The 60,948-nt window shown below is 44.0% G+C and overlaps 1 protein-coding gene and 1 non-coding gene across 6 annotated transcripts; both read left to right on the forward strand.

The window, feature by feature from the left end:
* Positions 1 to 18,772: 18,772 nt before the first annotated feature.
* Positions 18,773 to 59,113, forward strand: LOC120018293 (huntingtin-interacting protein 1-like). 5 transcript variants are annotated; one of them, XR_005472204.1, is made up of 31 exons: positions 31,170 to 31,205; positions 32,767 to 32,830; positions 33,369 to 33,511; positions 34,572 to 34,628; positions 38,362 to 38,442; positions 38,917 to 38,993; positions 39,321 to 39,382; positions 40,262 to 40,402; positions 40,687 to 40,744; positions 40,907 to 40,982; positions 41,203 to 41,337; positions 41,599 to 41,699; positions 41,990 to 42,062; positions 42,207 to 42,390; positions 42,586 to 42,674; positions 43,032 to 43,148; positions 43,570 to 43,671; positions 45,127 to 45,321; positions 45,416 to 45,563; positions 45,832 to 45,918; positions 46,420 to 46,527; positions 46,859 to 46,995; positions 53,747 to 53,857; positions 54,014 to 54,072; positions 54,337 to 54,430; positions 55,508 to 55,608; positions 55,842 to 55,947; positions 56,154 to 56,277; positions 56,619 to 56,736; positions 56,849 to 57,361; positions 58,084 to 59,113. XR_005472204.1 is itself a non-coding variant. In XM_038961421.1 (31 exons), the coding sequence occupies exons 1-31, from the start codon at positions 31,182 to 31,184 to the stop codon at positions 56,851 to 56,853; spliced, it is 3,039 nt and encodes a 1,012-aa protein (XP_038817349.1). In that variant the 5' UTR covers positions 31,170 to 31,181; the 3' UTR covers positions 56,854 to 56,966. The 5 variants fall into 5 exon arrangements, 4 of the variants coding, with proteins under 4 accessions (XP_038817347.1, XP_038817349.1, XP_038817348.1 ...); XM_038961421.1 differs by lacking the exon at positions 58,084 to 59,113 and adding an exon at positions 56,485 to 56,546 and having other exon boundaries at positions 56,849 to 56,966; XM_038961419.1 differs by lacking the exons at positions 31,170 to 31,205; positions 58,084 to 59,113 and adding an exon at positions 18,773 to 19,333 and having other exon boundaries at positions 56,485 to 56,736; positions 56,849 to 56,966.
* Positions 45,972 to 46,078, forward strand: LOC120018981. Its single transcript, XR_005472278.1, has one exon. It is a non-coding gene; the product is annotated as a small nucleolar RNA SNORA16B/SNORA16A family (small nucleolar RNA).
* Positions 59,114 to 60,948: the final 1,835 nt, after the last annotated feature.

A 60,948-nucleotide genomic window follows, 5' to 3' on the forward strand; every position in this document is an offset into this window, starting at 1 on the left:
CTCAGTGCTAGAGGCGTCACTAAAGACACCCTGGTTCGAATCCAGGCTGTATCACAACCGGCCGTGATTGGGAGTCCCATAGGGCGGCGCACAATTGGCCCAGTGTCATCCGGGTTTGGCCGGTGTAGGCCGTCATTGTAAATAAGAATTTGTTCTTAACTGACTTGCCTAGTTAAATAAAGGTTCAATAAAATACATTTGCTAAAATTTCTAAAAACCTGTTTCGATTTGGCATTATGGGGTATTGTGTGTAGATTGATGAGAGAAAAATGAATTTCAAAAATTTTAGAGTAAGGCTGTAACATAACAAATGTGGAAAAAGGGAAGGGGTCTGAATACTTTCCAAATGCACGGTACATATAACTAGGAATAAAGGGACAGATAGTAAACAGTAGCAGCAGCGTATGTGATGAGTCAAAAAGAATTGGGCAAAAGGGTCAATGCTGATAGTCCGGGTAGCTATTTGGTTAACTATTTATCGAACTATTTACAAGTCTTATGACTTGGGGATAGAAGCTGTTTAGGGTCCTGTTGGTTCCAGACTTGGTGCATCGGTACCGCTTGCCATGTGGTAGCAGAGAGAACACTATGACTTGGGTGGCTGGAGTCTTTGACCATTTTTAGGGCCTTCCTCTGACACTGCCTGGTATAGAGGTCCTGAATGGCAGGGAGCTTGCCCCCAGTGATGTATTGGGCCGCACGAAGAACCCTCTGTAGCGCCTTGCAGTCGGATGCCAAGCAGTTGCCATACCAAGCAGTGATGCAGCCTGTCAAGATGCTCTCAGTGGTGCAGCTGTAGAACTTTTTGAAGATCCCATGGGAGTGCCCATACCAAATCTTTTCAGCCTCCTGAGGGGGAAGAGGCATTGTCATGTGTTGGTGTGTTTGGACCATGATAGATCCTTAGTGATGTGGACACCGGCAAACTTGAAGCTCTCAACCCGCTCCACTACAGCCCTGTCGATGTGAATGGGGGTGTGCTCGGCCCTCCGTTTCCTGTAGTCAACGATCAGCACCTTTGTCCTGCTGATGTTGAGGGAGAGGTTGTTGTCCTGGCACCACACTGACTTCATCCTTATACACTTTCTCATCATCGTCAATGATCAGGCCTACCACCATAATGTTTTCTGAAAACTTAAGGATGGTGTTGGAGTTGTGCAGAAGTTCACTAGCGTGGCGGATGTGTTGTTGCCTACCCTCACCACCTGGGGGCGGCCCATCAGGAAGTCCAGGATCCAGTTGCAGAGGGAGGTGTTCAGTCCCAGGGTCCTTAGCTTAGAGATGAGCATGGAGGGCACTATGTTGTTGAACGCTGAGCTGTAGTCAATGAACAGCATTCTCACATAGGTGTTAATTTTGTCCAAGTGGTAAAGGCCAGTGTGGAGTGCAATAGAGATTGCGTCATCTGTTAACTTTTTGGGGTGGTATGCGAATTGAAGTGGGTCCAGGGTGTCTGGGATGGTGGTGTTGATGTGAGTCATGACCAGACATTCAAAGCATTGCATGGCTACGGATGTGAGTGTAAATAGTCATTTAGACAGGTTATCCTGGTGTTCTTGGGCAAAGGGACTATGGTGGCCTGCTTAAAATATGTAGGTACTACAGACTGGGTCAGGGAGTGGTTGAAAATATAAGTGAAGACACACTGAGTACGCGTCCTGTGAATGTTAACCTGTTTAAAGGTCTTACTCACATTGGCTATGAAGAGCATGATCACACAGTCGTCCGGAACAGCTGATGGTCTCACGCATGGTTCAGTGTTGATTGCTTCGAAGCTAGCATAAAAGGCATTTAGCTCCTGTGGTAGGCTGCGTCACTGGGAAGCTCGCGGCTGGGTTTCCCTTTGTAATCCGTGATAGTTTGCAAGCCCTGCCACATCCGATGAGCGTCAGAACCGGTGAATTAGGATTCAATCTTAGTCCAGTGTTGAAGCTTTGCCTGTTTGATAGTTCGTCGGAGGGCGTAGCAGGATTTCTTATAAGGGTCCGGGCTTGTGTCCCACTCCTTGAATGTTTGCAAACCCAGATCAATGTCCATTAAATCTTGCAATTCTGTTTCTGTTAGGTATTTTTAAGATTATGGACACACACACACACACACACACACACACACACACACACACACACACACACACACACACACACACACACACACACACACACACACACACACACACACACACACACACACACACACACACACACACACTACTCACACACACTATTTTATTCTACATCATAGCATATTACCTAATGCATCATCATGGCTCTGCCTGATAATGAGGATGCATATCAGATGTAGGTGGCCTAGGGCCAGTAATTTGCTCTTGTCAGGTCATAGATATAGCCTAGCCTTACTCTTGCCCAGAGTTTTTTCTGGTCAGGTCACAACCCATCTTTCCTCAATAAGAGGATATGAGAGTTCTTCACATGAGAGAATAAGTAAACATACAGCACATTCCTGGAGATTCAATCCCAGTTGACAAACAAGACAGTAAGATAAGCACTACTGTCAAAGTACTGTACAGAAAACCAGCCTGTTGCCAGCTATCAAATATGAGAGGGACAGCAGAAACCATGAAAACTATCTAATTCATTGCCCACAGGGGTGGACTGGTGACCTGCAAGCTCCTGTTACCTACAGTACCAGTCAAAAGTTTGGACACAGATACTCATTCAAGGGTTTTTCTTTATTTGTAATATTTTCTACATTGTAGAATAATAGTGAAGACATCAAAACTATGAAATAACACATATGGAATCAAGTATTAACCAAAGAAGTGTTAAACAAATCAACATATATTTTAGATTTTAGATTCTTCAATCAGTTGTGTTGTGACAAGGTATGGGTGGTATACAGAAGACAGACCTATTTGGTAAAAGACCAAGTCCATATTATTGCAAGAATAGCTCAAATAAGCAAAGAAAAACAACAGTCCATCATTACTTAAGACATGAAGGTCAGTCAATACACAAAATTTCAAGAACTTTGAATCAAATCAAATTTATTTATAAAGCCCTTCTTACATCAGCTGATATCTCAAAGTGCTGTACAGAAACCCAGCCTAAAACCCCAACAGCAAGCAATGCAGGTGTAGAAGCACTGTGGCTAGGAAAAACTCCCTAAAAACTCCCTAAAAACGCCAGAACCTAGGAAGAAACCTAGAGAGGAACCAGGCTATGAGGGGTAGCCAGTCCTTTTCTGGCTGTGCCGGATGGAGATTATAACAGAACATGGCCAAGATGTTCAAATGTTCATAGATGACCAGCAGGGTCAAATAATAATAATCACAGTGGATGTCGAGGGTGCAACACGTCAGCACCTCAGGAGTAAATGTCAGTTGGCTTTTCATAGCCGATCATTCAGAGTATCTCTACCGCTCCTGCTGTCTCTAGAGAGTTGAAAACAGCAGGTCTGGGACAGATAGCACGTCCGGTCAACAGGTCAGGGTTCCATAGCCGCAGGCAGAACAGTTGAAACTGGAGCAGCAGCAAGGCCAGGTGGACTGAGGACAGCAAGGAGTCATCAGGACAGGTAGTCCTGAGGCATGGTCCTAGGCTCAGGTCCTCCGAGAGAGAGAAAGAAAGAAAGAGAGAGAGAGAAAGAAAGAAAGAGAGAAAGAGAGAGAGAGTTAGAGAGAGCATACTTAAATTCACACAGGACACCGGATAAGAAAGGAGAAATACTCCAGATATAACAGACTGACCCTAACCCCCCGACACATAAACTACTGCAGCATAAATACTGGAGGCTGAGACAGGAGGGGTCGGGAGACACTGTGGCCCCATCCGATGATACCCCCGGACAGGGCCAAACAGGCAGGATATAACCCCACCCACTTTGCCAAAGCACAGCCCCCACACCACTAGAGGGATATCTTCAACCACCAACTTACCATCCTGAGACAAAGCCGAGTATAGCCAGCAAAGATCTCCGCCACGGCACAACCCAAGGGGGGACGCCAACCCAGACAGGAAGATCACGTCAGTGACTCAACCCACTCAAGTGACGCACCCCTCCTAGGGACGGCATGGAAGAGCACCAGAGAGCCAGTGACTCAGCCCCTGTAATAGGGTTAGAGGCAGAGAATCCCAGTGGAGAGAGCGGAACCAGCCAGGCAGAGACAGCAAGGGCGGTTCGTTGCTCCAGAGCCTTTCCGTTCACCTTCACACTCCTGGGCCAGACTACACTCAATCATAGGACCTACTGAAGAGATGAGTCTTCAATAAAGACTTAAAGGTTGAGATCGAGTCTGCATCTCTCACATGGGTAGGCAGACCATTCCATAAAAATGGAGCTCTATAGGAGAAAGCTCTGCCTCCAGCTGTTTGCTTAGAAATTCTAGGGACAATAAGGAGGCCTGCGTCTTATGACCGTAACGTACGTGTAGGTATGTACGGCAGGACCAAATCGGAAAGCTAGGTAGGAGCAAGCCCATGTAATGCTTTGTAGGTTAGCAGTAAAACCTTGAAATGAGCCCTTGCCCTAACAGGAAGCCAGTGTAGAGAGGCTAGCACTGGAGTAATATGATCAAATTTTTGGGTTCTAGTCAAGATTCTAGCAGCCGTGTTTAGCACTAACTGAAGTTTATTTAGTGCTTTATCCGAGTAGCTGGAAAGTAGAGCATTGCAGTAGTCTAACCTAGAAGTGACAAAAGCATGGATAAATATTTCTGCATCATTTTTGGACAGAAAGTTTCTGATTTTTGCAATGTTACGTAGATGAAAAAAGCTGTCCTTGAAACAGTCTTGATATGTTCGTCAAAAGAGAGATCAGGGTCCAGAGTAACGCAGAGGTCGTTCACAGTTTTATTTGAGACGACTGTACAACCATCAAGATTAATTGTCCGATTCAACAGAAGATCTCTTTGTTTCTTGGGACCTAGAACAAGCATCTCTGTTTTCTACGAGTTTAAAAGTAGAACATTTGCAGCCATCCACTTCCTTATGTCTGAAACACAGGCTTCCAGCAAGGGCAATTTTGGAACTTCACCATGTTTCATCGAAATGTACAGCTGTGTGTCATCCGCATAGCAGTGAAAGTTAACATTATGTTTCCGAATGACATCACCAAGAGGTAAAATATATAGTGAAAACAATTGTGGTCCTAAAACAAAACCTTGAGGAACACCGAAATTTACAGTTGATTTGTCAGAGGACAAACCATCCACAGAGACAAACTGATATCTTTCCGACAGATAAGATCTAAACCAGGACAGAACTTGTCCGTGTAGACCAATTTGGGTTTCCAATCTCTCCAAAAGAATGTGGTGATCGATGGTATCAAAAGCAGCACTAAGGTCTAGGAGCACGAGGACAGACGCAGAGCCTCGGTCTGACGCCATTAAAAGGTCATTTACCACCTTCACAAGTGCAGTCTCAGTGCTATGATGGGGTCTAAAACCAGACTGAAGCATTTCGTTTACATTCTTTGTTTTCAGAAAGGCAGTGAGTTGCTGCGCAACAGCTTTTTCAAAAATGTTTGAGAGGAATGGGAGATTTGATATAGGCCGATATTTTTTTATATTTTCTAGGTCAAGGTTTGGCTTTTTCAAGAGAGGCTTTATTACTGCCACTTTTAGTGAGTTTGGTACACATCCGGTGGATAGAGAGCTGTTTATTATGTTCAACATAGGAGGGCCAAGCACAGGAAGCAGCTCTTTCAATAGTTTAGTTGGAATAGGGTCCAGTATGCAGCTTGAAGGTTTAGAGGCCATGATTATTTTCATCATTGTGTCAAGAAATATAGTACTAAAACACTTGAGTGTCTCCCTTGATCCTAGGTCCTGGCAGAGTTATGCAGACTCAGGACAACTGAGCTTTGGAAGAATACGTAGATTTAAAGAGGAGTCCGTAATTTGCTTTCTAATGATCATGATCTTTTCCTCAAAGAAGTTCATGAATATATCACTGCTGAAGTGAAAGCCATCCTCTCTTGAGGAATGCTGCTTTTTAGTTAGCTTTGCAACAGTATCAAAAATAAATATTAGATTGTTCTTATTTTCCTCAATTAACTTGGAAAATAGGATGATCGAGCAGCAGTGAGGGCTCTTCGATACTGCACGGTACTGTCTTTCCAAGCTAGTCGGAAGACTTCCAGTTTGGTGTGGCGCCATTTCCGTTCCAATTGTCTGGAAGCTTGCTTCAGAGCTTGGGTATTTTCTGTATACCAGGGAGCTAGTTTCTTATGGCACATGTTTTTTGTTTTTAGGGGTGCGACTTCATCTAGGGTATTGCGCAAGGTTAAATTGAGTTCTTCAGTTAGGTGGTTAACTGATTTTTGTACTCTGACGTCCTTGGGTAGGCGGAGGGAGTCAGGAAGGGCATCTAGGAATCTTTGGGTTGTCCGAGAATTTATAGCACGACTTTTGATGATCCTTGGTTGGGGTCTGAGCAGATTATTTGTTGCAATTGCAAACATAATAAAATGGTGGTCCGATAGTCCAGGATTATGAGGAAAAACATTAAGATCCACAACATTTATTCCACGGGACAAAACTAGGTCCAGAGTATGACTGTGGCAGTGAGTAGGTCCGGAGACATGTTGGACAAAACCCACTGAGTCAATGATGGCTCCGAAAGCCTTTTGGAGTGGGTCTGTGGACTTTTCCATGTGAATATTAAAGTCACCAAAAATTAGAATATTATCTGCCATGACTACAAGGTCCGATAGGAATTCAGGGAACTCAGTGAGGAATGCTGTATATGGCCCAGGAGGCCTGTAAACAGTAGCTATAAAAAGTCATTGAGTAGGCTGCATAGATTTCATGACTAGAAGCTCAAATTGAAATGTGCTATCATAAATGTTAGCAACACCTCCGCCTTTGCGGGATGCGCGGGGGATATGGTTACTAGTGTAACCAGGAGGTGAGGCCTCATTTAACACAGTAAATTCATCAGGCTTAAGCCATGTTTCAGTCAGGCCAATCACATCAAGATTATGATCAGTGAATAGTTCATTGACTATAACTGCCTTGGAAGTGAGGGATCTAACATTAAGTAGCCCTATTTTGAGATGTGAGGTATCACAATCTCTTTCAATAATGGCAGGAATGGAGGAGGTCTTTATTCCAGTGAGATTGCTAAGGCGAACACCGCCATGTTTAGTTTTGGCCAACCTAGGTCGAGGCACAGACACGGTCTCAACGGGGATAGCTGAGCTGACTACACTGACTATGCTAGTGGCAGACTCCACTAAGCTGGCAGGCTGGCTAACAGCCTGCTGCCTGGCCTGTACCCTATTTCATTGTGGAGCTAGGGGAGTTAGAGCCCTGTATTTGTTCGTAGATAAGATGCGAGCACCCCTCCAGCTAGGATGGAGTCCGTCACTCCTCAACAGGCCAGGCTTGGTACTGTTTGTGGGTGAGTTCCAGAAAGAGGGCCAATTATCTACAAATTCTATCTTTTGGCAGGGGCAAAAAAACTGTTTTCAACCAGCAATTGAGTTGTGAGACTCTACTGTAGAGCTCATCACTCCCCCTAACTGGAGGGGGCCAGAGACAATTACTCAATGCCGACACATCTTTCTAGCTGATTTACACGCTGAAGCTATGTTGCGCTTGGTGACCTCTGACTGTTTCATCCTAACATCGTTGGTGCCGACGTGGATAACAATATCCCTATACGCTCTACACTCGCCAGTTTTAGCTTTAGCCAGCACCATCTTCAGATTAGCCTTAACGTCGGTAGCCCTGCCCCCTGGTAAACAGTGTATGATCGCTGGATGATTTGTTTTAAGTCTAATACTGCGGGTAATGGAGTCGCCAATGACTAGGGTTTTCAATTTGTCAGAGCTAATGGTGGGAGGCTTCGGCGTCTCAGACCCCGTAACGGGAGGAGAAGAGACCAGAGAAGGCTCGGCCTCTGACTCCGACTCGCTGCTTAATGGGGAGAACCGGTTGAAAGTTTCTGTCGGCTGAATGAGCAACACCGGTTGAGCATTCCTACAGCATTTTCCTCCAGAAGCCATGAGAAAGTTGTCCAGCTGCGGGGACTGTGCGAGGGGGTTTATATTACTATCTGTACTTACTGGTGGCACAGACGCTGTTTCATCCTTTCCTACACTGAAATTACCCTTGCCTAACGATTGCGTCTGAAGCTGGGCTCGCAGCACAGCTATCCTCGCCGTAAGGCGATCGTTCTCCTGTATATTATGAGTACAGCGACTACAATTAGAAGGCATCATGTTAATGTTACTACTTAGCTTCAAGTTTCTTCAAGTGCAGTCGCAAAAACCATCAAGCGCTATGATGAAACTGGCTCTCATGAGGACCGACACAGGAAAGAAAGACCCAGAGTTACCTCTGCTGCAGAGTATAAGGTCATTAGAGTTACCAACCTCAGAAATTGCAGCCCAAATAAATGCTTCACAGAGTTCAAGTAACAGATACATCTCAACATCAACAGTTTAGAGGAGAATACTTGAATCAGGCCTTCATGGTCAAATTGTTGCAAAGAAACTAATACTAAAGGACACCAATAATAAGAAGTGACTTGCTTGGGCCAAGAAACACGAGCAATGGACATTAGACTGGTGGAAATCTGTCCTTTGGTCTGATGATTCCAAATTTGAGATTTTTGGTTCCAACCGCTGTGTCTTTGTGACACGCAGAGTAGGTGAACGGATGATCTCCGCATGTGTGGTTCCCACCGTGAAGCATGGAGGAGGAGGTGTGATGGTGTGGGGGGGGGGGCTTTTCTGGTGACACTTTCTGTGATTTCTTTAGAATTCAAAGCACACTTAACCAGCATGGCTACCACAGCATTCTGCAGCGATATGCCATCCCATCTGGTTTGCGCTTAGTGGGACTATCATTTGTTTTTCAACAGGACAATGATCCAACACACCTCCAGTCTGTGTAAGGGCTATTTGACCAAGAAGGAGAGTGATGGAGTGCTGCATCAGATGACCTGGCCTCCACAATCACCTGATCTCAACCCAATTGAGATGGTTTGGGATGAGTTGGACCGCAGAGTGAAGGAAAAGCAGCCAACAAGTGCTCAGCATATGTGGAAACTCCTTCAAGACTGTTGGAAAAGCATTCCAGGTGAAGCTGATTGAGAGAATGCCAAGGGTGTGCAAAGCTGTCATCAAGGCAAAGGGTGGCTACTTTGAAGAATCTAAAATATATTTTGAATTGTTTAACACTTTTTTGGTTACTACATGATTCCATATGTGTTATTTCATAGTTCATATCATATAATGTAGAAAATAGTAAAAATAAAGAAAAACCCCTGAATGAGTAGGTGTCCAAACTTTTGACTGGTATTGTATATAATAACATATTATAACTATATCCCAAAAAACATATATTACACACATATTATTAGACCATACTATAACCACCATATTTTTCATTTAGTTCCTTAGTTCATTGTTTACTCTGAATAAAAAATGAATAGGCCCCTGGCATGCTGTGTCTATTATGTAGGCTATTGCAGCAAAAACTTAATTAGACACTGAATGTAAGCCTACAGTCATAAACATGGACTTTTCCTACAGGCTTGTCTATATCTACATTATCGTGATAAAGACTGTACTAACAACCCAAACGCTATCATGCGCCTTCAACAATGCGTAATTGAGCATAATATCAAAATCAATCATTTTCAAATAATAGGGCACCAGGATAGGGCTGTCTAAAAAGAAATCTTGGTCAATCGAATGTCATCTGTTCTTTCGACCAATCATTGCTTGAAATGTTTAAATATGTATTTTTCCATACATACATGTTTTAATAAAATCAATATATGTATTGAGCTTGTCTGATGCTTTAAGCTTACGGTTTCATGCCTCAAGAGGGCGCTAGAGATCTAGATAACCAGAAGAAGAAAAATCTTAACCTGACCCAACTATTCTCCTTCTGCTGGCTTTCACAGATTCTGCCATTACTCTCCTGAAGTTGCTAGTAATAGGCTACATGAGGAGTCGGAAACCATTCTCATGTGGAATGCCAATTTATCTTACTATTTCTACAGATCTGCGTGCAAGTTATGGTTTTCATACACATTTTCGTGAAACAGTTTCATTTAATTTATAATAACATCTTCATATGTCAAAATCATTGTCATGTGGTTAATCAAAATTCTATCCAAATCTAAATCAAAATGATACAAACCTAAAAAGTAACTTATATTGCTAACTATGTAAAAATAGCCTACATAAAGCCAACAAATAAAAACATTGCAGCATGCAGGTAGAAAATATCCTGATAAAAATAAATATCCTATAAATCACATTGGCTACACATGGCCTATCTGCAATGAACTAGAAACACTGTATCAACTTGGATCTTGCGCTAAACTTGTGCTAGCGAATTTACAACATTGTATAAAATATTCTGGGCCCTCAGTTTCCCGTGCAAGTGAGCTCGCGACAGACAGCTGTGGGCTATTTGCGCAAGGGATAAGAAGCAGTGCTTGACTTGGGCAGGAGCTCACCAGAGCTGAGTACCGGCACCTCAAATGTTCTACTGCTTGAGCTCATGTTCCTCTAATAGAATATTAGTTCAAAGGTATTGTGGAGCTCCTGAACCTAAATATAAACAGTACCAGCACCCAAAATGAGTACCGGAACCTATTTCAGTACAAGTCAAGCACTGATAAGAAGCCTATTTTATGACGTTTCCACTGGATCAGAGCATGACAATTTTCCCCTTTAACGCTGAGTGGTTATTGAAAGGGAAAGAACTGGAAAGATTGTTCAAATACATTGAGGAACTTTTGTCATTTTCAATGGATGTAAAAACAGACTGTTTGCTTGCTGTTTGAGGTGAAGAAAACATTACTTGAGAAGATCCACAGGTCATTAGTGGTGGTGCATTAAGAAATGTTTAACCCAATTTATCTTAAAAGTATTATTCAGTAGGAAAACATTTGGGAGGCCCATGATGATGCCGTACAGAGCTCGATTTGGCCTCTGCGTGCCTCTGGAGGCTCCCCAATTGCCTCACACCCTCCATATGGAGCGTACGACCACATTTTCAAATCAAGCATAAATTGGCATTTAGTCTTCGCCTCCGAAATGGATTAGTTCACTGAGATGGCCGCAAATATATATTTGTTACTACTCGACTAAAACAATCTCGGTCGACCAACAGCTTAACGACCAAACAATCGACCAGTCAACTAATTGGGGTCAGCTCTACAACAGCGGAATTCCAGCCAGTCATTGACATTTCTGTGAGTTGTCTGTTACGGTTGCATCTAGGCCATAGAGAATGATAGAGGCCTCTAGTGGCCAAAAGGCGTGGCCAAAATACCATATTAGTATGGTCAGCACCATTGAGGGCTTCCACCATTTTAATGTAGTCAACTGGGTGGGACTTTCCAGCCTGGTCTCATAGACTAGACGTAACATAGTAAATAATATTCTGGATACTCAAATCAGTATAAAATGTATAAGGCAAAGGTCTAGTGAACGTCTAAGAATCCAAAGGTTCCATGTTCGATTCTCATCATGGACAACTTTCACTTTTTAGATAATTAGGAACTTTTCAACTATTTACTACTTTTTATCTACTTTGCAACTGCTTAGCATGTTAGCTAATCCTAACCTTAACCCTTTAACCTAACCCTAACCCCTAACTTAGCTAACTTTAGCCACAACAAATTGGAATTTGTAACATATCATACGTTTAGCAAATTTGTAACATACTGTACAAATTACAATTCGTAACATATCATACAAATTGTAATTCGTAACATATCATACGACATGGATGATGGACAATCAGAAATTAATACCTACAGTACCATATGAAACCTAACATATCATACTAATTGGTGTGTCCCGGATTTACATGTACTATGTTATGTTGACCTCTGAGTCCAGGTTGGACTTCCAACTTCATTGGCTGATCCTTCCTGGTGACCCTGCTGGAGTCATGTCCAACCAGGTCATCAGGAAGGATCAGCCAATCGTGAAGAAGAACTACTACTTCAAAATGGAGATAGCCTCAATGGTGCTGCCACAGACGCTATAATGGTTCAATCCCGGGCTGGTTCGATCCCGGGCTGTATCACAACCGGCCATAATCGGGAGTACCATTGGGCGGTGCACAATTGGCCGAGCGGCGTCCGGGTTAGGGGAGAGTTTGACCGGGGTAGCCCGTCATTGTAAAATAAGAATTTGTTCTGAACTGACTTGCCTAGTTAAATAAAGGTTAAAACATAATAGCACAGATACAAAAATGAGTTATATCTATCTCTATGTTCTGGGCAACTCTATAGTTCATCAGTGTCAAAACAGTGCAACACCTTCGCAAAAAAGCTGATTTAGACTGCATAGGGAGAAAGGGTAACAACATGAGAGCATGGGGATTATATTTTAAAATCAGTTTAGTACAACCAGCAACCCCACTGTACGTCAGGCTTAATGCTGCTTTTATAACCAAGTGGGCAGTGGGAATTTACCACATACGACTGGGAAAAATCCACTTGAATGGCCTTCCAAATGGTAATTACCAGTGGGAAACTCTTATATCATCATGAGCTCCCATGTCTCTCACAAGCTGACAACTGACCACCTACTAAGAAAATGATCTCGATAACAGCATTTTGGCAGTTAAATGCAGAACACTGCATTATTTAAAAAAAAACAATTTATTAATATATTTTCTGAACACTATCGTTTGTTTACAAGCATAATAGCTGTACTTTTAGTTTATGGTCTACACAGCTTGTTGGGCATAAACCAATCTGCGTTTGTCAACGAATTAAAAGCACATGAACGCATCCATTGACCACTTCGCAACTAGTAAAATCCCACCTTCTACTTGGTTACGAACCCAGCTTAAAAACATGACATCGCCAACAGAGGGAGACGCGGTGGACAGGCGAAATTACCTCCTGAATTGGCCGACTGCATGGACTATTATTGTCAATTTTTTTTAAATAATTTGACGATGACTTTGTAGAAATATTATTTTTCAGTGGAAATTCTAAAGAGACACAATGGACCGAGTGAAGAGTTCCATGCAGCAAGTACCGAACCCAATTCACAAAGCGCTGATTCGTCGGACCGGTGGTGCGAACAGTTTCGAACTTGAAAAGGAGAACTTTGAACGCGGTCAGGTAAAACACCTGTTTAGTGGGAATTTGGGATTTCGTTTACAGAATTAGAAGGAGGACGTTGAACGCGGTCAGGTAAAACACCTGTTTAGTGGGAATTTGGGATTTCGTTTACAGAATTAGAAGGGACTAAGAAATGTTTAGATATTATAATAGTTCTGGTAAAGCTTCGAGTTGGAACCGTCCGTTGCGTTGAAATTGGCAATGATCCTTTCAGCGTGAGAACGTGCGGACATGTCATGATTCATCTGCTTGACTGATTGGTGCTGCCTCGCACGTTCGAATTTCCATGGATTTTTTTGTTAACATTGCTCATGATCCATGCGCGCCAATTTGACCTAAATCAGCGAGTGTTTACAGGAATGCATTGTTTACGATGTTTGTAGTACAATGCAGTACTATAGTACCACCACACAACAACAAGCCAACATCATCCCTCCTCATTCTTAGCAGGGGGTAACATCTCTGATATGAGTTTTTGATGGCTATGCCTCAAATAGCCTAGCACCCGTAGGAGCAGAGAGAAAATATGCCATCACATAAAATTGACATTGCAAAGATTATAGAGATATGACATCGGTGTTGGGTCTTCAGTGCAAGATCAAAATCTGTTGAAATGGGTTAGTCCTAAGAGCACAGATGTTGTCCTTTTGAGGAATTCTGCCTGATAAGAACAGGTCTGATTTACCATATCTCAGGAGAGGTGACGCCCACAACTGTGGCGAGAGAGAGGCTAAATTCTGTGTGTCTGCCTGGACTATTCAGAGAGGTAGGCAAAATGCTGTGTGTGTCTGCCTGGACTATCCATAAATACCACTACCATGTATCGAACTGCAGTAAAAGCCTATTAGTGACTCCTGGACACAGCACTAGAACTATTGACCCGGGATATTGTGATGGGTTCTGGAAAGTGCAATCAGCCAACATACTGGGGTGTGTGAGAGAGAGCTGGGTGGGACTATCATTGTTGCTATGATACAGGGAAATAAATTGTGCGAAAGGAAGGAAGAAATGGTGGAACTGAGCAGCACTGTTTGTTGATGCGGTTTAAAGGGGCAATCCACAGTTCAAACAATAAAGTGTTTCTGTAAAAAACTGAGGGGTGGGGCTGGAGAATTCATAGACAGAACTATGGATGCAAGGACTGATCATCCATGATATCACATTTTTTAGTTTTAATCATATTTTGAGGCTATATAGTGTTTGTTTACAAACATTGGAGTGAAACAAGCTTATTCTAGGTTCTGATGGGGTAGGACAGTTGAATTAAGCTCATGAGGCATTTCTAAGTTATATTCTTCTAGAATCAATGGGTACATAGTCATTTATAAAAATGGATGTAACAACTGCAGATCCCCCTTTTTTTTTTTTTATGATGGTTTGGATGTTCTATGAATTATCCATCCATGTAGCTGACAGGCTGTTACTCAAGAGCTGAAGTCCAGAAAAACGCATGCTAATTTTTCATGCAAGCTACTGAGCTGTGTGGACAAAACACTTCCTGCTTGGCGGTCTCTCCCCCCTCTTCCCAGACCAGTCAAAAAAGTAGGTCAGATGAATCAAGCCTCTAAATGACCATGCTCTGCTGGATTATTTATTTTTCAGCGGCGGCTGCAACCTGCTTTTCCCATCTTCTACTACGACCACTGCTAAATTAATCAGTAAGCTTTTGAGCACGCATTTACGGGACTGAAGATTGATCCAGAGAGCAGAGTTTTGCTGTCTCTTGTACACGTAGTGTGCTGTGACTGTGACATAGACAAGTTTAGGCTTTCACCTAAAATCAATCACACCACATTCCTCTCAAAATTGCTCAAATTGGATATGATTCCTAATCTGGTTATGGCAGTTGTTTTTGTTATGGTAGATTTTTGACAGCAGTCGTAAAGCTGTTCTGCAGCGCAGGGAGGAATCAGTGAAATCTTGTTTGTGCTTTAATACAGGGATCATCCCGAGTTAATCTGATCTGTTTTGGCTCGGATCTGCCTGAATCTGCTGGCTTTCACCACTGTCCCAAAACCACCAGTTTGGCTCTGCTCTAAGACCTCTTTCCAGCTCCTCTGTACAGGCACAAGCACTCTAATACAATCTAGCCTGGTCCCAGATCTGTTTGTGCGGTTACACAAATGACCGTAGGAGTTGGGAACATGCAGTCTTTTTATGGTGTATAGAAATGCATTGACACAGAACAAGTCTCTAGAGTTAACTGATAGTGGTACGGGTGAAGTTATGGGTCCCAGGGCTCCTATCTCGGCGAGGCTTAAAGCCTGAGAGTCGGGTAAACAAGAAGGGTGTGTTCAGACTCCGAGTCCTCGCTCCATCATTTTGTCTGCAGAGTTATAAAAATACCTCACCCAGGGCCAGGTAACACATACAGCATACATATAATGACATGTTTAGAGACCTGAAATTAGTAATGCTCTCTCTATTTGTGGATGGAATTAATCTATGGTGTGCTTGTTTATGAAGGACTGCCATGCCTCTCTCTGGAGTCACAGTTGTACTGCTACGTAAGATTTTCTCATCGGTCATGAAACATAATGGCACAGTTGTTAAAAAGGAGCTCAGTGACCATCTTGAGAAACTATTTTAGTCGTTTCAGCAGTCCACCTCCATTTGAAAACCGTACCACTTTAACTAACCTTTTAACTTCCAGGGGAGAGCTGCTATCCACCTCTTTCTCGTCTGGAAAGACAGACCTGACTTTGTCTTGAAACAGTAAAAGAGTCCTGGTTTAATTAGTTTCTATTTATTCCTGAAATGGGCTAGTAGGCCTAGACTACATGTTGATGTTTTTCCATCCATCTTCCCTGGAATGCACTATGGTGATGATCACCACTGTTGTGGTCAGAAACCATAGCTAAGTACTGCCTGCTACAATGACAGAGTGTCTGTCTGGATAGTCGTCTGAAATGAGAGAAACATGGCTGCGTCTGTGGGAAGGCTACTTCCGTTCAGCCCGGCACCCCACTTTAGAACCTCTCCTGGGCCTCCCAGACTGGGCTTTCTATTGTGGGATACATCCTGAGATTGACTCCACCACACAGCAGTGTGGCTTACATAATTAAGGCCTTACATTTAGATCCTTCCTGCCTGCTTCCTGCATCCCACAGCTCTCCAAGGCAGGCTGCCTCTGGATATTCAGTATGGGTCGTTCCATGTCATTTCAGCAAGCCATAACACCCACCATCTTAAATTGTTTCTGTTAGAAACAGATAAGATTAGCATTCCTGCAACATTATTTGGTTGAAATATAATTAGATCTGAGAAATTAAGCTAATTGATTGCACCAAAATTGGCCATTTTTTAATTTATAGGATTCATATAATATTCAATGAAGAATCCAAAGAAATTGTCAAAAGCCGCCTTTAAAATACGAGTAATCACCTGGAACAGCACCATCTAGTGGCCAGAACCTGGTAATATCAGGATTTAGGATGGGACATAAACCTAACAACTTCAATGACTTTCATTGAACAGTGGAAAAAAGATCACCAAATTCACTGGGAATGAAGACACAATACTCTGAGCTGCAGTTCCATACTGCTTGTCAGACATAGAGAACTGATACTATATACTTGTTATTGGGGTGGGGGGTCTGTGGGTGACAATTTCTTTGGATTCCTCATGTCTTACTCATTGTTAGAAAACCGTTTAGTCCAAATCTGATGTTAGGTACTATATTTATTGAATATTATGTGAATCCTATAAATTAAATTGGCCAATTTTGGTGCAATCAATTAGTTTAATTTCTAAATTATGCTTAATTTAATAAATAAAACGAAATGATGTTGCAGGAATGCTAATCTTATGTTTCTAACAGAAACAATTTCAAAACAATCTGAGATGGTGGGTGTTAAAATCCTCTGCTTTTTGAGAGTAAGAGTCATTCTGACACTTTTGGACAATGTTAACAGTTTAGTTCTTAGATCATATACCTTGGTTTGACTAAGAGAACGCCTTTGCCCCCTTTAGTGGTGCCCTGGCAGCTGTGGAATGTCCCTTGGGCACGAGCAGCACAGCAGGGTGGGCTCTCTAATCTCTCTGTCTGTTACAAATACTCTTGGTCTTCCTTTTTCTCTTCCTGCCTTTGTAAGTTACACCCACCTTGTGCTTGTACCCTGTCATTATAACCAGAGAGAGTTAGGTAGTTACATACACACATGCACAGGGAGAGCGAAAGCGGCCCGGGCCCACTAAAACCACTGAAGCAGCAAAAACAGTAGGCACTGGGCTGTGGCCTCATTGCACCGGCTGTAAATTAAAAAGTCCTGGACATGAGTGGCAGGTCAGCCATTGGAACAAAGTGCTGAGATGAGATCACAATGGCATTAACTCTGGCATTTAATTTGGAGTGGATTAGATATTTTACAAGCTGAAAAAAGTTAATTGGACATTGGATGCTTAGGTTACATCATCACAAGGACCTACATTTGTATTATTGAGTTCATTATTACAATAACACTTGTGATTTTTAGATCTAATTTCTATCGGACTTTATTGAGTAAAACCAGTATTGCTTAGTGGATACTGTTCTCACACACAGTAGCGATATGCCCTGAGTCTGGCCAACTGGCTAGAAGGGCCTACTCCGCAATGAAATGCCGGCGTGACCTACCAGTAAGTTGATTTTTGGTCTGGAACTGTTTTGTCTCAGCTGTGTTCAAGGCCATAATATGAACTTTGCCCACAAAATTGAGACAGAGGGAACTTTCACCCTTGAAACTTGGTGTGTGTGTGTTCTCGGCACCACCATCACAAAGGCGGAATCAATGTATGGGGACAGAAGTTTTGTAAACAATCAATATTATACAACTGACTACAATTTAAACATGATACTCATAAAGGCCCAGAGTAGTGTATGTGAGAATTGCAGCCTCTCCATAAAGCCGTGCTCGGTGGGTCCACCCACACAGTACCAGAAAGTGAAGAGACTGTGGTGAAGAGCAGGCTTTGTCTGAAGATTGGCCGCTCCACACAAACAGTCAGTCTGCCAGCAGGAGAATGGGTCACATATTGATTACCGCGGACTATGCTCCTCAGTTGGCCCTAGTAGTTATAATAGTAACTTTATTTGTTCATGTGCTTTTCATGCATGACGTGCAAACAATTCTGAAAAAATACTTAATGTGTTCGGTTGCTGAGGTTATTACTAAAGAATGATATGCTTGGTCTAATATTGAGTTGTTTGTGCTTTTTCTATATTTAAGGAGCCTACTCTTTGAATAGCTATCTGAAATTATCTGGGCTGTTCGATTTCTTTAGTGAAGGTTCCAGACAGTGCAATCATTTCATGATTCTGATATAAACCTGTCTCAGAGTAACCAGAGGGGGGCACTATTTATCTAAGATTACTCTGTCGGCTAAAGTTCATAGCCACATTGCCTCAGCATAGCTGAAGACTGAAAACGGCTCCTTTTTTGCAGTAGAGTCACAGCATATCTTTGATATTGACAGTGACTTACTTTAATTATGCTACTGTAGGCTACACTTTTCGTATAGCACATCATATGTCAATATGGCCCATAGACATAGGCCTACATCAGAGAGTAGTGTTATGGCCACATGTAAGCAGTCACCCAATCACTGATGATTTGTTATACTGGTGATGGAAAGTTACATTGTTTACCATCATCATTATTTGCAGTGTGTCCGAGCCGCGCAGCTCTGGTGTCTCGCCTTCTCATAAATTCTTTGATAGTTTTTTTCTTTTCTTTCAGGATTGTATAATTTGTTACGTGGTGAGGAACGAGGTTAGTTTGGGCGGGGGTTTGTGCCATCCCCGGTCTGCACCTATTGTATCAGTGAGGGCACGCTATTGTTTACACAAAAGCCCCGGAAGGATATTAAATACTCGATGCTTAGAAACTGTCATGTCGTTTTAAATACTGCAATCTAAAATGGTATGAAATATGCGGAAAATGCAGAGTACCGTACACGTTCCCGTGTGTAGACTGTCGTTTTCTAGACAGTTCGGTTCCGCTTCTCGACAGTCGGATGCTGTGTCTGGGAGCCCCCACCGTTAAATGAGCACGTAAGACCGGGGAGAGTAGAATGGACACGGAAGGAGAGAATTTGATACCAAATCCGGACACATGTTGAGTTAACGGGCCCACTCCACCACCCTTTCCCTCATAAGCGTTTCTAGATTTCTCCTTTCCCAGTTGTAGACTATTGTGTCGGAAGTATTGCCAGCGACCTGCTTCGTCTTTGATCTCACAGCCACCCTGCATTTTTCTGAGACTATGGATCTTAGTAAAATGGTAGGTTTCCAGATATCGATTTGTTTTTCCATTGAGCATTATTGCGTTAAAGGCGCAACAGATATGCATGTTTAGGGTGAGAGCGAACTAATTTGTTACCAGGATTGTTTCTTTATGAAATTTAAGATACTAAATATGTTCATGTTCGCTCTAAATCAGTTGCTGATCATTAAACTATATCGAGGTGATGTTTTTTAAGTTGGCCGTGTAGGACATTGTTTGTTATAGGATAGTCCAGACTCCAGTCAGATGCATGTTTAGTGTAGGCTATAACTAGTGTACTGGGCTATAGTTTGCAAACGAATTTCCCTGGACTGATCGGACGTTTCCCCCTTTATTTTTTCACAGTAGCCCTTTCTCTATAGTCATTAGATAACGTAAGCACGCGTACGTTTTTCACGGTGACTAGAATGTCAACGAGCTATCTGACTGTAGTGTTGTTTTCTTGGACGATAGCGATGTCAGACATACATTTATGGTAGCACAGCTGCTTTGCAATGTGTGTCATGGTCAGCTACTAGAGACAGCAGCTTATCTAGTAATAGGTTGGATTCCACAACTCATAAACATAAAAAATACGAATCACCAGGGACATAAGATACAGCGTTACAAACCATACATGATTAGTTCGGACTAATAATCACGCTTATTGATACACAACCATCACATTTTTATTACAGCTTGAGTGTTATTGCAAATATTATGGGTTATAGTGATGGAGGCTATGTATGCTTTTGTGAATGACTGATCATGAATGGCCTTCAACAGCCGATGGAGAACATTGATTAGTAATTTGTGAATAGGGGAATCCCCATTTGAGAAATCCCCTCAGGGTCAGTTCAACACTGGCAGAACTTGGTGTGAGTTCCGGAGCAGGTGTATTAGCAGGGCCAAAGCACCAAAACTGCCCTTTCAGTGCCAACACAGTGTAGGCTACTCTGGCACTGTATAGAGGAGTGGGGGAAGGGGGCCAACACGAAAGCATCTCCAGGGGCTTTGTGCTCCTCCCTGAAAGCTCATTGGCATGGAGGTAGCTGTTGAGGACACACAAGTTTGTTTGTGACAAACACTGGTTGTGATGGGGAAAAAGCTCCTCAGTTGTTCTTGGAAGCAACACCAATTGCTCAAAGTCATGTTATATGTTATTGGAGCGCTGTTCACTGCTCTGGATCAAACACACGAAGCCTCAGGGCTGCTCTCCGAGATGAATTCCTCTCTCTCTCAGCCAGAGGAAGATGCATGCCTGCATGCCACCTGCCTGTCAGTGGCCTCTTAGCTCAGATGCCTCTGCTTTGGTCATTTATGTCATGACCTGAGAGACAACGGTATGAAAACATCAGCACTCTTGGCAGATGCAAGAATCAAAAACAGATATCAAATCGTTCTCAGAGGGCCCAGAGAACAGCCTTGTCTTTTACATCTTGGGTATAGGTCCTACTATTGTTAAGGTGAACTAAAACCTAGTCTTGTAAGGCTGTATTACATTTCTACAGTGTCATAGCATCTTCATCAAGGTTCATTAGTGTGAATGTGCATAGAGAAACCACAAATTAATTCAGCTGCAGATGTGCTTGCCCTTTTACAGTGTTTTTATGACGTCAGCACTTCTTCAGTAAGTTAGTTCCACTAGTTACACAAAGCAGATAGGAGGCCTTCCTCACAGGAGGTTGCAGAAAACTCTTGTCAAAGGAGGCTTGTAAACGTACCATGGGGTTTAGGTTTTATTATGCTAGCCATGGCCTTTGGACCCCAGGGTCCACAGTCTGGCCAGTAATTCTCTTCAACCACCTGCTGTTCTGTCTTCCAGCCCAAGCCCCCCAGGAACAAAAGCCTGTCGGTGAGGTCATAGACTTTGACTAGCTCAATGCTGGAGGTTTTGAAGTGATAATGGAGTCTTAATAGACATGAGACAATGAGAAGTAGATGGACAATACAGTAGCATATACCTATTCAGTGGAAAAATATTTAGGCCTACCAGTTTGATTCTGGACAGCTTTATATTCACAGTATTTTGTCATACTTTGGTCATGAGTAAGGTGTTGAGTTTTTTTCTGAGCACATGACCTAACCAGGGAAAAATTCTTGACTTAAACGGGGAGGGACTACCTAAACTTGTCCAAGAAGAAGAGCATTTTCTTTGTGAAACATTTTGCTATGCTAATGCTGCCCTAATGAACACAACCCTGGTCTAATCCATGTTGGCTCTCTGTTCACATAGACAGGAAGAGTGGCCATGCTGGAGGGATTGTCTTGTTTTTCCTTTCCCCACCATACCAGGCTTTTAGAGGTGTAGAGTGAATGTTCCATGGGAGCGGGTATCGACGTCAGAGATGTGAGCAAATTTGTAAAACAGAGGGCCCTTTTTAGTGTGCTGACGTTTTTAAAAGGGGTGGAGTTCAAACCTGAAGATAAAGTATAACCTAAACCCACTCACTTTTACGCTCTATGGCTTTTGCAGCTTGTTGCTTTTGAGGGACATTAGTAATACAGTTGAAGTTGGAAGTTTACATAAACTGAGTTTAAATGTATTTGACTAAGGTGTTTCACAATTCCTGACATTTAATCCCAGTAAAAATTCCCTGTCTTAGGTCAGTTAGGATCACCACTTTATTTTAAGAATGTGAAATGTCAGAATAGTGTAGAGTGATTTATTTCAGCTTTTATTTCTTTCATCACATTCACAGTGGGTCAGAAGTTTACATTCACTCAATTAGTATTTGGTAGAATTGCCTTAAATCATTTAAACTTGGGTCAAACGTTTCGGGTAGCCTTCCACAAGCTTCCCACAATAAGTTGGGTGAATTTTGTCCCATTCCTCCTGACAGAGCTGGTGTAAATGAGTCGGGTTTTTAGGCCTCCTTGCTCGCACACGCTTTTTCAGTTCTGCCCACAAAATGTATATAGGCTTGAGGTCAGGGCTGTGTGATGGCCACTCCAATACCTTGACTTTGTTGTCCTTAAGCCATTTTGCCACAACTTTGGAAGTATGCTTGGGGTCATTGTCCATTTGGAAGACCCATTTGCAACCAAGCTTTAACTTCCTGACTGATATCTTGATGTTGCTTCAATATATCCACATCATTTTCCTACCTCATGATGCCATCTATTTTGTGAAGTGCACCAGTCCCTCCTGCAGCAAAGCACCCCCTGGAAGGTGTTCTTCGGCTTGCAAGCGTCCCCCTTTTTCCTCCAAACATAACGATGGTCATTATGGCCAAACAGTTCTATTTTTGTTTCATCAGACCAGAGGACATTTCTCCAAAAAGTACGATCTTTGTCCCCATGTGCAGTTGCAAGCCGTAGTCTGGCTTTTTTATGGCGGTTTTGGAGCAGTGACTTTTTCCTTGCTGAGCGGCCTTTCAGGTTATGTCGATATAGGACTCGTTTTACTGTGGATATAGATACTTTTGTACCTGTTTCCTCCAGCATCTTCACAAGGTCCTTTGCTGCTGTTCTGGGATTATTTGCACTTTTCACACCAAAGTACGTTCATCTCTAGGAGACAGAACACGTCTCTTTCCTGAGCGGTATGACTGCTGCGTGGTCCCACGGTGTTTATACTTGCGTACTATTGTTTGTACAGATGAACGTGGTACCTTCAGGCGTTTGGAAATTGCTCCCAAGGATGAACCAGACTTGTGGAGGTCTGCAATTTTTTTTCTGAGGTCTTGGCTGATTTCATTTGATTTTCCTATGATGTCAAGCAAAGAGGCACTGAGTTTGAAAGTAGGCCTTGAAATACATCCACAGGTACACCTCCAATTGACTCACATTATGTCAATTAGCCTATCAGAAGCTTCTAAAGCCATGACATCATTTTCTGGAATTTTCCAAGCTGTTAAAAGGCACAGTCAACTTAGTGTATGTAAACTTCTGACCCACTGGAATTGTGATACAGTGAAATAATCTGTCTGTAAACAATTGTTGGAAAAATTACTTGTCATGCACAAAGTAGATGTCCTAACCGACTTGCCAAAACTATAGTTTGTTAACAAGAAATTTGTGGAGTGGTTGAAAAACGAGTTTTAATGACTCCAACCTAAGTGTATGTAAACTTCCGACTTCAACTGTATGTAGGTTTTCACATTTGCTTCCTAAAAATGTGTGTTTTTAAAGTGCATAGTTGGATGACTGTTTTCACACAGTCTGTCTAGTATGACGTAATGTGAAGTGAGTAACTTTTCAGGAAGTGGCAAGTAGTATTTTTAGTTCAAGATAACCATCTAAAGCAATTGTTGTCAACAGGAGAGCATTATTAGTGTCAATCAGCTACAAATGTGTGTGTCTGTCTCTGTCTGTCTTTGGGTAGGGTGGCAAAATGTTAAAAGTATGTGCAATTGACCTTTTGGGGCCACTTGGAAGAGGCTGGCAAAGGAAACATTATAAGAGGGGAGCTGGAACTCTGGAGCTGTGAGGTCTGTTTGGGTTGGCACCGGGTACTAAGCCTGAGGTGGAGGAAGAGGGGAGGAGCTGGGTGCATTTTTCAGCAGAAAGGAAATGGGCAGGAAAAAGTGTGCCAAGACAGGAAGCCTGACTGAGCCCCCCCCCCCCCCCCCCCCCCCTGTTTCTCTACCACACCCCAGACCTACTGACCCTCTCCCCACCACAGCACCTCCGTGTACAAACAGCAATCCATGTTTCCTGTTTTCATTCTCTGCTTACCCTTTCCTCTTGAGGTGGTGGGCAAGTCTTAGCAGTACCAGCGCAGCAGCCCGCCATGCACCTCCTGTCCACGGTGCCTGAATCTCCTCATACAGTGCATTCAAAAAGTATTCAGCCCCCTTCTATTTTTCCATATTTTGTTACGTTACAGCTTTATTCTGAAATTGACAGGATTGTGTCGAGGCACAAATACCAAAACATTTCTGCAGCATTGAAGGTCCCCAAGAACACAGTGGCCTCCATCATTCTTAAATGGAAGAAGTTTGGAACCACCAATACTTTTCCTAGAGCTGGCCGCCCCCCAAACTGAGCAATCGGGGGAGAAGGGCCTTGGTGATGGAGGTGACCAAGAATATGTTGGTCACTCTGACAGAGCTCCAGAGTTCCTCTGTGGAGATGGGAAAGCCTTCCAGAAGAACAACCATCTCTGCGGCACTCCACCAATCAGGCCTTTATGGTAGAGTCGCCAGACGAAAGCCACTCCTCATTTAAAAGGCACATGACAGCCTGTTTGGAGTTTGCCAAAAGGCACCTCAAGGACTCTTAGACCATGAGAAAAAAGATTCTCTGGTCTGATGAAATCAAGATTGACGCTTGGCATTCAGGCCAAAGAGTTCAATGTGGAGGAGACCTGGCACCATTCCTACGGTGAAGCATGATGGTAGCAGCATCATGCTGTGGGGATGTTTTTCAGTGGCAGGGACTGGGAGACTAGTCAGGATCGAGTGAAAGAAGAATGGTGCAAAGTACAGAGAGATCCTTGATGAAAACCTGCTCCAGAGCACTCAGGACCTCAGACTGGGGCGAAGGTTCACCAGGACAATGACCCAAAGCACACAACCAAGACAACACAGGAGTGGCTTTGGGCTAAGTCTCTGAATGACCTTGAGTGGCCCAGCAGGGCCCGGACATGAACCCGATCAAACATCTCTGGAGAGACCTGAAAATAGCTGTGCGTTGATGCTCCCCATCCAACCTGACAGCGCTTGAGAGGATCTGCAGAGAAGAATAGGAGAAACGCCACAAATACAGGTGTGCCAAGCTTGTAGTGTCATACCCAAGAAGACTCAAGCTTGTAATCGCTGTCAAAGGTGCTTCAACAAAGTACTGAGTAAAGGGTATGAACTTTTTTATACGTTTGCAAAAAAAAATAAACCTGTTTTTGCTTTGTCCTTAGGGGGTATTGTGTGTAGATTGATGGGGAAATAAACAATTTAATCAATTTTAGAATAAGGCTGTAACATAACAATGTCGAAAAAGTCAAGGTCTGAATACTTTCCGAATGCACGGTATAAGATAACAACAACACAAACTCTCCCCTTGTTTCACCCAACGGTCCCACCCCATAATCGGTGAGTTCATCGTACCGTTCGATCATATGAACGTCGCAGGTTGGCTGTGAAAAATCGGTGAGATCCTGATTTTTTTTTAAAGAACTCGTGTTTTTACATTATTTTCTAAAGAAAAAGGAATGCAAGGAATCTACGAAGAGATGTGGCCAGATAAAAGCACTACTGTGGGAACAGGGAATAGTGTGTGCTGCTTGGCCCCTGCTTGTGTTTTGGTGTGGTTTCAGCACTGCGTGAACAGCAGATCATCTAAAACACCATCACGGCCACCACCGGAAAATCACTCTTCTTCCATAGGACGGCGCACGATTGGCCCAGCGTTCACCGGATTAGGGTTTGGCCGGGGGTATGCCGTCATTGTAAATAAGAATTTGTTCTTAACTGACTTGCCTAGTTAAATAAAAATTGTAATGTAACGATGGCAGCTCCCAAAACTCATTAGAACCCAGGCTTATTTATTTAGACTTATTTTGATTAGACTGATTGTGTTTATTGATTGATTCAATCGATCATAATTGTTGTTGCACAGAAGTAGAGGGTGACATCTCTAAATACAGATGTTTTTGGACCATCATTAAGTTTATTCTGCTCTTCAACAAGTTTCCTAGAGCAGTGGTAAAAAATGATGCTCTGTCGTCATAATCGTGTCGTGTCCTATTACCGATATGTCTGCAGGAGAAATTCCCCATTATGCCATGGGATGGGCCGTTAGTCATGTTCATGTGAAGCATTCAAAGCCATTATTCAAATATTTTCTTTGGACAAATAACTCATCAATGTGAGATCGCTGCATTATTAAATGGGCCATGACTGGGCTGCTTTTAAGGCACCGGCTGGGTCCTGCGCAGTACTAGACAACGCAGGCTCATGCTGAATCCCAATCCACCCCTAAGGCCTGGGCACTCCTGTAGATCTCAAAGAGTCTGATAGGTTTAAGCAGTATGGTAATTGCTTCACCTTGCCTTCTGATAGGCTGGGTGGAGTTTAAACCATATTGCTCACGTCTATCCTTTAAGATCGACGAATGCGTAGGCCGCTACCGTTTGTTTCTTGACAGTGCCGCTGCCACACAGCCAGGCGACGACTAGCATATCAATGGTGACGGGAGAGGCCTCCAGAGTTCTCTGTGCACGACGTAGGTGTGCCCAGTCCAGACTAGTCTGTCTGAGGAAAGCCTCATCCTCTGTCTAATCTCCCCCAACACACTCACCACCAGTCTGTTTCTCACTTCCTAATTTTATTTTATCTCTGTCATACTGAGATGAGTTAATAGGCCTGTCGATGCCAGCGAGCTGCTCCAACTTCCAGTCCCATTGGCTTGCCAGGAGTCCTGGGCAGCTGACGCTCTCTTTCAGATGGACGACAAAGTCGCTCTGTGGACTAATTGGGTTGTTCATGTGTGGGAACCGCTTGCACAAGTGCTGGGAGCCTTTCAGAAACTTTTTATTAAAAACATTTTGGGGGAAAATTGGTGTGGGATTTTGAGTGAAATGTAAGGGTAGATACGAGTGCTATTTTTACACTGAACAAAAATATAAATGCAACATGTAAAGTGTTGGTGCCCTGTTTCATGAGCTGAAAATAAAGATCCCAGAAATGTTCCATATGTACAAATTTGTTTACATCCCTGTTAGTGAGCATTTCTCCTTTGCCAAGATAATCCATCCACCTGACAGGTGTGGCATATCAAGAAGCTGATTAAACAGCATGATCATTACACAGGTGAACCTTGTGCTGGGGACAATAAAAGGTCACTCTAAAATGTGCAGTTTTGTCACACAACACAATTGGCATGTTGACTGCAGGAATGTCCTCCAGAGTTGATGCCAGAGACTTGAATGTTTGTTTCTTTACCATAAGCTGCGTCCAACATCGTTTTAGAGAATTTGACAGTACGTCCAACCGGCCTCTCAACCTCAGACTACGTGTATGGCGTTGTGTGGGCGAGCGGTTTGCTGATGTCAACGTTATGAACAGAGCGCCCCATGGTGGCGGTGGGATTATGGTATGGGCAGGTATAAGTTACGAACACAATTGCGTTTTATCGATGGCAATTTGAATGCACAAAGATACCGTGGCAAGATCCTGAGGTCCATTGTCGTGCCATTCATCTGCCGCCATCACCCCATGTTTCAGCAGCATAATGTACAGCCCCATTTCACAAGAATATGTACACAATTACTGGAAGATGAAAATGGCCCAGTTCTTCCATGGTCTGATGTGCTCTGGATCGACGTGTACGACAGCGTGTTCCCGCCAATATGCAGCAACTTCGCACAGCCATTGAAAACGAATGGGACAACATTCCACAGGCCACAATCAACAGCCTGATTAACTCTATGCTAAGGAGATGTCGCTCTGCATAAGGCAGATGGTGATCACACCAGATACGGACTGCTTTTCTGATCCACGCCCATATATATATATATATATATACATACATACATATATTTAAAAAAAAAGATATACCCGTGACCAACAGATGCATATCTGCATTCCCAGTCAGGGGAAATTCATAGATTAGGGCCCTAATTTATTTCAATTGACTGATTTCCTTATATGAACTGTAACTCGGTGAAATTGTTTTATTTTTTTGTTCAGTATAGAAGATGCTGTAGACTGTATTTGCAGTATTTATATCCAAGTGGAATCTAGATATGAGATATTGTCCTTTGTCCAGTCTCCTCCTAAGCGGTTTTCAATAAGTATCTCATCCATCCTGCAGTGGATTCTCACAGACAAACAATGGTGACACTTGAAAAGGTCAAACATTAGCTTGCCTGTGGTCAGATCTTCAGTAAACACAGAGGAAACCACAGGAGACTTTGGTCAGATATATATGGCTCTGTGTTGACATGATGACACACACACACACCTCTTGGCTTGTGCTTGATTATGTAACAACAGGAGTTCTACCAGTAGCACCAGTGTCCATATCAACCCTGCATGTATGTTTTATTGATCGAAGGCATGGCTAGTAGATTTGAGCATGGTTTGTGGTTCGTCCTCTGCAGGCCTACAAGCTAAGCACAGAGACACGGCTGGAGTGGAATTTAAACCAGGTAGCAGTGTGTGTTGAGAGCTGTTGGCCAGCTCTGCATTCTTCTCTTCCTCTTCAGAAGGCACAGCTGTGACTTCATGACAGTCACCCTGTGAATCGATCTTGTCAATACAAAGCCCGTCTTTGTCACCTTGAGCTGGGATATGCCATTCGTAATGAGGCTGAGAGAAAAAGACACACAGAAACGTAGTCTATTTTGTCTGCTCTCGTCATGACTGTTGCGCCCCTAGTGTGTGTGTGTGTGTGTAATATGTAGATTGTTTCTGTGATCTACATGTCCAACTGAACAAGGTGTCCAAAAAATCAACCAGAATAGACAATTTGGGGTTCGACTTGTGACTTGCTCATCATATGCTTCTGGTGTGTACTTTACTCCAACCAAGCATGACTGTGTAGTGTACTACACCTAGGCTATTCCTCTGAATGCCATGTTCAGCAAGTTCTTCCTTCATGTGAAACCAACACACTTCCTGCGCTCCCAGGGAAGTGGACCTGTGATGATTTATCACCCTCTGCTTCCCCTCCCAGAGAGGACTCAGGACATCTGGGGGAAGTGAGATTATTCAACCTGGCCTGTCCTTTTGTGACACTCCCTGCAACCACTCCACTTCAGACCTCCATGTCACTGTTCTTTATCAGAGAACATGCTACATGTGACACAGCTATTCATTTAAAGCAGGGATGGGCACCTGCTGGGCCGCCCATCTTTTGTAGGCCCACAGATCTATCTATATTTATATAAATCACACATTTTTCGGGGTCTCTACTTACTGATGAGAGTTAGAATAGTAGGATACACAAGCTGCAATTTTGAAATGTGGATGTGCATCAGCAGTTTCTCGTTATGTCAGTCACTCAGTTAGTCATGTCAGCTGACATTGTTTTAGTCTAGCCAGCTAACTTACCAATCTATCTAAACTTGTTGTAATCATGGTTGAATAATAGACCAGGTTGAGGGGGGGTAATTGATTTTGTTAGTCATTCTCACTCGGATATCATATTAACATGGCATAAGTCATGACAAAATGTGTAGAATTGCAGGAAATACACTTAAAAACTGCATACATTTCTCTCCGCCCCATGGCAAAATGTGTTGCCCATCCCTGATTTAAAGGCTCCGAGAAGAGTTGGAGGTGCATAGGGGGGCTGCTTTTTCCATTCAGATGGAGGCCAATATCTAATAGGCCTGAAAGGGATACTCCTAATAGGCCTATCACTAAAGGGAAAAAGAATGTGGCTCTTTACACAGAAGTTAAAAGAATGTCTCCTGATTTTGAAAAATGACAACCCTGAAGTGAAATGATTATTCTTGGAAGGTATGGAAGGCTTTCTGGGAGTGTGTGTGAGGAATCAGATGTTTACCTGGCAGATGGCTGATGGGGTTGTGATGTGTGTGTGTGTGTGTGTGTGTGTGTGTGTGTGTGTGTGTGTGTGTGTGTCCTTTTGCATTTGCTCAGCCTTGTTTGTTTAACCCTCTCAGAACTGGAGGTAGGCCACTACCACCACATGCAACTGGACAAGTGAAGCCCACACTGGGCCAGTTTGCTGAGGATTGCTTTCTTGAATATTCAGAACAAGTAGGGTACAAGTATTCCCTTTTTTGTTACAATTGTTTTATTATATAAACTCGGCAGAAAAAGAAACGTCCTCATTGTCAACTGCGTTTATTTTCAGTAAACTTAACATGTGTAAATATTTGTATGAACATAAGATTCAACAACTGAGACAAACTGAACAAGTTTCACAGACATGTAATAATGTGTCCCTGATCAAAGGGGAGGGGGGGGGGGGTCAAAATCAAAAGTAACAGTCAGTATCTGGTGTGGCCACCAGCTGCATTAAGTACTGCAGTACATCTCCTGGTGCCAGTCCATCTGGCACCAGATTTGCCAGTTCTTGCCGTGAGATGTTACCCCACTCTTCCACCAAGGCACCTGAAGGTTCCCGGAAATTTCTGTGGGGAATGGCCCTAGCCCTCACCCTCTGATCCAACAGGTCCCAGACATGCTAAATGGGATTGAGATGCAGGCTCTTCGCTGGCCGTGGCAGAACACTGACATTCCTGTCTTGCAGGAAATCACGCACAGAACGAGCAGTATGGCTGGTTGCATTGTCATGCTGGAGGGTCATGTCAGGATGAGCCTGCAGGAAGGGTACCACATGAGGGAGGAGGATGTCTTCCCTGTAACACACAGCGTTGAGATTGAGCTTGTTGTCATTGCAGGCAGTCTGATGATGCTGTGACACACTGCCCCAGACCATGATGAACCCTCCACCTCCAAATCGATCCCGCTCCAGAGTACAGGCCTCGGTGTGACACTCATTCCTTTGACGATAAACGCGAATCTGACCATCACCCCTGGTGAGACAAAACGGCGACTCGTCAGTGAAGAGCACTTTTTGCCAGTCCTGTTTGGTCCAGCGACGGTGGGTTTGTGCCCATAGGCGACGTTGTTGCCGGTGATGTCTGGTGAGGCTCTGCCTTACAACAGGCCTACAAGCCCTCAGTCCCGCCTCTCTTAGTCTATTGCGGACAGTCTGAGCACTGATGGAGGGATTGTGCGTTCCTGGTGTAACTCGGGCAGTTGTTGTTGCCGTCCTGTACCTGTCCCACAGGTGTGATGTTCGGATGTACCGATCCTGTGCAGGTGTTGTTACATGTGGTCTGCCACTGCGAAGACGATCAGCTGTCCATCCTGTCTCCCTGTAGCGCCGTCTTATTCGTCTCACAGTACGGACATTGCAATTTATTGCCCTGGCCACATCTGCAGTCCTCATGCCTCCTTGCAGCATGCCTAAGGTACGTTCACGCAGATGAGCAGGGATCCTGGGCATCTTTCTTTTGGTGTTTTTCAGAGTCAGTAGAAAGGCCTCTTTAGTGTCCTAAGTTTTCATAACTGTGACCTTAATTGCCTACCGTCTGTAAGCTGTTAGTGTCTTAACGACCGTGCCACAGGTGCATGTTCATTTAATTGTTTATGGTTCATTGAACAAGCATGGGAAACAGTGTTTAAACCTTTTACAATGAAAATCTGTGAAGTTATTTGGCTTTTTACAAATTATCTTTGAAAGACAGGGTCCTGAAAAAGGGACCTTTCTTTTTTCTGAGTTTAGTTGCTGTCACTGTGTGTGTTCTAATGGTTCAGTTAAAGTATGGTGTTTGAAACATTAGGGTTAGGCTTTGATTGCCCTATCATAGGCCACATAGACCTGTAGCCTACTGAATGTGTTAACCTCTTTGGGCCAGGTGTCCTGCTAGCGTGCCACTACGACAACATCCGGTGAAATTGCAGAGCGCGAAATTCAAAATACAAAAATCGTAATATTAAACATTCATGAAAATACAACTCTCATACATCATTCTTTAGCTTAGAATCATGGTAATTGAACCGCTTTGTCCGATTTACAATAGGCTTTACGGCGAAAGCATAGCATTTGATTGTCTGAGGACAGCACCCCGCATACAAATGGTTATACACATTTTTCAAACCAGCAGAGGCATCACAAAAAATTGCGATAAAATAAATCACTTACCTTTGAAGATCTATCTCTGTTTGCAATCCCAAGGGTCCCAGCTACACATCAAATGGTAATTTTGTTCGATAAAGTCCTTCTTTATATCCCCAAAAAGTCAGTTTAGTTGGGACGTTTGATTCAGTAATCCACTCGTTCAACATGCAGACAAAACAATCCCAAAAGTTACCGGTAAACTTCGTCCAAACAATGTTTCTAATCAATCCTCAGGTACTCTAATATGTAAATAAACAATACAATTTAAGACGGAATGTAGTATGTTCAATACCGGAAATAAATAACGAAGTGCTTGCCCTCATTCACGCGCGCCACAAGACTAGAGTCCTAATGAGGGACACCTTGGAAAAACTACAACTACTTGTTCATTTTTCAAAAAACAAGCCTGAAACCTTTTATAAAGACTGTTGACATCCAGTGTAAGCCATAGGTACTGCAATATGGGTCCTTTTTATGGGTCCTTTCTGGGTGGATTTTCCTTGGGTTTTCACCTGCCATATCAGTTCTGTTATACTCACAGGCATTATCGTAACAGTTTTAGAAACTTCAATGTGTTTTCTATCAAATACAACCAATTATATGCATATCCTAGCTTCTGGGCCTGAGTAACAGGGAGTTTTACTTTGGGCATGTCAGACTATCCAAACTTCCGAACACTGCCCCCTAGCCCGTAGAGGTTAACAGTAATTCACTTTGGTGTCTGCTAAATCATCTAAAAATAAAGAATCATATGTGTGTTCTGTGTTCCTCGAGTGAGGAGTGAAAAGCATTGCCCTGATTTGGTATTTTCTGTCTCTTTCCTCTTTCCCTCCACTTCCTCCTCTGCACAGACTGTGAGCATCAACAAGGCCATCAACACGCAGGAGGTCGCCGTCAAAGAGAAGCATGCCAGGAATATCCTCTTTGGAGTCGGGTGTGTCGCTGTGTGTGTGTGCAGTGTCTGTTAGTTGCGTGCGTAGTGGTAGCGTGTGTGTGTGTTGGATAGAATCTGTTTTCCTCTGACTAGAGAGAAAGGAGAGCTGTGTTTATGTTGATTCCCATGGGTTTGTGGAAGCTCTTGAGTGTTCCTTCAGGACTCAGGGTTATGTTTGTGGAAGCTCTTGAATGTTCCTTCATGACTCAGGGCTTTGTTTGTGCAAAACAAAAACAATATTGTAACCTGACCGTGGTTGTCGGCAGGGACCAGGCCATTCATTTAGCTGTGTGTCTGAGAAAGAGACCGAGAGACAGACGGCTCCGTACGGTCTTTCTGTGAGATATGTTTAGAGATGTGTGAGGTTTTCAGCCCCTCTTGAGAGAACAATGGATGTTGAATAGGCAAGCAAAACACCTCTTAACTCCCCCAGCACATTTTGTCATAGCAGCCTTCGTCAGAGTATGTGTGCTCTCTCTGCCATCTCCTGTGTGTTTCTCCTTGACTGGTTCGTCTCACCCTGTATCCTGGGGACCCACCATGAGAAGGGCGCCCACACCTTCTGGGCGGCTGTCAATCGGCTGCCGCTCTCCAGCAATGCGGTGCTCTGCTGGAAGTTTTGCCACGTTTTCCACAAGCTGCTGCGAGACGGCCATCCCAACGTAAGTCTGAACCCACCAACACAGCCCTGATGGGGCACACACCTGGGTCTCGATCTTTAAGGCGTGCAATAGAAAACATTTTGCATCGGAAATGAGCATTTGTTATTGGACAAGACTCTGTTGTCCCTCCCAGTTTCACTCCGTTTTCTTTCGTTTGGTGACTAATGAACACGATCCTGAACATGCTGCATGCCAGGAACATGCCCATCTCTCCGTAGACTTGTGCTCAAGAGGTCTCAAATGATACAATATTCCCTGTTTATTACTCGGCTGGCTTTGGTTTGAAGCTAAGCAGGATAGGGCTAGGGTTGGGCTTGAATGGGAGACTGACATTCTGACGCTCTGTGATCCCTAAGATCCCACAACACTTATCCCACGACTAGGGGTGTTAACCCTGGTTGCCCTGTCTTAATTCCTAATCCGGCACTCCTCATCCCCAGCTGCCAATTGGCTAATTTCAACCCCTCTCTTGTCCTCTCCCCTGCAACTCTTCCCCAGGTCATTACTGTAAATGAGTGAGTGTTTTCTGTTAACTTACCTGATAAAATAAGGTTTAATTCAACTAAATATAGGGGAGGTTTCCCGGAAACAGATCAAGCTTAGTTCTGGACAAAAAATATATTTAAATGGAGATTCTCTGTTGACCATGCTTTTAGTCCAGGACTAGACTTAGTCTGTGTCCAAGAAACCGGCCCATAGGGAATATCATTTGAGATTTGCACTTAATTCAGAATAGCCGTTAGTCTGGTCCAAGATTTGTATGTGCTGCCTTGCCAAATCATATTGCATTGTCATGCCAAACGCAAACAGATCTGGGGCCAGGCTACATAGCCTCTACTTTTATGAATATATCCTACGGTACAGTGAGATGACAACCATCAGTTTAGCCAAATTAGCTACAACCTCCAAGGACTAGCATCACGCCCCATGCAAATTATCAGCATAGTGCCCAACACACTGGCCTTGAACACACCCACACAATGCATACAGTAATCAGCAACATTCTGAACTTTTGGCTTGTGGCTTCAGCCTTGTCTAAATTATCTTTCTGTGTGTTCAGGTGATAAAGGACTCGATGAGGAACAAGGCGGACCTCAGTGACATGAGCAGAATGTGGGTAAGGACCAGAACACAGCACCGACGGTTGCCATTAGGGCCCTAAGGCCAGGAAAAACTCTCAGCCCCAGTCATCATGTCTACCACTCTTAACCGGCAGGCTGGCATGGACACATTGGCAGCGTCAGAAATGGCACCCTATTCCCTATATAGTGCACTAAGTTTGACAAGAGCCCTCTGCCGGCCCTGTTCAGAAGTACTGCACTATATAGGGTAGGGCTGACCGCAATTAGTCGTTTGGTAGATATGTTGGTCAAATGCAATTTTTGGGGGGTCGAGCAGTAGCATATATATATTTTTTTATGGCACATGAGACGCATGTCTTATTCGCACCCATCTCGGTGAACTAATCCATTGCGGAGGCCGGGGATGGCACAGTCCAAGAAGAAGGGAAGTATGGCTAAGATACACAATACACGTCTCTCTCTAGAATGCACGCTCTCCCGCCAATTTGTGCACATTCATTGTTGTGTGAATTGTTTGCATTTGATTGTTAGTGTATATCAATTCCTCATTACACACTGTATATCACCAGTAGTACATTTACTGGAATGGACGGAATGTCGGAATGGACACGCTGTTTGCAGAGTGCACAACCTATGCTACACTTGTGAGAAAGTAGTTTTTGTTTATTTAATTCCATTTACGAGTTTTGTTAATTTAGTCATTGTCTTTTGTTTGGAGTGCTCCTGTCAATGTTGAGTAAGGACGCGGACCTGATTACCCGTAGAAGTAGACCTATAGGCTACCTGGCCTGCGTGCAAATGTAGGCATATAAATGTGCCCATTTGGGGATCTGATGGTATTTCTGATTGGCTTAACGCACCACTAATGACCTGTGGATCTTCTCAAAGTAATGTTTTCTTCACCTCAAACAGCAAGCAAACAAAGTTTGTTTCTACATTCATTGAGAATGACAATAGTTCCTCAATGTATTAAACAAATCTTTCCAGCTCTCCTTTTCTCTCCCAGAGTGGAAGGGGATAATGGCATGCTCTGATCCAGTGGAAAATAGTCCTACTACTAGTCCTACTGCTTGTCCCCTGTGTAAATAGCCTACAGCTGTGTCTGTCCTGAGCTCATTGGTTCAGGAAACTTTGAGGGCCCAGAATATTTTATAGAATGTTGCAAGTTTTCTAGCATGAACTTCAGGCCTGACCAAGTTAATAGTTGATACAATTTTTCTAGTGCGTTGCAGACAGGCCATATGTTGCCAATGTGATTTATAGTCTTATTTTTCTCTGGATATTTTCTACCTGCAGGCTGCAGTGTTATTTGTTGGCTTTATATGTACGCTACTTTTATGTAGTTGACATACTTTTTAGGGTTGTATCATTTTCATGTAAATTTTGATAGAATTTTGATTAGCCATTTTGAGATATGAAGACATTATAATAAATTAAATGAAACTGTTAGACAAAAATGTGCATATGAAAACCAGAACTGGCACTCAGATAAATTGGCATTCCATAGGGAATATGATGTGATTTAGAACACACATGTCATGTACAGTGACTGAGGGAGTAAAATCATCACCACCATGTCATCATTATTATCAGTGTGGTGTGTCCATGCTGTGTCTGCTGTCAGTGTTGCCATCGGAGAGACCGACATTATAATAGGTGACAGTCACACAGCAATGTGGTTCTGCTAAACCGGAGTCAGACTGAATAATACACACGCTGCTGTTATGGTATCCTAATGGTGCTACTGTGTATAAACTATTGCTTTTTTTGGGGGGGGGGGGGGCTGTTTCCATCCAGGTGAATGATTGATTCAGGACTGTTGACTGTTATTTTTACATGAAATAACCCTGTTTCAACAAAAGAGTTGCCTCTGGGTTGCAGCAGTAAAGTAGAAAAATGATTACTGCTCAGGCATTCAGTGAGTAGGGGGGTAGTAGGGACTAGTCACCTTTTTCTGGAAGTACACTTAGTTGGGTCTCTCTTGGTATTTGCTAATGGTACAAAATATACTTGGACTCTGGGTGAGTGACATTGATGACCAGTACTGCTTCCTTCCTGTTGTGACATCACACTGAGGGCCCAAGGAAAGGGAAGTGAGAAGAAGCAATTGACTTCATAGCTGGCTATTCAGTTTGACACACACACACACACTACATGATGCATGGATTGACTCATAACCCACAGTCCTTGTGGTTATATCTATGGGCGGGCAGGTTTAAGGTCATTTAAAAATGGTGTGAATGAAGGGTTGGGGGTCAGGTTGAATAAAGAGAAAATAATACCTATAGATATAAATTGCACAACAATTATACATTTTTCTTTCATTATTTTAGGCTATCTGGCATTCGTGCGTAAGCAAGCCTAAGCTTTAGGGCCTAACTGTACGCGCGCCTTAGGCCTTCAAATAGGCCTCTGGCACGTCAAGGGAACTGTAGTCTGCTGTTCAGATGGGTTCAATAGAAACTGAAATCTGGACACTGACTGGAGGTAAATAACATCTCACAGCTTTAATATTAACTCCTGCAGAATTAAGCATTACTTACAGTGAAATTATACACCAAATGTTGGCAACAATATTTTATTTATCCGGAACAATATTTTATTTCAGTATCTTGAAAGAATGCAAATGTTCAGTCAGCACCTCTACAGATATAAATCTTTATATGTACAATACCAGTCAAAAGTTTGGACACTCATTCCAGGGTTTTTCTTTATTTTTTACTATTTTATACATTTTAGAATAATAGTGAAGAATTAAACTATGAAAACACATATGGAATCATGTAGTTAGCAAAAAAAGTGTTAAACAAATCAAAATATTTTAGATTCTTCAAAGTAGCTGACCTTTGCCTTGATGACAGCTTAGCACACTCTTGGCATTCTCTCAACCAGCTGTCTGACTCTTAATGTTGTCTTTCAATAGCAGCACCATATCGCCAAGTAAAATTCGAGTGTGTAAATATACTTGGCAAATAAAGGCGATTCTGATCAGCATCATAAAAGCTGATAAGTATTTCAACCACATAAAATATGCATCTGAGCCGAACTCAGATCTTATCAGAAACATGTTGGGTTGTTTTCACAGCTTTCTATTTCCTTGCAACCTGTCAAACTGATGCACAGTCTTATTTATATTTTTAGTTATTGCATTTTATCCCCGGTCCCTAAACATATTTGCTCTGCGAAGAAGCAGAGATGACAAATAGATCTTTACTGACATCAACTAGATTTAAACATACATTCTATCCATTTATGATATTATTCTGGTGAGCATTTTTTGTCTTCTAGGGCAACATATAATGACAGAAGAGAAGCTGCGTGTATCTAGTTATAGATTATAAAAAATTATAAGCAGAAAAATATCTAAAATCAGGCGAAACTAATCTTGCACCCCCTGTCAAAAAAAATGTTCCGCCGTCTTTGACTGTAGCCTACAATGCATTTTCTATATTGGCGGGTTAGGGTCGGGTGTGGGCCTCAGATTTTCACATTATCACGTAGTCGGGCTCTGCTGATGGGTTAGCAATCACGAGCGGGTGCAGGTGAACAAAGAGCTGACCCGCGCACCACTAACATACATACTATTGACACCCTCGTACAGTGTATGACTTTGCAGAAGCAGATCCATTTTATTTCATGATAAAATTCCTTCTGCAACTAGCGATCCCTTTAGGAACTCTCCCAAGCCACTGGAGAAGATCATGTCTATCTCACTTTGATCTGGTCTCTCTCCGGTGTCTCACTCCATCTGTTCCCCTCTGCCCTCAGGGTCACCTGAGTGAAGGCTATGGGAAGTTGTGCAGCATCTACCTCAAACTGCTTATCACCAAGATGGAGTTCCACGTCAAAGTGAGTAGTGCCCCAGCCTGTATGACTGACAGACAGACCAGTCTCCCTTCTGTCTCTCTCATATACCCTTCTCTAGGGATATTCCTCACACAGACACACGTCTCTAAAACGAATGGCCATTTAGGAGTCAGTAGTTCATAGACCGCTAAGCTCAGTGAAATACTGCAGGCAGCAGACTTGGTGTTGCTCTGGAGGTTTTAGTCATTGTTCCTGATTTTTTTATTTTTTTATTTATGGAGATAGATGCCTATTGAATTGGGAAAAACCGAGGGTAAATCTCAATTGTATTTCCTTGATTCCTCACGTCCTATCTCCTCATCTCCTTCTCAAAGAACATTGTAGCAGAAGACCTTGAGTCTTCTCCTCCGATGCGTTTTGAGAAGAAGGGAATGCGAGATGAGACGAGGAATCACGGAAATACAATTCAGATTCAGACCCATTTTCTGATATGACTCGTTCTTCTCTCTCCCCCAGAATCCCCGTTTCCCCGGAAACCTTCAGATGTCAAACAGGCAGCTTGACGAGGCGGGAGAAAACGACGTCAACAACTTGTGAGTGTCGCTTGCCTTTGTTGTTCCCGCTGAACCACAGAGGGCTGGATCTATAATGATACATATTTTAATATATCCCCAATGTTCCCTTTGATTATGATTACAGGTGTTGAAAATGACAAGAAAGGGCATTATTTTTGTTATTGCCTTCTATTAGACTCCATATAGAGCATATGACTCTTGTTATATGTATACAAACCAACTCTGGGTCATTGCTACATGGGTCTTACAGCCTCTGTATGTGTGATGTGTAGGCTATGCCTCCACTTTACATGCTGTGAACCCTCTAATCCAACACCTTTATGTGTGTGTGTGTCCTCACTACAGCTTCCAGTTGACAGTGGAGATGTTGGACTACCTGGAGTGTGAGCTCAACCTCTTCCTGGGTGGTAAGCTATGTCTCTTTCTCTTTTATATTTTTTTATATATATATATATATGTCATCTGCAACCGCGCTTATCTAAAGGTGTTGTGACATAACCTGGCCCTCAGCATTCACACACAACCTGGTTCTAGCTTTTATATGTCAGGGTCATGTTCATCCGTGCACACAACGTAAAACATTTTGCAACCGAAAACAAAAATGAGCGTTTCTTAAGTCTAGGTAGTCCCTTTTTTAGTTTTTGTCCATTCTCTTCCGTTTGGGGCATAATGAACATGACTCTGGTTTTGGCGTCATAGGCTACGTCCCAATAGCCACACTAGCATACCACTTAGAATGTGTGCCCAATACATTGCTTCATTGAATGTAGTGTACTAGCATGGACATTAAAACAGAGTTATACAGTACTCTCCTGTTTCCCTTCCACTATAAGCTCTTCACAATGTAAAATACATATTTCGTCTTCCATTTGTCTCAACATGATTGCCCTTCTGCCTCCATTTGAACACTCTCAGTTGGACTCATTTCTACCCTGTCTCCTCATGTCATTCACACACACAGAGACTCTTTGCCTCCCATCAGGAGAGATGTTTTGCAGGCTGAGAGCCCTGACTGTGTGTGTCAGGGTTTGGATGCACAGGAAACCACACCTCTGTGTGGACGGAACGACTGGGTCCGTAGGGACTGGCATCAGAGCGGGAGGGAGGGAGTGCAAAGGCGATGGAGGGACTGAAAGAGAGTTGTAATGAGAGGGGAAGAAAGAGAGACTGTTGGAGTACATACTCATTGGTTGATTGCCTGACCACCTGTGTGCACATACACACGCACGCACACACTGTGTGTGTGAGAGAGAGATGATCACTGATGTGTGTGTCCTCCCTTGCAGTGTTCAGCTCCTTGGACATGTCGCGGTCTGTGTCGGTGACGGCGGCAGGCCAGTGTCGCCTGGCTCCACTGATCCAGGTCATCCTGGACAGCAGCCACCTGTACGACTACACCGTCAAGCTGCTCTTCAAGCTGCACTCTTGTGAGTCCAACACACACACCCCCCGCTGGACAAATAGCAGAGTGACAGCCTGAATACCTCATACTTGGCTACTAATCTAAGGCCAACAGTTTTTCCTGTGACCTTCCCAGACAAACTGTGGCTATTCCAAGGGCACATAATTCACATAATTTTCTTGGTCATATCATAGGGTTAGGAAATGCCTAAAACCTTAGTACACACACACACACACTCTGTAGTACATCCACATTCTCAGTAGTTTCACATACACACACATTCCAAAACTGTTTGTCTGTCTGTTCCAGGCCTTCCTGCTGACACACTCCAGGGCCACAGAGACCGCTTCCAGGAGCAGTTCAAGAAGTCAGTTCACACACAAGTCATGGACCGAGTCCCAATTGGCACCCTATTCCCTATGTAGTGCACTAGTTTTGACCAGAGCTCATAGTGCTCCGCCACCTGACCTAACTAAGTTGTAATGATGAAGGTGGAGTGTTTCATCGGTGTGTGTGTTGTCTCTGCTAGGCTGAAGAGTCTGTTCTACCGCTCCAGTAACCTGCAGTACTTCAAGAGGCTCATTCAGATCCCACAGTTACCTGAGGTAAGAGTCCTCCTGAACTAGCCTGTAGATTAGACAGGATCTCTGCTGTGTATTTTCAAGTAAATACTGTATCATTCACACACGCATGAACATAGTCTTCCATTTTCTCTGTTGCCCTTGCTTACTCTTGAGGAATTTGGGCCCAGGTTGCTGTTCGGCTACTTGGGTTAAGTGCTATACAATTTGATTAATTATGCTCGCTCTCTCTCTCTGCTGTCAGAACCCACCTAACTTCCTGCGGGCGTCGGCGTTGTCGGAGCACATCAGTCCCGTGGTAGTTATTCCAGCTGAGTCGTCCTCCCCCGAGACGGAACACATGGTGGACCTGGTGGATACTGACGTCCCCGTCCAGCCGGTAGCCCATCTGAACATGTCTCATTACTGCTTTCTTATGGGGCGCCGTTTGTAACATGCCTTATTGTGTGTGAAAGATGAATTTCGTGCACTAGCTGACTCATACACGGAATACATTTTTTTCACCAAATATGCCATGTTACAGACGGTGCCCTTCCTGTGCTCTGTCTTAGTTGTTCTGTGTCTGTCAACTGAACCTAATGAAACCTAAAGCCTATAGAACGACTGTCTGTCTCTGTCTTGCTGTGTTGGTTCCGACTAGGCTGCTGTGGTAGAACCCAGGTTCGACGACCTCTTTGGCACGTCCGCCGCCACGGACCCATTCAATTTCAACAGTCAGAACGGAATGCGCAAGGACGACAAGTAAGACACCAGAAGCAAACTGCTACACTCTGGATAACCGAATTTGACATTTGTAGGATATCCTTGGTCTGTATAGATTGTCACACAATTCAGACCACACTGACCTCCAATAGAGGTATTCAGAGGCATTGAAAGCCCTGCAGCTTTCCGTCCCAGAACATTTTGCAATGGAAAACCGAAAATACGCTTTTATCATTGGCCACATCCAGCCATTTCTTTCCCTTTTTCGGACTGTTTTCCTCCATTTGGTGCCTAATGAACACGACCTTGTCCTGTCCTGTTTCCATTAGGGACCGCCTGATCGAGCAGCTGACACGGGAGATCCAGGCCCTCAGGGAGGAACTGGAGTCCTTCAGATTGGAGGTGAGGAGGGGGGAGGAGGTTTAATGAGGCACTTGAGCCACTACAGAGGCAATTCTCCATAATGCCTGAACTTCTGAGGCAGTGTGTTTACACACTGTTGAACCATAACACTCTCTCCCTCCTCTCTTTCTGTCTCTCTCTCAGAGTGGGCGTCTGTGCCAGGCGCTGCGGGGGCGTGTCGATGAGCTGGAGGCGGAGCTAGCAGAGCAGAGCCACCTGAGGATGCAGGCGTTGGGAGAGGGCGAGTTCCTGCGGGCGGAGCTTGACGACCTGCGCCGGGTCAAAGAGGACACGGAGAAAGAGCAGCGAAGCCTCACCGAGATCGAGAGTGAGTCCAGGGACAGCCCGCCAGACAACCCCAGGCCTTAAGATTTACATGAGTCACTCAAACATCTTCTTACTGTACCTTCAGCTGATATCAATGCCTACACAAACTTTTTGAATTACGTGTGCATATCTCAAGTCAGGATTCAGCCATCTGACTGTTGTGACAATAACAGCTCTGTCTGTCCGTGTGTCTCAGGGAAAGCGGTGGCCAACGAGCAGCGCTACGTCAAGCTGAAGGAGAAGTACACAGAGCTGGTGCAGAGTCACGCTGACCTGCTGAGGAAGGTAGGCCCATCCAGACCCCTTACGATTGAAGAACCTCACCCCTCAGACTCATGGTGCAGGCTGACTCCTACCCCTCTCAGCCAGTCCCATTTAGCTCCCTTCCCCTTGGCCCAAACCTGTCCATGTTTGCAGATCTGAAGGGTCTGGATAAGTATGAAGTGTAGTGGTAGAGCTTCCACCAGAGGGTTTGGGCCAAGGGAGGGAGGAGTAGTGTGATCAGGGACCCCTATCCATTCTGTACTACAACATTTCTATGGAGAATACACTTCTAGCAGCAATGCTCACACATTTCTTGTTTACAATTCTAAAAACTCTTCCCTCACCTAAAACCGTCTGTGTTTCTGTTCGTGGCTTCAGAATGCGGAGGTGACTCGTCAGATGACGGTGGCGCGGGCGGCTGAGGACGAGGTGGACAGCGTGAGGAGAGAGATGCAGGAGAAGGTCAAGGCTGCCAAGGAGGCCGCGGAGAGACGGGTGAGGGCGAGACACACACTCCCACAGGGATGCACACTCTCCTGAAATACTGTGTGTTTACAGTATGTATCACCTCTTTCTGTTTTCTCTTTCCCCTTTTTCCCCCTCTCTCTCTCCCTCTCTCGCTTTCTTGGACACAGAGGACTTCAAATGTAATATACTTTACTTCTTCATACTACAGTACATTTTCAACTTTTTCTCCCTGTCTCTGATCATTTAATTGTGTAACTGAGATGCCTTGCTGTACATGTGGGAGTTAGATAGGTAGAATAGACGGAGGTAGAGAGATGGAGACCTAGCAAATAACATGCGTCTCTGTTTCTATCTCTCTCGTTCTCTTTTGTCCTCCCCTCTATCTCTCTCCCCCCACCTCTGTTCTCTCCCCCGCCACTCTCTCTCTCCTGCCTCTGTCCCCCTTCAGGAGCAGGAACAGGTGGAGCAGCTGCAGGAGCTGCAGAGAGAGCTGATCTCCAGCAGGGCGGAGCTAGACACCCTGAAAAGCACCATGGCCTCGTCCCAACAGGTAGCCAACTCTCTAACCTAAAACACCCTTGCGTCCTCTACCCAACCGTACACTCCTCATCTCCTCTCCACCCTAAACACTCACCCAACAGTACATTCCTCCTCTCCACTCTACCCCACTTGACCTACCTCACCCTGACACCTGACACCTTCAAATTGTCTTTACTCTGTTTTTTATCTTTACATTCCACAACTCCATGTTACTCTTCGACCCATCTCTGTCTGTGTACGGTGCCTGTGTGCGTGTGGAATTGTGTGTGGAGAGGGTTGTGTGGAACGTCGGTGCAGACCTCGATCTCTGCGTGATCCCGACACTGTAGTCCTACCAGGCCATGAATGTCCAATTACCATTCCTCCTCTCCATCGCCCATCCCGCTCTCCACTCTCCCACTCCTGTCAACCCCTATTTCTGAATCAACTTCTCACTCGCCCCTTCTCCTTCTCTCTCACACGACCACTCCCTCCTGTCCTCACACACATGCTCTGTCACTTTGTCACACATTTCACTTACAAACTCTTTCTTCCCGTCTCTCGTTCTTGTTCTCATGCTCAGGAGGGTGCCCACAAACAGGCGAGGGAGAGTAGAAGAATGGCAGTTGTCATTTCCACATCTCATAGCACTTAGGGCGTTGTCTCTTAAAAGGTGGTATTAGGAGTGTATAGTGTGTGAGCCTTTTCGTTCAGTTCAGCAGGGAAACGGGGATATGTACGATCCTAAAATACTGTGTCACGCTCTTGTTCTCCTTTCTCTTCTCTCTCACTCATTCCCCCCCCCCCCCCACTCACTTTCTCTTTCTACGTCTCTTCCCCCCCCCACTCACTTTCTCTTTCTACGTCTCTCCCCCCCCCACTCACTTTCTCTTTCTACGTCTCCCTCCCTCCCCCCCACTCACTTTCTCTTTCTACGTCTCCACCCCCCCACTCACTTTCTCTTTCTACGTCTCTCCCCCCCCCACTCACTTTCTCTTTCTACGTCTCTCCCCCCCCCACTCACTTTCTCTTTCTACGTCTCTCTCCCCCCCCACTCACTTTCTCTTTCTACGTCTCTCTCTCCCCCCCACTCACTTTCTCTTTCTACGTCTCTCTCTCCCCCCCACTCACTTTCTCTTTCTACGTCTCTCTCTCCCCCCCACTCACTTTCTCTTTCTACGTCTCTCTCTCCCCCCCACCCACTTTCTCTTTCTACGTCTCTCTCTCCCCCCCACTCACTTTCTCTTTCTACGTCTCTCTCCCCCCCCACTCACTTTCTCTTTCTACGTCTCTCTCTCCCCCCCACTCACTTTCTCTTTCTACGTCTCTCTCTCCCCCCCACTCACTTTCTCTTTCTACGTCTCTCTCTCCCCCCCACTCACTTTCTCTTTCTACGTCTCTCTCTCCCCCCCACTCACTTTCTCTTTCTACCTCTCTCTCTCCCCCCCACTCACTTTCTCTTTCTACCTCTCTCCGTTTCTCTCAGTCGAGTGAGGAGCTCAGTTCTCAGCTCTCGACTGTGGAATCGGAGAAGGTGGAGCTAGCGGAATCCTTGTCGAAGAAAGAGGAGGAGCTTGCAGGCCTGGGGGAGGAGCTTGAGCGTGTTCAGAGCAGCCTGGCCAGTGAGAGGGAGAGCGGCGTGAAGACCGCCGAGGCCCTACAGAACCAACTCAATGAGAAGGTGTGTGGCAGCTGTGTGTGTGTGTGCGCCTGTGTGTCAGCCTCTCAGTGAGCGTGTGTGATATCTGATTCTCTCACTGACCCTGTGTGGATAGGAGAGCAGGGAGCAGGCCCTGGAGAGCCAGCTGGTGGCAGCCCGCTGGTCCGCCCTACAGGGGGCTGTGGAGGAGGCAGAGAGGATAGTCCAGGACACACTGGCCCAGCTTGACGACCCAGCACACATCAGCTGCACCAGCTCTGCAGGTCAGCCCCTAACCTTCTCCAACCTCTGTCTTATGCACACCTGACTCCAGCTTTGTTCCTGTCTGTCTGTCCGTCCGACCGTCTGAGATGATGCCACATTGTGAAACCCATGCTGGATGTGTATGTGATGCCTCAATCTACTTGTACATGTGTGTTTGTGTTCCAGGGTGTGATGTAGGATGATGTCCCCTCATAATAGTGTGTATGTTTGTTTGTATGTATGGTGGAAGATGCCTCCCCCCTCACTGTGTACCCTCATTGTGTGTAGACTACCTGGCGTCCAGGTGTCAGGCCTCTCTGGACTGTATGGCCAGACTTCACTCTGCCAGAGACAGCTACCTGGCAGACAACACAGGTCAGACTCAGAACTTACTCCCCTAGTCAGCTTTGTGTCATCACAGTCTACTTTCAGGCACCTATCGAAGCTGTTGTTGTTCTTGTGTAGCAGACAAGGTCAAAAGGAAGCCAAAAAACGTTACTTTCACCGACGGCCGCTGTGCAGTAAAAATAAAGAACTCTTGAATGAGTGGGTGTGTCCATACTTTTGACTGGTACACATGTATATTACTTGAAGAAAAGTTCCTTTTTCAGTGTCTTGCCCACATGAAAGATCTAGATTTCTATTGTCCTATTTGATTTCTTCCCAATAGAAGAAAGTAAATATAATTGAATATGTTGCAGGTATTCATTATTCTCTTTGTGGACAGTGAAGGTTGATAGTAAAGTGCTTCTTTATAGCTAAAATACCGGGGTTTTCAGCATTACAGCCTTCAAGTACTTGAAAATAAAAGTAGCATATCCTGTTGATTGTGTTTAGGCTTTATAGTAGTTTGACCTTTGATCCTTGGTTCTGCAGTTGTGTCGGAGCTGGTGCGGGCAGTGACCCATCTTGCCCACCTGGTGAGTGACACCATTGTTCAGGGCAGTGCCACCTCTCACATGGTGCCAGTGGAGCAAGCGGACGGTGAGTGAGCTGTCCCTGTGTCTTCTCAACTGAAATGTGTACTCACACATCCAGGACAGGAATGTTCCAGGATTTTTAAAATAAAGTTTGATTTGATCCATGTCTTATAAAAAAACAACTCTACATCCCTATATACATCTGTTAGAGAAGTACTGATAATGCACAGACGCAACGATAGCCTAGCCTGGTCCCCGATCTGTTTGTGCTGCCTGTCACCGAGTGACAATGACCATCGGCGTTGGGAAGACTGCACAAACAGATCAGGGACCAGGCTAGCGGTTAGCCACCCACTTCCTCTAAGTCTCCATACTGTGTCTGTATTCCCCCACAGCGTTGTCAGACAGTGTGAAGGCGTGTGGGGCCGAGGCCCTGGCCCTGCTGGGTCAGATGAAGGTGCAGGAAAGCCTGGCAACGGCAGATAGCGCCATGCTGAGGGCAGCACTGGATGGCATCCTGGCCACCGCAGAGGTCAGTGCTGTCTTTATGGTCATACAAGTTTTGTTGTTATTGTTGCTGCTTTATTCTTAAGAGTAAATATGAGTACATAGTACAGTTTAGGTGCAAATTACAGTAATTTGATTTCATAAACATTTGATTATTATACCATTACTAGCGAATTAAAAGGAGGAGGAGAAAAACATTATTTTTATACTATGCAGTGCCCAGGTTACTAACATTGATACTAACAATACAGAACCATTGAAAAACCTGTCAGGTTGCAGGTAAACTTGAATAGGCTACATGTCCATTTTATCTCAAAGTGAACTATAAAAAGAAAACAAGGCTGTTATTAAACACTTGGCATCTCATCAGAAGAAGAATCACAATCAAAAAAGAACAATCACAAGTTGACTACTTGTTCAAAAGATTCTGTACTATGCCTACTGGCAAGAATGTCAATCTACTTTCAGCCCTAGTTTCTATCAACAACCTACCTCTTGCTTAAAATCTGCGATATCTCTTACTGCGTATCTCTCTCAAGAGGCCGACACTGATCTTGTAGGTATCCCTGGCGGTTGGTGCTGCGTTATGTACAGGTCTTCCACAACCTAGACATCTACATGACACGGGTCATAGGCGATCGTAACAATGATCCGATCCATGTTCTTCTCTGCAGTAAAGGGTTGTGTGTTATCACAAACGGCATCATTTGGCAGGATTCTAGCATCGGGGTTGATTTCTGGATTGAGGCTTCCCAATGCAAAGTAGAGTCGTGTGGCCCGATCAATTGCTGGGAGTAGCCCCTCGGTGTTCCCAAAGTAATAGAAGCCATAATGCAGCGCGTGTGCGTTGAATCAAAGTTTATTTTATTCTGTCACATGCGCCAAATACAACAGGTGTAGACCTTACAGTGAAACGCTTACTTACAAGCTCCTAACCAACAATTCAGTTTAAAGAATAAGAAATAAAAGCAACAGGTAATTAAAGAGCCGCAGTAGAATAACAATAGCGAGACTATATACAGGGGGTACCGGTGCGGGGGCACTGGTTAGTCGGGGTAATTGAGGTAATATGTACATGTAGGCAGAGTTATTAAAGTGACTATGCATAGATAATAACAGAGTAGCAGCGGTGTAAAAGAGGGGGTGGGCAATAGTCTGGGTAGCCATTTGATTAGATGTTCAGGAGTCTTATGGCTTGGGGGTAGAAGCTGTTTAGAAGCCTCTTGGACCTAGACTTGGCACTCCGGTACCGCTTGCTGTACGGTAGCAGAGAGAACAGTCTATGACTAGGGTGGCTCAAGTCTTCAACAATTTTTAGTGCCTTCCTCTGACACCGCCTGGTATAGAGGTCCTGGATGGGTGGAAGCTTGGCCCCAGTGATGTACTGGGACGTACGCACTACCCTCTGTAGTGCCTTGCGGTTGGAGGCCGAGCATTTGCCATACCAGGCAGTGATGGAACCAGTCAGGATGCTCTCGATGGTGCAGCTGTAGAACCTTTTGAGGATCTGAGGACCCATGTCAAATCTTTTCAGTCTCTTGAGGGGAAATAGGTTTTGTCATGCCCTCTTCACGTTAGTTTGTTGGTGTGTACACCAAGGAACTTAAAGCTCTCAACCCTCTCCACTAGAGCCCTGTCAATGAGAATGGGGGCTCGGTCCTCCTTTTCCTGTAGTCCACAATCTCCTCCTTTGTCTTGATCACATTGAGGGAGAGGTTGTTGTCATGGCACCACATGACCAGGTCTCTGACCTCCCTATAGGCTGTCTCATCATTGTCGGTGATCAGGCCTGCCGCTGTTGTGTCATCGGCAAACTTAATGATTGTGTTGGAGTCGTGCCTGGCCGTACAATCATGAGTGAACAGGGAATACAGCAGGGGACTGAGCACGTGCCCCTGTGTTGAGGATCAGCGTGGCGGATGTGTTGTTACCTACCCTTACCACCTGGGGGCGGGCCATCAGGAAGTCCAGGATCCAGTTGCAGAGGGAGGTGTTTAGTCCCAGGGTCCTTAGCTTAGTGATGAGCTTTGAGGGCACTATGGTGTTGAACGCTGAGCTGTAGTCAATGAATAGCATTCTCACATTGGTGTTCCTTTTGTCCAGGTGGGAAAGGGCGGTGTGGAGTGCAATAGAGAGTGTGTCATCTGTGGATCTGTTAGGGCGGTATGCAAATTGGAGTGGGTCTAGGGTTTCTGGGATAATGGTGTTGATGTGAGCCATGACCAGCCTTTCAAAGCACTTCAGATATGGCGTCAACCAACAGACATGTGCGTCTGTGCGGCCGTTGATGGTCAGCTGTTGAGTGAACCAGTAGAGCAACTTGAGGCCGTGACGTGTATAGCTGTGGCCGAACTCTATGGTTCTCAGGTCATTGCTTGATTGAAGAGACTTGGACCAGGGACAGCAACTGGAGGACAGAGCAGACCAGGCCTTTTCTGTCCATGGTGAACGTTGGTGTAGCTTGAATCTTAGCTGGAATCTAGATGATTAGGAGTGTAGATCTGGTACCCAACTCACCATTTTATGGAAGAATTTGGGTATGTCACAACCGTACTTACTCAATCAGTTACTGTTATGGGGATGAGGAGCAAACTCCCATGTTTATTGTCTTGGTAATAATGGGGGGCATGTTAAATTTGTTCAAACAGTAGTTAGTTACATCATTCAAGTAGATCTAAATGCATATTCCCATGAAACTGATTGAGATCAAGTGGTTGGCCTAATTTGGTATTTGTGAATATTTATTTGAGCCAATATGTATATGCATATATGCATATTTTAATATGGTATTATTCAATGGTCTACTGCAGTACAAACTTTGATTGAGAAACGATGACGTAATACATTTATTTTGCGATCCGGCACCTAAACAATTGTCAATACACCACTGGTTACGTCCCAGCAGTTGTTGGGGACTGGTGTCCACCGGCGTTTGTTTTATGCCTTAGACATGGGCTCTTGTTTGCCATGTCACTTGGAAGTTTTATGGTATAAAAATGTATGTGAAGAATTATTGCTGCTGTCCACTCTCTGGCCTGCCATGGTTGTGAAATTCTCTGACACGGTTTGTGACATACAGTTGTGACACGGTTGTGACATACCTGACCTGCAAGCTCCTGTTACCTACACTACCAGTCAAAAGTTTGGACACAGATACTCATTCAAGGGTTTCTCTTTATTTGTACTATTTTCTACATTGTAGAATAGTAATGAAGACATCAAAACTATGAAATAACACATATGGAATCATGTAGTAACCAAAAAAGTGTTAACTTCTCTAGGATAGGGGGCAGCATTTTCACTTTGGATGAATAGCGTACCCAGAGTGAACTACCTCCTACTCTGTCCCAGATGCTAATATATGCATATTATTATTACTATTGGATAGAACACACTATGACGTTTCTAAAACTGTTTGAATGATGTCTGTGAGTATAACAGAACTCATATGGCAGGCAAAAACCTGAGAAGAAATCCAAACAGGAAGTGAGAATTCTGAGGCTGGTCGATTTTCAACTCATCGCCTATTCAAATCCCAGTAAGATATGGATCTGTTTGCACTTCCTACGCCTTCCACTAGATGTCAACAGTCTGTAGAACGTTGAATGAAGCCTCTACTGTGATGTTGAGCCGGATGGGAGGTGTTTTAGTCAGTGGTCTGGCAGAGAGCCAGTTCCTGGTCATGCGCATTCCACATGATATCGCCTTGCGTTCCATTACTTCTGTAGACACAAAGGAATTCTCCGGTTGGAACGTTATTTAATATTTATGATAACAACATCCTGAAGATTGATTCTCTACTTAGTTTGACAAGTTTATTCCACCTGTAATATAACTTTTTGAAGTTTTCGTCCGACGTTCGCCTGGACCTGTGCGAGCGTTTGGACATGTGTACTAAACGTGCTAGCAAAAGTAGCTACTTGGACATAATTAATGGACATTATCGAACAAAACAACAATTTATTGTGGAACTAGGATTCCTGGGAGTGCATTCTGATGAAGATCATCAAAGGTAAGGGAATATTTATGATGTAATTTCGTATTTCTGTTGACTCCAACATGGCGGAGAAATGTTGGTTATATCTGAGCGCCGTCTCAGATTATTGCATGGTTTGCTTTTTCTGTAAAGTTTTTTTGAAATCTGACACAGCGGTTGCATTAAGAACAAGTGTATCTTCAATTCTATGTAAAACATGTATCTTTCATCAAAGTTTATGATGAGTATTTCTGTTATTTGACGTGGCTCTCTGCAATTTCTCCGGATATTTTGGAGGCATTTCTGAACATGGCGCCAATGTAAACCGAGATTTGTGGATATAAATATGCACATTATCGGACAAAACATACATGTATTGTGTAACATGATGTCCTATGAGTGTCATCTGATGAAGATCATCAAAGATTAGTGATTCATTTTATCTCTTTCTGCTTTTTGTGACTCCTATCTTTGGCTGGGGAAATGGCTGTGTTTTTCTGTGGCTATGTACTGACCTAACATAATCGTTTGGTGTGCTTTCGCCAAAAAGCCTATTTGAAATCAGACATGTTGGCTGGATTCACAACATGTGTAGCTTTAATTTGGTATCTTTCATGTGTGATTTAATGAAAGTTAGATTTGTATAGTATATTATTTGAATTTGGCGCTCTGCATTTTCTCTGGCTTTTGGCCAAGTGAGACAGTAGCGTCCCGCCTAAACTCAGATTTTTGGATATAAATATAAACTTTACCGAACAAAACATACATGTATTGTGTAACATGATGTCCTATGAGTGTCATCTGATGAAGCTCATCAAAGGTTAGTGATTCATTTTAACTCTATTTCTGCTTTTTGTTACTCCTCTCTTTGGCTGGAAAAATGGCTGTGTTTTTCTGTGGCTATGTACTGAGCTAACATAATTGCACGGTGTGCTTTCGCCGTAAATCCTTTTTGAAATCAGACACTTTGGCTGGATTAAGGAGAAGTTTATATTTAAAATGGTGAATAATACTTGTATGTTTGAGGAATTTTAATTATGAGATTTCTGTTTTGAATTTGGCGCTACCGTCCCACATATCCCAGAGAAGTTAAACAAATCAAAATATATTTTAGATTTTAGATTCTTCAAAGTAGCCACCTTTTGCCTTGATGACAGCTTTGTACACTCTTGGCATTATTTCAACCAGCTTCACCTGGAATGTTTTTCCAACAGTCTTGAAGGAATTCCCACATATGCTGAGCATTTGTTAGACCGCAGAGTGAAGGAAAAGCAGCGAACTCATCCAAAGCCATCTCAATTGGGTTGAGGTCGGGTGATTGTGGAGGCCAGGTCATCTGATGCAGCACTCCATCACTCTCCTTCGTCAAATAGTCCTTACACAGCCTGGAGGTGTGTTGGGTCATTGTCCTGTTGAAAAACAAATGATAGTCCCACTAAGTGCAAACCAGATGATATGGCGTATCGCTGCAGAATGCTGTGGTAGCCATGCTGGTTAAGTGTGCCTTGAATTCTAAATAAATCAGACAGTGTCACCAGCAAAGCACCATCACACCTCCTCCTCCAAGCTCCACGGTGGGAACCACACATGCAGAGATCTTCCATTCACCTACTCTACTTCTCACAAAGACACGGCATTTGGAACCAAAAATTTGGACTCAAGGAGGACAGATTTCCACCGGTCTAATGTTCATTGCTCGTGTTTCTTGGCCCAAGCAAGTCTCTTCTTCTTATTGGTGTGCTTTAGTAGTGGTTTCTTTGCAACAATTCAACCATGAAGGCCTGATTCATGCAATCTCCTCTGAACAATGTGTCTGTTGCAATGTGTCTGTTACTTGAACCCTGTGACGCATTTATTTGGGCTGCAATTTCTGAGGCTGGTAACTCAAATAAATTCATCCTCTGCAGCAGAGGTAACTCTGGGTCTTCCTTTCCTGTGGTGGTCCTCATGAGAGCGCTTGATGGTTTTTGCGACTACACTTTCAGAGTTCTTGAAATTTTCCGGATTGACTGACCTTCATGTCTTAAAGTTGTTTCTCTTTGCTTATTTGAGCTGTTCTTGCCATAATATGGACTTGGTCTTTTACCAAATAGGGCTATCTTCTGTATACCCCCCCTACCTTGTCACAACACAACAAATTGGTTCAAACGCATTAAGAAGGAAAGAAATTCCACAAATGAACTTTTAAGAAGGCACACCTGTCAATTGAAATGCATTCCAGGTGATTACCTCATGAAGCTGGTTGAGAGGATGCCAAGAGTGTGTAAAGCAGTCATCAAAGCAAAGGATGGCTACTTTGAAGAATCTCAAATATAAAATATGTTTTGTTTTTGGTTACTACATGATTCCATAGGTTATTTCCTAGTTTTTATGTCTCTACTATTATTCTACAATGTAGAAAAGAGTAAAAATAAAAACCCTTGAATGAGTAGTTGTGTCCAAACTTTTGACTGGTACTCTAGGTCTACTAAATTTACCAAAAGTCCACACCCTGCAATCATTCTGAGAACCTCAACTTCCTCATAATGTCTATTTGTGCACATTTAAACCAGGCGATGTCATCATGATAAGATGAGTCTCAGTGCCTCTTATCCTTTCAACGAAGTATGTGACCCGTGGAGGGGAGGTCACAACACTGCTTATGGTAGAAGTTGAACTTAGGTCAGTTCCCCCTCCCCATGTCCTTATCTTTGAAAACATTTTGCCGAAATGTCAAACTGACAGCATCTAGGGGCACCATTAAAAACAACAAATTCAAAGCCACCTCTCTTTTTCTCTTATCTCCCTCTCTGGTCTGTAGAAACTGCGTCCTCGGGGTCTGGAGCTGCAGCAGGGGGAGCTGGGAGATCTGGTGGAGCAGGAAATGGCCGCCACATCGGCCGCCGTGGAGTCAGCAGCTGCCAGGATAGAGGTAACCAGCTCAACGTGTGTATGGGTGTGTGTGTGTATCACCAAGGAAGACCCAGACTAAAACAGAAATGTGTGTGTGAAAAGAATCCTCTGGTTTCATTTTACAGTAGTACCAACCAAAAGGTGTCTAATTTCCTCTCTTGTATCCTATTGACAGGACATGCTCAACAAGTCGCGTGCTGTCGACACAGGGGTGAAGATGGAGGTCAACGAGAGGTGAGTCTCCCACTCCTGGGTTGTGTTCATTAGGCACCGAATGGAAGAAAACGGACTGAAACAGGGAGGGACTACCTGGACGTGTCCAGTGAGAAACGCTAATTTTTTTCATCCCCTTTTACAAATCGTTTTCATCGCGTGCCCTAATGAACACAACCCTGGCTTTGAGAATCACACAACTTTCAAATGAGTGAAACGTTTCATATCAAGATGTGTTGCACAGTGGAGCTGCTGAATGAATGTGTCCTCTATCGCCCCCCATAGGATCCTGGCCTCCTGTACAGACCTGATGCAGGCCATCAAAGTGCTCGTGCTGTCTTCCAAAGATCTGCAAAGGGACATTGTGGAGAGTGGCAGAGTGAGGAACAGAAACCTATCATATGTGCATAATAATATAATATACGGAGTGGCTACGGTTCCGGATTTTCTGGAACCTGACTTGCCGGGGCTATTAATATGGAGATTTATGCGCATGTGCTGTATTTTGTTTTATGTAGCTGCTGCCTTCTCTGCTGCCAATGTAGCTTCTGCTCAGTGCTCCCACTATCACTTGACATGGAGGGGGAAACGTCATATTGTACACTAAAGATATGGCCGACATGTTCCAACTATGCATTCCATGCCTCAAGCTTTTTTTTCTTCTCCAAGGTGTTATGGCTCAAACCGGTGCGCCTGGTCCCTACTACCATACCCCGTACAAAGGTCCCTACTACCATACCCCGTTCAAAGGCCCCTACTACCATACCCCGTTCAAAGGTCCCTACTACCATCCATACCCCGTTCAAAGGTCCCTACTACCATACCCCGTTCAAAGGTCCCTACTACCATACCCCGTTCAAAGGTCCCTACTACCATACCCCGTTCAAAGGTCCCTACTACCATCCATACCCCGTTCAAAGGTCCCTACTACCATACCCCGTTCAAAGGTCCCTACTACCATCCATACCCCGTTCAAAGGTCCCTACTACCATACCCCGTTCAAAGGCCCCTACTACCATACCCCGTTCAAAGGTCCCTACTACCATCCATACCCCGTTCAAAGGTCCCTACTACCATACCCCGTTCAAAGGCCCCTACTACCATACCCCGTTCAAAGGTCCCTACTACCATCCATACCCCGTTCAAAGGTCCCTACTACCATCCATACCCCGTTCAAAGGTCCCTACTACCATACCCCGTTCAAAGGCACTTACATATTTTGTCTTTCCCATTCACCCTCTGAATGGCACACATACACAATCCATGTCTCAAGGCTTAACAATCCTTCTTTAACCTGTCTCCTCCCCTTCATCTACACTGATTTGAAGTGGATTTAACAAGTGACATCGATAAGGGATCATAGCTTTCACCTGGTCAGTCTGTCGTGGAAAGAGCAGGTGTTCCTAATGCTTTATATACTCAGTGTATATTCAAATATAATATTTTTTTCGACCAGGGGGCAGCATCCATGAAGGAGTTCTATGTCAAAAACTCTCGCTGGACGGAAGGCCTCATCTCAGCCTCCAAAGCCGTGGGCTGGGGCGCCACAGTCATGGTGTAAGTAGTATCACCCTTTCTCTTCTAACTTAACCTTGTATTACAGCAGTGTTGTTACTTCTCCACAACACCATCGTATTCTGGAATACACTCATTTAGGCCAGAAGATTTTCCTGACTACATAACCTGACCAGAAAAATAAACTCCACCCCATGCTGTATAGCCTATAACCGTTGAACTAGTGGCATGATGCAATACAGTACCCATAATGCTCTGTGTAATATATCCCATAGAGATGCAGCAGACCTGGTGGTGCAGGGCAAGGGCAAGTACGAAGAGCTGATGGTGTGTTCGCATGAGATTGCAGCCAGCACTGCACAACTGGTGGCCGCATCCAAGGTGAGACGGTACTTATATGTAATGATTTGTGGTAACTGAAACTTTGTGCGTGCAAGCGTGAGACACTCACTCACAAACGGATCTACACATGCCAAGTTAGATCTCTCTCATCACTCAGTGTGTCAAACATATCTCCACATGTGTTTAAGACACACCCATGACCCATTCCCGTTGGTGACCCATCCACTCTCTGGTCTGTTGGGCAGGTGAAAGCAGACAAAGATAACGCCAACCTGGGCCGCCTGAAGCTGGCATCCAAAGGGGTCACACAGGCCACTGCCGGGGTTGTAGCCTCCACCAAGTCCGGGAAGTCCCAGATCGAGGAGAAAGGTGAGTGGATTAACAGTAGCGTGCCCGTGGATTTACACAGTGAGCGATCAACGTGAGATGTATTGTGACTGAATGTTGTGTGAGCGAATGCTGAATTTCTTTCTCTCTCCTTTTATCTTCATCTCTCCCTCCTTTCTCTTCATATGTCCCTCCCTTTTCTCTCTCTCCTTTCTCCATCTCTCTCCCTCTTATGACTGTGTGCTTCAGACACCATGGATTTCTCCAGTATGACCCTCACTCAGATCAAGAGGCAGGAGATGGACTCACAGGTAAGAGCAATGTGGGGTGGCTATGTGTGTGTTACAGGTCTAAATAAACTGTGTTTTTGTGTGTGTTGTCAGGTTTCTGTTCTAGAGCTGGAGACAAAGCTGCAGAAGGAGCGAGAGCGTCTAGGAGAGCTAAGGAAGAAGCACTACGAGCTGGCCGGGGTGGCCGAGGGCTGGGGGAAGGAGGACGAAGGTGCGTATGTGTGTCTCAAGGTGATTACGCAGAGGCACTATGGCAGAAATAGCGATTGTGTGTAATTGGTTGTGTTGAAGCCCAGTCTAATACCCCTCTATTCTCCTCACAGGTTGAGGTCTGCTCCCCACCTCTCCTCCAACCACAAGACTAACTTCTCTCTCGCTCTGCCTCTTGCCCCATTTATACACTCTCTTTGGTCTTTCTCTTTATTTTTTAATCTTTTATGAAAGCCAAATAAAAAAGGTGCTTTTTTAAAATGATCTTGTTTCCAGTGGCTTCCAATTGGACATTGATGAGGAGGCAAAGTGGAGGGATGGATTGACTACCTGCCTGGCCCCTCCCCTTCGACTGTTGAGAAATACCACACCAGCTGATGGTTCCGCTGTCTTCTACCAAGTATTTATTTCAGTTCTCCAACGGTTCACATTGTCCCAGTCAGAGCAGCACCAGTGTGACTGTGGAGCGACCCACCACGAGCACAAGTTCTTCACAACCAGACATCCTAGAATGCATTGCACAAGGACCAATCCCTCATCAGAGGGAGACTTGACTGATTGCCACATAGACCCCACCCCTTGCCCTCCCCCTGCCTACCCATGTCTCATCAGTGCAACGAAAACAGGTGTGTTTTTCTCCCACTAAACGGTTGTGTTGTTATTCTAAGTGGTAGGGGTTGTTAACTGGTACCCTGTGTTAGAGGGAGAGCTAACCCCTTCCCTCCCCCACTGCCTCACCACTTTTTTTTTCTCTTGGATCCTCTTTTTCCACTCACTGTGAGCGTTTACATCCCTAACCCAAACCTAAGCTGTACGCCCACCGGGATACGGACTTATGCCTTTTCGCCTCCTGTTTTAAAGACCATGATGACTGTTGTTGTTATTATTAGAGTTGACTGTTTAGACGCCCAGCTACCCTGTGGATACAAAAAAAGCCCCGGACCATTTAATGGGGATTAGGTTTGCTAAAGGCACAAGTGTAGCGTGTCTGAGCAGCCAGAGGACTGTTGCTGGAGTTGAAGCTAGAGATGAAGTGGTGTGTGTGTGTGTGTGTGTGTGTGTGTGTGTGTGTGTGTGTGTGTGTGTGTGTGTGTGACGGTCTGGGGCTGCTTTGAACCCCTGGTTGTGTTCATTAGGCACAACACGGAAGAAAAGGTAGTACCTGAACGTGTCCAATATGAAACGCTTCCGCTTTCTAAATGGTATGCTACGCCGTGTCCTATTGAACAGGACACTGATCATGCTGGACCGTTGATTGGCTGTGTGGCTCTGAGCTTCTTGGTGTCTGTAACGTGGTTGGAAAAAGGACTTCCATAAGCTGACGTCTGATAATTTACTCTTCTCCCAGGCACTCCCCCCTTATTGATTTGAAAGGAATGGACTTGTGTAAGGAATCTGGTGGAGTGAGCAAGTAATAAGCAGAAAGGTGGGGAATTGGAACGCAGCCCTACACACCCACACTGCTGGGTTCTTATCAGCTTCCCCAGACGACGTAGCTGTAAAGCCTAGACAGAGAAACCGACAACTTCCACCATCATCTGTGTACAGTAGCAATAACACCTGGGCTGTGTTCATTAGGCACCAAATGGAAGAAAACGGACTGAAACAGGGAGGGTATACCTGGACCTGTGTAATATGTTACATTGTCACAAGAGGGCAGTGTTGCACAGCAGAGCTACCACATTAGAGACTCATCATAAATTCTCCTCACCTCTCTTGCCAGTGGTCGCTACTGCTCTTCAATCTGGCTTTATGAAAAGATATGGGGATATCGTATGTTGTCGAGTACACCATGAGTTAGATTAGTAGGGTTTCATCCAGTATTTGTTTTCCTTTCAAATACTTTAGCTGCGCTTGATTGAGCTTGCCTGGCGCAATGGAACCAATGAAATAGTCCCAAATATACTTCAAAACACGCCCATCTGGTACTCCAGTTAGGCTCAATGAAACGCAATGCAATTCAAGAAGTATTCAAAAAAATGTATGAATCCTATTTGGACCCTGATCTGGTTTAATCACAGTATACTTTCTCTGTGTGTGATGCTCTTTGAGTTTGTCTTCCTGTGTGTCTTAATGCCCCATTGAGGTTTTATTATTCTGCTCTGCTTTTGGTTGTTTTATATAAAAAGTTGTGACACTGGGTATTTAATGATGATTTAACGTGTACTTCCTGGTTATTGACCTCTCACCCTTTTGGTTTGTGTCTGTAGTCCAACCAGCTCAGCCAGCCTTTCAAACTGCCGCTCACTGTAGTCGATGAGAAACACACAGTACTCTAAATAACATTTAAATAATGTCTTTGTATGATATACTAAAAACTATGTATGTGCGTATAATTTTTTCAGTTTTTAAAATTAAATATTTCAACTTTAATATGACAAGCTTGTTTTTTTGTTGTTGCTCACTTCAATGCAGACTGATCAAGGTAAGCTGCCACCATTTTTTCAAAGTCCTTGAAATGTTAATGAATATTTCATGTTTAAAACCCTTAATCATTTGAATGATACATTTTCCTAATCACTTGAGTGACTCGTGGGTTATTTCCAGATAGCCCATCCCATTCCTCTTTCAGGACGTTATCTCATGTACTCTTTCTAAGGATTATATGTGATGTAATGCACTTGGGGAGAATTATTATGAAACATTTTAATCATAGTGATTGATACAGGAGCTGTAGGATGGATGTCTGGCTCTGTACTGTTAGGAACGGTCAAGAGTGGATTGTCTAACATGTAATAATTGTTTAATGTAGCAAGATGAACTAAGTTCCTTCTGTGTGAGTTGTACAGTAATACTGTTATATAAGCGTGATTAGTTGTGGACGGAACACCGTTGTTTAATGCCAAGACAATGGGACTAAAGGTAGATGGGGGGGTCATACCATACCTTTCATATCACTTAATCTATTCTGCACAGTTTTTAATAGTAGGGGTATAGTATTTACGCAGTATTAACATCCATCGCAACCATTGTTACTGCTATAGTATACATTATGGACAGTAAGATGGACTGGAGAAAGAACATCCTCTTTCAATGTTCAGCTAGAGCCTTTTGTGGAAAGTATTGATTTGATTTCTTTGCATGGAAAAACAAAGTTGTGGTCCTTTTAACTGTCTCCCATTGATCTGAGAGTAGACTAATGCACCAATATCCCGCTTTCTTTTCCACTCATTAAAGGCCTGTTTACAAATACCAAGAAACGTACCTGATTCAAGTCAATTCCTTGACATCTGTATTTAATAAGACATTGCTGCCAACATCAATGCCCGAGAAAGTACACTGTTGGTTAAAGTTATGTACAGCCGTTTAGCATTTGTCTTCTTCATTCTTTGAACACCGCTCCTTATTGTAACACAAGGCTTCTGTGAAGTTGCCTGTCATGTAGAACAGGGAATCGTGTCTGTCTGCTCTATTCATTATATTTCTGTCTGGAACATTCTGAACATTTCACCTCATGGAATAGACCACAGTATCCAGCTGTGGATTTCAAAGTGGAAATTGAGCGTGAATCAAAGTATATAATCTGAGACACATGTGGAGATTACAACAATCTCTAATCTAGAGGGGAAAGTATGAACTACAGAGGGTAGTGCGTATGGCCCAGTACAACACTGGGGCCAAGCTTCCACCAATCCAGGAACTCTACACCAGGCGGTGTCAGAGGAAGGCCCTAAAAAGTGTCAAAGACTCCAGCCACCCTAGTCATAGACTGTTCTCTCTGCTACCGCACGGCAAGAGGTACCGGAGCGCCAAGTCTAGGTCCAAGAGGCTTCTAAAAAGCTTCTACCCCCAAGCCATAAGACTCCTGAACATCTAATCAAATGGCTACCCAGACTATTTGCATTGCCCCCCCTCTCTTTTACTCTGCTGCTACTCTCGGTTATTATCTATGCATAGTCACTTTAATTACTCTACCTACATGTACATATTACCTCGACTAATTGGTGGCCCCACACACTGACTCTGTACCGGTACCCCCTGTATATAGCCTTGCTATTGTTATTTTACTGCTGCTCTTTAATGATTTGTTACTTTTTTATACATTTTTGGGGTATTTTTCTAAACTGCATTGTTGGTTAAGGGCTTGTAGGTAAGCGTTTCACTGTAAGGTCTACTACGCCTGTTGTATTCGGCGCATGTGACAAACACAATTAGATTAGATTTGAACCTGCATTAACTCCTGAATCATTTTTTTTCAATCTCCCACACACTT

This window comes from Salvelinus namaycush, chromosome 23 (assembly GCF_016432855.1).
Source record: "Salvelinus namaycush isolate Seneca chromosome 23, SaNama_1.0, whole genome shotgun sequence".
NCBI classification, from domain to species: Eukaryota; Metazoa; Chordata; class Actinopteri; order Salmoniformes; family Salmonidae; genus Salvelinus; species Salvelinus namaycush.

Coding starts and splice junctions, on each gene's coding strand:
- LOC120018293 (XM_038961418.1), top strand. CDS start 31,182: ATGCCTCCTTGCAGCATGCCTAAG. Junction 32,831..33,368: donor CAAAGAGAAGCATGCCAGGA/ATATCCTCTTTG, acceptor GGTTCGTCTCAC/CCTGTATCCTGGGGACCCAC. Junction 43,149..43,569: donor AGGAGGCCGCGGAGAGACGG/GTGAGGGCGAGA, acceptor GTCCCCCTTCAG/GAGCAGGAACAGGTGGAGCA.